Genomic DNA, 72,089 nt, shown 5'->3' with positions numbered 1-72,089 from the left:
GCCCTGTGGTTAATGATTCACCACAGATCAGAACTGCATAAAAAAACACATTTGGACTTTTTTATTAAGAAGCTCTGTCTGGGGGGAGGGGGGGAGGGGGGAAGGGAGAGGATGAGAGTGAAGTTTCTGTTAGACAAATGCTGCAAAATGTCTTTAACCAGCGGCTCTGCAGAGAGACAGATGCAGGATTGTAAACTGTCTGGGAGCTGTATCCACACACACACACACACACACACACAGATCAGCTCCAGTTTGTTTTTATATGATGGGCACCACCACTACAGTTGCCCAGACTGGAGAACATTGATCTGACCATTTTGCTGAACTCTCACAGATCTCTGCTTGTCACTTGCTGTTGAACTGAAGCGAATTTCCTTCATTCCGGCTTCGTCAGCTTAGCGCCTCATTTCTCCGGGGAACTCTGTGGCTGCTCCTGACACCTTCTCCTGTGCACTCTTCATTGAACCGTGATCTATCCCTTGACTTGGGGCTAACAGTTACATGAATGTTGGCATCGTGGTGATGGCTAATTCCCAGACATGCTGGGCCAGCGGGTACAAGTTGAACAGAATTTTGGTGCTGGTGTTCCGCAGAATCAGGAGAATGTTTTCAGCTGCTGGACTTAAGAGTCTCTCTCTCGGTCTTTCACACACTCTCTCTCTCTCTCTCTGTCACACACACACACACACACTCTCTCTCGCACACACACACTCTCTCACACACACGCTCGCAGACACACACTCCCTCTCTCTTTCTCTCACACATTATCTCTCTCTCACACACACACTCTCTCTCACACACACACACTCACACACGCTATCTCTCTCTCTCACACACACTGTCTCTCCCTCACACACACACGCACATACACCTACCGACACGCACATGCACTCTCTCTTACACACTCTCTCACTCTCTCTCTCACACACACACTCTCACACATACTATCTCTCTCTCACACACACTACCTCTCCCTCACACACACTATCTCTCTCACACACACACTATCTCTCCCTCACCCACACACACATACACCTACCGACACGCACATGCACTCTCTCTTACACACTCTCTCACTCTCTCTCTCACACACACACACACACTTACACACACACTCTCTCTCTCACAGACTCTCTCACACGCTCACTCTGTCTCTCTCACACACACTCTCTCCCACACATTCTCTCACAAACACACACTCCCTTTCCCTTCTCTCTCTCTGGGCTACAGGTTACAGATACAAGTTGAACAGAATTTTGGTGCTGGCGTTCCACAGAACCACAACAATGTTTTCAGCTGCTGGACTTGTTGTAAATCCATCACATTTTACACAGTAGCATCACCACAACACATGACTGAGTGCAGACACCGGGGGAATGTCACTCCGGATCTGAAGGGCGGGACTGTCACTCCGGGTTGAAGGGCGGGACTCACTCCGGATCTGAAGGGCGGGACTGTCACTCCGGGTTGAAGGGCGGGGCTGCCCCTCTGGGAGATAATAACACCTCATTTGTCCGTGCCTTGCAGACGGGCAACACCCCAGCTCCGTGTCTCAGACAGAGTCCTGCCCTCACTGCTCCCAGACCGCCCGCCCTGCGCCATGCCGCTTTGCCGCTGGCTCTCCGCACCCGTCTTGTTCTTGCTGGCGGGTGAGTAGCTCCCGTTACAATCAGAGACTGGGAACTGGAAACACACCAATGGTCCCACGGACCAAGTAGAGGCTTCACAAGAGGTACAGAGAGAGAGAGAGAATGAGGTGAATAAACACGGAATGAGAGAGGGAGGAACGGAAAATAAACCAACACGGTTGGAACAGCAATGACCTCACCCTGTTCCCCCCAAAAACCAAGGGAGATGCTCATTTCCCCGGAGTGATTTGAGCCCTGAGAACCTGGAACCACACAAGCAGCCAGCAAGTCTGCGGATTTAGTCTATTTCCCCCTGAACTCTCAGAATGAGTAAGTAGCCCAGTGTCCCGGGATGGGGCAGGTAGAAGGTGGACAAGGGGAGACATAGAGGCAGGAGGACATCCTGTGTACCCCCCGCGGCGCCTCCGCCTCCAAATTGAACGGGACCCTGGCCGCTGTGTGAGGTGGTCCCACTCAGACCGTGTGTCTTACCCTGAGTGTCCAGGCAAAAGCAAACCCAAACCTTGCGGTGTCATTTTGCAGTGAGTGGGAATGTCTTACCCATGTTGATATTGATGTCTTTCTTGTGCTTTTTCCCCTCCAGGGATCGGAGAGTCTCAAAGGAATGTGCAGTCCATGAAATCTGTCTCGGCCATGGGGGGAGGGTCTGTGACTATTCCATGTACCCAGCACGGCTCTGATGCTTACCTGTACTGGTACCGTCAGTGGCGGGACCTGGGCTTCCAGGACATTCTCTATGCAGTGCAGGAAGGCGAACCCACCAAGGCGGACGGGTTCCAGGATCGGTTCTACGCCAAGAAGACTTCAGAGGGTTCCTTTGACCTGACGATCCGTGAGCTACAGCCGGGGGATACTGCTGTGTATTTCTGCGCCTCCAGTGTGGCACAGAGACACACCTGGACTGAACCGTGCTACAAAAACCTGGCCTTATCTCACTCTGACACTACTGCCTCACCTGTTACTAAGTGCTCACACAGTACATAGACGGATAGATAGATGCAGAATTGCGGTGGGGGGGGGGGGGGGGCGATAAGTGGCTAGATAGGCAGATTGAAGAATAGGGCCTAGGGGAAAAAAATACTCATATTTGCACTACCCCCTCCCCCCTCACACCCTCAGTGTCCCTCGGTTCATTACCCTCTTCTGTCTTGCCATACCTTTCCTGAGGTTGTTTGTCACCAGTTTATCCATTTCTCTCGCCGCTGTTCTTGTGTGTTTATTTTTCCTTAGAAACTGGGAGGTGATACTCATGAATAGTTTCAGCGTCAAATGTCCTTTTCCCTCTCTGCATGGAGGTGCGATTATATAGGATCACATTGCGCTACTAAATTAAAGACCATTAACATAAGAACATAAGAAATAGGAGCAGGAGTAGGCCATCTAGCCCTTCGAGCCTGCCCCGCCATTCAATAAGATCATGGCTGATCTGAAGTGGATCAGTTCCACTTTCCCGCTTTCTCCCCATAACCCTTAATTCCCTTCCCTACCAAAAACATACCTACCCGTGTCTTAAATATATTTAGCGAGGCAGCCTCCACCACTTCAATGGGCAGAGAATTCCAGAGATTCACCACCCTTTGAGTGAAGAAGTTCCTCCTCAACTCCGTTCTAAACTGCCCCCCTCCTTATCTTGAGGCTGTGCCCTCTAGTCCTACTGTCCTTTCTGAGCGGGAAGAATCTCTCTACCTCTACCCTATCCATCCCCTTCATTATCTTATACGTCTCTATAAGATCCCCCCTCATCCTTCTAAACTCCAACGAGTACAGACCCAGTCTATTTAGTCTCTCTTCACAGTCCAACCCCCTCATCTCTGGTATCATGAATTATTGGCGCCAATTAGACATTCAAAGCCCACTATGTGTGATATATGTGTGTAAATATGGTTATCTTGAGAGGAACATTTCCATCCTTGCATGCTTTGAAACATAGATGATTTGCAGCACAACCGCTGGCTAACAACCTGTTTCGGAATTTCCATAGCTACCAGTTTAATTATATTAAAGTGATGGTTTGGCTAAAACTACTCACGAGCTCTGAGCTCACACATCGATCCGTGGATTGATTTTTCTCCCACGTCACATCAAGCTTGGTTAACGTGGCCCAGGAAACGTATTTCTGGTGTCGCTCCTGCGGATGTGAGACGCTAAACCGTTCCCAGACAGTGACTGATCTGGGAGACAGAACAGGAGAGTGACACTGTGTTCCACCGCACACAGCACAGTGTGTACCTCCTTCAGGATGACAGCAACACCTCACCAGGGCTTCCTGGGCAGCACCTGCCAAAACGCCAACTTAACCAAGTGGAAGGAGATAGGTTTAAGTTTTAATCTTATTTACTTGTGTCACAAGTTGGCTGACATTAACATTGCAGTGAAATTACTGTGAAAATCCCCCATGCGCCGCACCCCGGTGCCTTTTTGGGTGCACTGAGAGATAATGTAGCATGGACAACGCACCTACACAGCGAAACAGGGATGGAGGGTTATAGGAGACTGCTTTAAATAAGGATCAGAGCCTTGGGACGTTCCTGGACATCTAATGCTACGTGTGTTGATGTTTTGCCTCTTTTACTCCGCAGGTGCGTCGGTCCACCTGGTTGTCTACCGAGGGGCATGCACACGGTGGGTCGTGCGTGGGCTGCTCTTCGATGTTTCGAGAGTGGCCTAGTACTTCACGTCGTTTGTGTGTGCTTAAAACTGGACCAGCAGATGGGCACCACGACAGCTCAGTGACTATCACTGTTTGCTGTGCAGATACATGGATTTGGGCCAGTGTCTGTGGGAGTTTCCACATTCTCCCCGTGCTTGCGTGGGTTTCCTCCAGGTGCTCCAGTTTCCTCCCACACCCCAAAGATGTGCTCTTAGGCTGATTGGTGTAACAAATTGTCCCTAAATTATTCTCCCCTTTTCGCAATGAGATATAATAGTTACATTAAGAAGAGGCGTTGGATTGGCTTTGTTTGATTTCGTTGCCAAGATGCTCCAGCAGGTGGCAACTAGTCTCCTTGTTTCAGAACATGGCCACATTTCTCTATTGGTTTCCATGTACTACCCATTTAAATGGGACCATTCGAATATAATCGATATGACCTATCTGGTGTGACTGTTTCAGATGTCTGAGTAGGTATAGCTGGGCCGATGGAGTGTTGTGTTGCAGTTACCCGAGCTTTAGTGCATCCCTCTCAGCACATAGTCCTGGGCTGTGAAATGGGCCGGTCTGCAATAATTTGGCCCGGGGACAACTCCGTGCACTCGAAGCCCAACAGGTTTGGGCCGAATCAAAGGAGAGTCTCTCACCGAGTTGGTGACCCTCCTCCTGGGCCAACCATCATTTTCATCCCAGAAAAAATCCCTTACTGATAAATTTGTGAGAAGGTTACAAACATTCCAAAATAACCATCACATAAAAAGCAACAACACTCAGGTTAGAACATAGAACACTACAGCACAAAAAGGCCCTTCGGCCCACAAGTTGCGCCGATCACATCTATACCTACCAAGCCATACACCTATCTATAACCCCCAATCCCATTAGATCCCATATACTCATCCAGATGTCTTTTAAAAGATCCCAGCGAGTTCGCCTCAACCACCACTGACGGCAGCCGATTCCACTCACTCACCACCCTTGGGAAGCTTGGGAATACGTTTTGCCTCAGGGATGTTAGTCTTTACCTGTTTAATAATGAATTTTTTTTGTCTCCACAGGCATTTAAGTCCAGCAAGGGGCATGCATGCGGCAGGTTGTAGTGGGCTGCTCTTGGACGTTGCTTCGGGAGTTGCCTATTGCTTCATGTCGTTAGTGTGCTTAAACTGGACCATCTCAAGGGCAACATGACAGCTCAGAGGCTATCTCTGTTACTGTGCGGACACATGGATTTGGGCCTGTGTCTGTGGGAGTTTGCACGTTCTCCCCGTGGTTGCGTGGGTTTCCTCCGGGTGCTCCGGTTTCCTCCCACATCCCAAAGATGTGCTTTTAGGCTGATTGATTGGGTACTAAATTGTCCCTAAATTGGACCTCCCTGATCAGGCGTAGACTAAAATCATGAATAGGTCACTGAGACAGTGGGACGGCGGCGCGGGCTCGTTGGGCCGAGGGGCCTGTTTCCCGTGCTGTGTTGTTCTTTGTTCTTTGTTCACCCTCTGAGTGAAAAACTTAACCCTAACATCTCCTCTGTACCTGCTCCCCAGCACCTTAAACCTGTGTCCTGTCGTAGCGACCATTTCAGCCCCTGGGAAATAGCCTCCGAGAATCCACCCTATCTATTCCTCTCAACATTTTATAAACCTCTATCAGGTCGCCTCTCAACCTTCGTCTCTCCAGGGAGAAGAGTCCCAGCTCCCTCAACCTATGCTCATACGGCATGCCTCCCAATCCAGGCAACATCCTTGTAAATCTCCTCTGCACCCTCTCAATAGCTTCCACATCCTTCCTGTAGTGAGGCGACCAGAACTGCGCACAGTACTCCAAGTGGGGTCTGACCAGGGTCTTATAATTTACTGAGGAAGGTAAGAGGATGGAGTGCGCTGCTGCAGGAAGTGACATTTGCAAGTTCCTGCCAAACAGAACCCTCCCTTCTCTCAGCAAGAACCTTCAAAAGTGCTGAGTGACCAAACCCCGTTCGGACATCCGAGCAGCGCCTAACGAAAAAAAGACCATGTTACCGCAAGCCTGCTATCTCATCTGGATGTCCGCATTTCTGACAAGTGAGTTAATGTCACAGCGGGAGTGGGATAACGCATCCTCATTCCAGTTTGGGTTGGTGGCGGCGCCCTGACAGTCGAGTCAAAAACAAAATCATTGAAATTACTCCGGGGGCGGGGGTCACTGTTTGCAGGAATCACGCAGTTTACGAGCAACTATATTCTGGTGTAACGTTAGGCAGATCTGAGGGAATTGGAAGCGGTTCCACAAACCTACTTAGGGAACTGGAAACAGTTTGTCTTCTGTGGCCCGTGTGTCAACCCATTCAAACCCCGCTCCGGACTCTGCCCCACTAGAGTATTACTGGCAGCCGCAAGTTTGCTGCACCTCATATTAGCAGTGGCATTAATTTAGAAATAAAACATTGTGTGGGAAAGCTCTGTGAAATGTCATGACGTTGCAATAGAGAGTTATGTCAGTGTTGGGTTTTTTTTTAATGTATTCTTTCTTACACATCTCATTGATAAAAATTGTTGATGCCCTCAATGTTCCCCTGACCAGGTACACGCGCCTCTCACGTGGAACAGTCCCCTTCTATCGTCTCGGTCGCAGCAGGGGAATCGGCGACGCTGGACTGCACTTTGGTTAATACTGCCTACAGCGACATGTTCTGGTACATTCAGAAATCAAACCGGGCAATGGAAGCTCTGTTCTACTCCGCTGGGGAAGGGTCGGTCAATAACTACACCGCCGACTATTTCTCGGCCTAGCGACCCAGCAATACGCTGTTCACTCTCACCCTGAGGAACGCGGCTGCCTCACATTCCGCCGTCTACTTCTGCGCCTGTAAATACGCACAGTGTGTGAGATAGCGAGCCTGCAATGACAGAAAAAGGATGGGTTGGCCTCTCCAAGGCAGCATTCAGATTCCCTCACCAGGTGGCAGCGGCAGCAGGCTGACGCTGAGTCCATGTTCCAGACCAATGGAGTCTTACAAGACTGAAAAATAAGCCACCCTGTTCATGTTGCCCCCCCCAAAAAAAACAGGGCATTGAGTGAACTGTTCAATAAATCACACGGCTCCTTCTCTTTCACCGTTAACCTTCCACCTGTTTTCTATCTCCTATCTACTCAATCATCTTCCTCAGAGTACACATGAGAACTTGCTTCCCAAAGGCTTTCAGGAAGTCCTGTGGTGAACCTCTGGAATTCTCTGCCCGTTGCGGTGGTGGAGGCTGCCTCGCGGAATATATTGAAGTCACGGGTAGATAGGTTTCTGATAGACAGGGGAATTAAGGGGAGAAAGCGGGAAAGTGGAACTGATCTACCTCCGATCAGTCATGATCTTACTGAATGGCGGGGCAGGCTCGAAGGGCTAGATGGCCTACTCCTGCTCCTATTTCTTATGTTCTTATGTTTTGTTCTTTCTTTGAAGAGAGGGGCGTTACATTTGCTGTTCTCAAATGACGCAATTTCCACCGTCAGACCAAGATCGCGTTGCGGGGCGATATCTTTGCAGTTCGGGGAAGAATAACACAGTTGCAAAGTTGACTGGTGGGTGAAGTGACTGCGTCATGAGCTGTCCTCTTCTCACACACTTAGTGTTGCTGCTGCTCCCAGGTTAGCACCCAGCCCAGTGTGACCCATTGGGTCAACCTCAACCTCTTTTGACCTTCTCGTTCTTGCTCCTGTAAGGATTATTGACTCAGTTAGAATGAGTTGTCGTTGCGTTAAGTTTGAGATCTTCGGGTGGAATGTGATGTGCCCTTGACGTGGTGGAGGCTACCTCGCTGAATATACTTAAGTCACGGGTAGATAGGTTTCTGATAGACAGGGGAATTAACGGTTATGGGGAGAGAGCGGGAAAGTGGAACTGATCCACTTCAGATCAGCCATGATCTTATTGAATGGCGGGGCAGGCTCGAAGGGCTAGACGGCCTACTCCTGCTCCTATTTCTTATGTTCTTATGAGTACCCGTCCTCCGCACAGGCTGGATAATAATTGCAGTTCCAGATTGCTAACGAGATACATGTAGCATTTCCTCAATGCAAAATATTTGCTGATGTCCTGGGAAAGAACATGGAGGTGGGATTAATGGACACTCTACTGTCAGAAGTTTGAAGAGGCACAAACGGGCAAAGCGAGTGCAGCGGTAATCTTGAATTTGATGGGACTTTGGCTGTACTCTTACTTTAACATTTAATGTTTGCTCCCTTCCGTTCCTCATATTACCCTCCAGTTGGCTGCAGGAGCGCTCTGGTTTCTCAATGGCCGGTCCATTTGTCCCTTGAGAGGGGGAAGGCTGCGGAGATGCACTGTTACCAGAACGACACTAGCGAGACCTACATGAACTGGTACCGTCAGGAGGCCGGAGCGGGTTTGCAGCTGACAGTCGCCACGATCCTCGGCACCGATCCCAGACCTGAGGATGGCTTCTCCGAGAGGTTTCAAGCCACCAGACCCGACCTCAAATCCAGCAGCCTGAAAATACTGAGCATGGATTGGAGCCATACTGCAGCTTATTACTGCGCTGCTAGTGATCACACTGATCCAAAGCGGGGCAGGGCTGTGTCAAAAACTTCTCCACGACCCTGAGCTCTCCCACGCAAGGTACCTCGGACCCACAGTGGAGCTAATTCTACCCCGGGTAGGGCAGGGCGGCAGGAAAGGGGGATGTGTGACACTCTGTTCATGGCAGGGGCCTAATCCACAATGGCGAACCACTCCCATGTCCCCACCCCCACTGTCACTCTGACACCCAGCAGGCTCATGGCTGTGGCAATGTAAGACCCTCACCTGCATTTCCCAAGCCGGAGAAGACAAGATGCCCGCATCCCATGAACGGTTTGTGACACCGGTTGGAAGTGTGGGCTCACAGTTATGAGCATGAATACATTCTAGATCCTTTGCCCTCCAATGGATGGGGGTGGTGGGGTAGTGGTGGTGGGGTGGGGTGGTTGTCCAATGTCCCAAAAGTTGCTTGAACAATTTATTGGTTCATTAAATCTGGTTGGCCAACTTCTATGGGCTATCGAAGGCTTGTGTTAAAAAAAGACAATAAGTCCGTGTATTGCAAACATGTCATCAGCTTGTAGGCAGTTCTACTCTGAGCTCGGGTCGAGAGTGTGGCTCCACAGAAAATGGAATGTGAAATGAAATGGAACCCTTAAAGTTGGCGAGTCCACAACTGCTGCAGGCAGGGCAATCCACGCCCTTACTACCCTCTGAGTGAAGAACCTACCTCTGACATCCCTCCTATAATTACCACCCCTTAATTTAAAGCTATGTCCCCTCGTGTTAGCCATCACCATCCGAGGTAAAAGGGTCTCACTGTCCACCCTATCCAATCCTTTGATCATCTTGTCTGCCTCAATCAGGTCACCTCGTAAGCTTCTTCTCTCCAATGAAAATAACCTCAAGTCCCTCAGCCTTTCCTCATAAGACCTTCCCACCATACCAGGCAACATCCTGGTAAACCTCCTCTGCACCCTTTCCAATGCCTCCACATCTTTCTTATAATGCGGCGACCAGAACTGTACACAATACTCCAAGTGCGGCCGCACCAGAGTTTTGTACAGTTGTAAATTAGACCGGAGGGGTTTCCCGATACTCTACACAGGTAGAGTATCCCAGCCCTCCCCCCTCCCCTAACCTAAAAAAAAGAGAGAGAGGCTCTGTCAGAGAGCTGGTAAGACTGCTTTTGTTTTTGTGTGTGCTGTAAGGGCTTTGGCTCACAGGGCCAAGAGATAAGGTAAGTTGTAAGTTTTTTTTTACTTTTTCCTCTGGGTTGCTATAAGGGGTAAGTATGAGTGTGAGACCTGTATGTTGCTGCCAATGCAACATGTGGGAAGTCTTGGAGGCTCCTGGCCTGCCAGACATCCACACCTGTGCTCGGTGTGTGGAGCTGCAGGCCCTACGAAACCAGGTTAAGGAGCTGCAAATGCAGCTCGAGGACCTTCGGCTCGTTCGGGAGAGTGAGGAGGTTACAGAAAGGAGCGACCAGCAGGTAGTCACACCAGGGCAACGGAATGAGGGCACTTGGGTAACTATTAGGAAGGGGAAACCACGGGTGATGGAGAGTACTCCGGTGGATGTCCCCCTTCAAAATAAGTACCCGGCCTGAGTACTACTGGGGGGGACAGCTCACCTGAGGGAGGAAGCGATGGCCAGGTCTCTGGAGCTGAGCCAGTGAGCCAAAAAATCAAAAAGGAAGCAGAAAGGTAGTGTTAATAGGGGACTCCACAGTGAGGGGCGCGGACAGGCGTTTTTGTGGACGTAGACGGGAGACGCGGATGGTGGTTTGTCTCCCTGGGGCTGGGATTCGGGATGTCTCTGGGCGGGTCCCAGACATCCTGAAAGGGGAGGGTGAGGAACCAGAAGTTGTAGTACATATAGGTACTACTGACGTAGGTAAGAAGAGAGAGGCACTCGTGAAAAGGGACTATAGGGAACTGGGTAGGCAGCTGAGGAAGAGAAAAGCGAAGGTAGTAATCTCAGGATTGCTGCCTGTGCCATGGGAGAATGAGGGAAGAAATGAAATGAGGTGGAGGGTGAATGCATGGCTGAGGGACTGGTGTAGTGGGCAGGGATTTCGGTTCCTAGATCACTGGGACCTCTTTGGGGTAGGTGGGACCTGTATAGTAAGGACGGGTGGCACTTAAATACCAGGGGGACTAATATCTTGGCGGGAAGACTGGCTAAGGCTACCGGGGGGACTTTAAACTAGAAAGGATGGGGGGAGGGAACTGTGATGGGGAAACTGGGATGGAGGAGGTTCGCTCCCAGGTAGGGGAGGACCGCAGGCAGTATGGGAGGGAGGTTAGACAGGGGGTTGAGATGGGAAATGCCCAGACTGAGGGGCTGAAGTGCATATATTTTAATGCAAGGAGTGTAGTGAATAAGGTAGATGAGCTTAGGGCATGAATTGCTGTTTGGGATTGTGATGTGGTGGCCATTACGGAGACTTGGATGTCTCAGGGACAGGACTGGGTACTTCAGGTGCCAGGCTTCAGGTGCTTCAGGAAGGACAGGGAGGGTGGCAGAAGAGGTGGTGGAGTGGCACTGTTGATCAGGGACAGTGTCATGGCTGCAGAGAAAGAGGATGCCGTGGAGGGACTGTCTACAGAATCTCTGTGGGTGGAAGTTACAAACAGCAAAGGGTCGAAAACTTTGCTGGGTGTATTCTATAGGCCGCCCAATAGTGACAGGGAAGTTGAAGCGCAAATAGGGAAACAGATTCTGGAGAGATGTTTTAATAACAGAGTTGTCGTGATGGGAGACTTCAATTTCCCAAACATCGACTGGAATATCCCTAGGGTAAGGGGTTTGGATGGGGAGGAGTTTGTTAGGTGTGTTCAGGAAGGTTTCCTGACACAGTACGTGGATAAGCCTACGAGGGGAGAGACTGTACTTGACCTGGTACTGGCGAATGAACCAGGGCAGGTGATGGATCTTTTGGTAGGAGAGCATCTTGGAAATGGTGACCATAATTCTATCTCCTTCACAATTGCATTGGAACGAGATAGGATCAGGCAGGCTAGGAAGGTGTTTGTCTGGGGTAAGGGGAGATACGAAGAAGTCAGGAAGTTACTTGGACAAATAAACTTGAAGGAGGCGTTCTTAGGGAAAAGTACCGAAGGAAGGTGGCAGATATTCAAGGAATGTGTGTCTGGTGCTCTGAATGACAACGTTCCGATGAGACAAGGGGGTTTTGGTAGGTCGCGGGAACCGTGGTGCACAAAGGCTGTGTTGAACCTAGTCAGGAGGAAAAGGAAGGTGTACAAGAGGTTCAGGGAATTAGGAGAGGTTAAAGATCTTGAGGAGTATAAGGACTGTAAGAAGGAACTTAAAAGGGAAATTAGGAGAGCCAGAAGGGGTCATGAGAAGACCTTGGCGGGTAAGATTAAGGAGAATCCCAAGGCCTTCTATAAATATGTGAAAGGTAAAAGGATAAGAAGAGAAGGGATAGGACCTATAAAAGGTGAGGGGGGAAAGGTTTGTGTGGAACCAGAAGAAATGGCAGAGGTGCTTAACGAGTACTTCGCCTCAGTATTCACAGTGGAAGCTGATCTGGGAGATTTTGTTATGGATTTGCAGCAGATGGAAAAGATTGAGTACGTGAATATTAAGGAGGAGGGTGTGTTGGAACTTTTGAATTCTATCAAGGTAGATAAGTCGCCTGGACCAGATGGGATGTACCCCAGGATACTGTGGGAGGCGAGGGAAGAGATTGCAGAGCCCCTGGCGATGATCTTTGCATCGTCAATGGAGACGGGAGAGGTTCCGGAAGATTGGAGGATTGCGGATGTAGTTCCTATTTTCAAGAAAGGGAACAGAGATAGCCCGGGAAATTACCGACCGGTGAGTCTGACCTCAGTGGTTGGTAAGCTGATAGAGAGGCTTCTGAGGGACAAGATTCACAAGCATTTGGAGAGGTTTGACATGATCAGGAATAGTCAGCATGGATTTGTCAAGGGCAGGTCGTGCCTTACGAGCCTAGTTGAGTTCTTCGATAATGTGACTGAACACATTGACGAAGGAAGTGCCGTGGACGTAGTGTACATGGACTTCAGCAAGGCGTTTGATAAGGTCCCCCATGCAAGACTTCTTGAGAAGGTGAGAGGGCATGGGATCCAAGGGCCTTTGGCCTTGTGGATTCAGAACTGGCTTGCCTGCAGAAGGCAGAGAGTGGTTGTGGATAGGACTTTTTCTGAATGGAGGTCAGTCACCAGCGGAGTGCCTCAAGGATCTGTTCTGGGACCCTTGTTGTTTGTCATTTTCATAAATGACCTGGATGAGGAAGTGGAGGGATGGGTAAGTAAGTTCGCTGATGACACTAAGGTCGGTGGTGTTGTGGATGGTCTGGAAGGATGGCAAAAGTTGCAGCAGGACACAGATAGGATGCAGGACTGGGCGGAGAAGTGGCAGATGGACTTCAACGCGGATAAATGTGTAGTCGTCCATTTCGGCAGAACCAACGGGATGAACGAGTACACTATAAAGGGCAGAAGTCTGAGTAGTGTTGAAGAGCAGAAGGATCTTGGGGTCCGGGTCCACAGGACTCTTAAATCGGCCTCACAAGTGGAGGAGGTGGTCAAGAAGGCGTATGGTGTACTGGCCTTCATTAATCGAGGGATTGAGTTTAGGAGTCGGGAGGTAATGCTGCAACTTTATAAGACCCTTGTCAGGCCTCATTTAGAGTATTGTGCGCAGTTCTGGTCGCCTCACTATAGGAAAAATGTAGAAGCTATTGAGAGGGTACAGAGGAGATTTACAAGGATGTTGCCTGGACTGGGAGGCATGCCTTATGAAGTTAGGTTGAGGGAGCTGGGAATCTTTTCCCTGGAGAGACGAAGGTTGAGAGGCGACCTGATAGAAGTTTACAAAATGTTGAGAGGAATAGATAGGGTGGACTCTCAGAGGCTATTTCCCCGGGTTGAAATGGTTGCTACGAGAGGACACAGAGTTAAGGTGCAGGGAGGGAAGTTCAGAAGTGATGTTAGGGGTAAGTTTTTAACTCAGAGGGTGGTGAGTGAATGGAATCGGCTGCCGTCAGTGGTCTTGGAGGCGAACTCGCTGGGGTCTTTTAAAAGACTTCTGGATGAGTATATGGGGTTTAATGAGATTGAGGGTTATAGATAGGTCTGTAGGTTGGTAGGTGTTGATGTGATCGGCGCAACTCGTGGGCCGAAGGGCCTGTTTGTGCTGTAGTGTTCTATGTGCTATGTAACATGACCTCACGGCTCCGAAATTCAATCCCTCTACCAATAAAAGCTAACACACCGTGCGCCTTCTGAACAACCTTATCAACCTGGGTGCCAACTTTCAGGGAGCTATGCACATGTACCCCGAGATCTCTCTGCTCATCAACACTACTTGTCCTTCCATTAGCCCTATATTCTGTACTCCTGTTACTCTTGCCAAAGTGAATCACCTCACACTTTTCCATATTAAACTCCATCTGCCACCTCTCGGCCCAGCTCTGCAGCTTATCTATGTCCCTCTGCAAACTGTCACATCCATCCTCACTGTCTACAACTCCTCCGACTTTGGTGTCATCAGCAAATTTACTAACCCATCCTTCTAATCCATCCTTTCTCCCTCGATCGTGACTAAAAACCTTTCCGCTAATTGCTTAAATCAATTCATGGTTACTTTCAGGGATTAGTGAGTGCTAATTATAGACTCCCTCACCACCTCTCTACCTCTACACTTCTCTACCTGTAAACGTTACAGTTCTTCGTAACTCTGTCTAGTCAAAATTAGCCTCCCCCTTGACGTAGAAAAGAGGGTTGTTCAAGCCCTGCTGATGGGTAAAACCTTTCCCTGTCTTGTATATTATTGTTCCACCTGCCTGGAGTCTTTTTGCACTTTGTAAAATTTGTTAGAACTGTGCACAGGACTCTGCAAGTGGAATAGCAAATATATATATATATATAATCTTCCAAAGCTCCACTGCATTTGTGACCTATTATAAACAGCGTTGCAATCGTATATAATAACCTCATTGCACAGGGAAAGAAGACATTGCACTTACATCATGACTTCCAAGGCAGTGTCTTTGGGAAATACCTTGATGCCCCAGTTCTAATCCTTAAATCGCCCTCTTGGCTTCAGTGATAAACTTGTCTGTAGAAGCTCCTCAGCTCGCAGAGCCGAACGTTTCATTCAGCTGAAGGCCATCCACGTTCAATGAGGACGAACTGATAGAGCTCGCAATGAAACACTGCTATAACAGGTGTTCACCATTCGGGCTGGTTTGAGGAAAGATCAGTTGAAAATACAAGAGCTGACGCATGTCACCACAGCACCTGGACAACCTGTACACCCTTCACTTCACAAGAATGCAAGGTTCTGCGTGGGAACTCAGATGGTGAAATGTGGACGATGGCACAACCTCCTGGGGGCGCTGTATTTCAGAAGCAGCAGCTGACAGTTACCGGCTCCCACCCCACGGGCCTTTCCCAAAGGAGAATTCAAAGAACAAAGAACAAAAACAGCCCGGGAATTGTGGAGCATTGGCACCAATTAGACATTCAAAACCCACAATGTGTGATATATGTGTGTAAATATGGTTATCTTGAGAAGAAGATTTGCATCCTTACATGCTCCCTCAGCCTATGCTCATAAGGCATTCCTCCCAATCCAGGCAACATCCTTGTAAATCTCCTCTGCACCCTCTCAATAGCTTCCACATCCTTCCTGTAGTGAGGTGACCAGAACTGCGCACAGTACTCCAAGTGGGGTCTGACCAGGGTCTTATAATTTACTGAGGAAGGTAAGAGGATGGAGTGCGCTGCTGCAGGAAGTGACATTTGCAAGTTCCTGCCAAACAGAACCCTCCCTTCTCTCAGCAAGAACCTTCAAAAGTGCAGAGTGACAAAACCCCGTTCGTACATCCGAGCAGCACCTAACGAAAAAAAGACCATGTTGCTGCAAGCCTGCTATCTCATCTGGATGTCCGCATTTCTGACCAGTGAGTTAATGTCACAGCGGGAGTGGAATAATGCATCCTCATTTCAGTTTGGGTTGGCGGTGGCGCCCTGAGAGTCGAGTCAAAGAAAAATCTCTGAAATTACTCTGGGGGTGGGGGGGGGTCACTGTTTGCAGGAACCACGCAGTTTACGAGCAACTATATTCTGGTGTAATGTTAGGCAGATCTGAGGGAATTGGAAGCGATTCCACAAACCTACTCAGGGAACTGGAAACAGTTTGTCTTCTGTGGCCCGTGTGTCAACCCATTCAAACCCCCCTCCGGACACTGCCCACTAGAGTATTACTGGCATCCGCAAGTATGCCGCACTTCATATTAGCAGTGACATTAATTTAGAAATAAAACATTGTGTGGGAAAGCTGTGTGAAATGTCATGACGTTGCAATAGAGAGCTATGTCAGTGTTTTTTTTAATGTATTCTTTCTTACACATCTCATTGATAAAAATTGTTGATGCATTCAATGTTTCTCGGACCAGGTGGAACAGTCACCTTCTATGCAATAGAGAGCTATGTCAGTGTTGGTCTTTTTTAAATGTATTCTTTCTTACACATCTCACTGATAAAAATTGTTGACGCCCTCAATGTTCCCCTGACCAGGTACACTCGCCTCTCACGTGGAACAGTCCCCTTCTATCGTCTCGGTCGCAGCAGGGGAGTCGGCGACGCTGGACTGCACTTTGCTTAATACTGACTACAGCAACATGTTCTGGTACAATCAGAAATCAAACCGGGAAATGGAAGCTCTGTTCTACTCCGCTGGGGAAGGGTTTGTCACCAACTACACCGCCGACTATTTCTCGGCCAAGCGACCCAGCAATACGCTGTTCACTCTCACCCTGAGGAACGCGGCTGCCTCACATTCCGCCGTCTACTTCTGCGCCTGTAAATACGCACAGTGTGTGAGATAGCGAGCCTGCAATGACAAAAAAAGGATGTGTTGGCCTCTCCAAGGCAGCATTCAGGTTCCCTCACCAGGTGGCAGCAGCAGCAGGCTGACGCTGAGTCCATGTTCCAGACCAATGGAGTCTTACAAGACTGAAAAATAAGCCACCCTGTTCATGTTGCCCCCCCCCCAAAAAAAACAGGGCATTGAGTGAACTGTTCAATAGATCACACGGCTCCTTCTCCTTCACCGTTAACCTTCCACCTGTTTTCTATCTCCTATCTACTCAATCATCTTCCTCAGAGTACACATGAGAACTTGCTTCCCAAAGGCTTTCAGGAAGTCCTGTGGTGAATCTCTGGAATTCTCTGCCTGTTGAAGTAGTGGAGGCTGCCTCGCGGAATATATTGAAGTCACGGGTAGATAGGTTTCTGATAGACAGGGGAATTAAGGGGAGAAAGCGGGAAAGTGAAACTGATCCACTTCAGATCAGCCATGATCATATTGAATGGCGGGGCAGGCTGGAAGGGCTAGATGGCCTACTCCTGCTCCTATTTCTTATGTTCTGTTCTTCGAAGAGAGGGGCGTTACATTCTATGTCTATGTCCCTCTGCAAACTGTAACATCCATCCTCACTGTCTACAACTCCTCTGACTTTGGTGTTGTCAGCAAATTGACTAACCCATCCTTCTAATCCATCTTTTCTTCCTCAATCGTGACTAAAAACCTTTCCGCTAATTGCTTAAATCAATTCATGGTTACTTTCAGGGATAAGTGAGTGCTAATTATAGACTCCCTCACCACTTCTCTACCTCTACACTTCTCTACCGGTAGACGTTACAGTTCTACGCATCTCTGTCTAGTCAAAATTAGCCTCCCCCTTGACGTAGAAAAGAGGGTTGTTCAAGCTCTGCTGATGAGTAAAACCTTTCCCTGTCTTGTATATTATTGTTCCACCTGCCTGGGGTCTTTTTGCACTTTGTAAAAGTTGTTCGAACTGTGCACAGGACTCTGCAAGTGGAATAGCAAATATATATATATATAATCTTCCAAATCTCCACTGCATTTGTGACCTATTATAAACAGCGTTGCATTCGTATATAATAACCTCATTGCACAGGGAAAGGAGACATTGCAGTTACATCATGACTTCCAAGGCAGTGTCTTTGGGAAATACCTTGACGCCCCAGTTCTAATCCTTAAATCGCCCTCTTGGCTTCATTGATAAACTTGTCTGTAGAAGCTCCTCAGCTCGCAGAGTCGAACGTTTCATTCAGCTGAAGGCCATCCACGTTCAATGTGGACGAACTGATAGAGCTCGCAATGAAACACTGCCATAACAGGTGTTCACCACTCGGGCTGGTTTGAGGAAAGATCAGTTGAAAATACAAGAGCTGATGCATGTCACCACAGCACCTGGACAACGTGTACACCCTTCACTTTGCAAGAATGCAAGGTTCTGTGTGGCAACTCAAGATGGTGAAATGTGGACGATGGCACAACCTCCTGGGGGCGCTGTATTTCAGAAGCACCAGCTGACAGTTACAGGCTCCCACCCCAGGGGCCTTTCCCAAAGGAGAATTCAAAGAACAAAGAACAAAAACAGCCCGGGAAACAGGCCCTTCGGCCCAACGAGCCCTCGCCGCCATCTTAACATTACCAGTCCCCCCCCCCCACTCCACCCATGACCCTTATCTAATGTTTTATGGCCATCCATATTGAGGGAAACTAATTTAGGGACAATTTATTACCTCCAATCAGCCTAAGAGCACATCTTTGGGGTGTGGGAGGAAACCGGAGCACTCGGAGAAAACCCACGCAAGCACGGGGAGAATGCGCAAACTCCCACAGACACCGGCCCAAATCCATGTGTCTGCACAGCAATCAGTGATAGTCACTGAGCTGTCGTCTTGCCCGGTATCTGGTCCAGTTTAGGCACACACTAACGACATGAAGCACTAGGCCAATCTCGAAACATTCAAGAGCAGCCCAAGTACGACCCATCGCGTGTATGCCCCTCGTTGGACAACATGGCGGACCGACTTAAAACCTGTGGATTAAAAGAGAAAAAACATTATTCAAGTCATCGAGAGATTATAAGTCGATGCGCTGGGGTTAATACTGGAACCGTCCGCGCTGGGAGGGGTGGGGGAGGGGCAGCGGGCAATACAACAGTGAGATAGGAACGGTATGGGATGTGAGGAAGAGCAACGGGGAGAGGAGAAAGTGGGGAAGGTGGAACAAAACAAAGAAAGAAGAGAACTGGGAAACCAACACAGGAAATAAAGGGAACAAGTTAGCAACAGAGAGACAGAGACTGAGACTGAGAGGAAGGGAGGGAGGGAGGGTGAGAGTGAGGAAAGGAGTGAGGAAGGAAGAATGGAAGGCAGGAAGGGAGATCAGGAAGGGAGGAAGGAAGGAAAGGAGGGAGGGAGGGGACGAAGGTAGAAGGAAGGAAGGGAGGGAGAGAAGGAAAAAGGGAAGGGAGGGAGAAACGAAGGACGGGAGGCAGACAAAGATAAGGACATTGTGAATTGTGGAAGTGTTGAATGATGTCATTGCACTCCTATTCTCCTCCCTCCCTCCCTCTCTCCTCCAGTCCCTCCCTTCCTTCGTCCATTCCCTCCATCATTGATCCTCCCTCCCTCCCTTTCTCTCAGTCTCTGTCTCTCTGTTGCTAACTTGTCCCCTTTATTTTTCTTCATCCCCTCCCTCCTTCCCGTCCTCCTTGCCTCCCTTCCTGATCTCCCTCCCTGCCTTCCATCTATCCCTCCCTCACTCCTTTCCTCCTCTCCTCACTCCCACCCTCTCTTCCCGTTGCTGCTCCCGTGGCTCTGCTTGGGTCCGTTGGCCATCCCTCATCCGCGTGCCCCGGGCTTTCTCTTCCAGGACAGAGTGTGAGTGTCCACTCATTGTGGCGCGGCCGCCCTCCAGACACTGTAAGGAAATTTGTACTCAATATGTAAGCATGTTAGTACTTAGAGAATTTGTACTGAATAATTGTACCTAAACTGGATATGAAATACGGAAGCACGGATAGTATTAGAATGTCTTCCTTGAAGTAGAATTGGGATGGGTAATCAAGTATAGCTGATTTGTAACCTAATATAATCAAGTGTAGCAAATGTGATCAAAGCAGGAGGCCCAGAGAAGCAGTATAGCAGTTACTTACTAGCAAATGCAACCAATAGTCCCTTAGGAGACAATGGACACAACCCAGCTGTCCAGCTTGAGATTGACCGTAATAAAAAGGAAGTAATAAAGTGAGCATGTTTTTCTTCACATTCAGCCTAAGTCAGCTAAACCACTATTAGTGTACAAGCAGAGTCGTAAAGATAAAAGCAAGGGATATAACCACCATGGTTTCAAGAAGAAAAGAGAGGAAACAGGGGGTGATCAATCTCAAGCAAGACAGATAAAGGGTCAGTGGGTCGTAAAAGCGAGATAAGGATCTTGAGGTATGGAGCTGAAATGTGCTTAAAAAGACTGTAAGCCGATGGCTCGTTGGAGTGTTCCGGACCTCCCGGCTTTATTCTCTTGTACTGGAAAATAAAGTCTACTGCTTGGAAGATTACAACTCAGACTCTCTGTTTCAATCGGGCTACATAAGTTGTCGTCCTGGGGAACCACGACAAAATTGGCGCTGCGAGCAGGGTGTTGTGGGAGACCGCCCGGAAAATAGCATCTGGAAGGAGTAGCGGAGACGGTGGTCCGACTGGGGCTGGACATCCCAAAGCCGGCATTCTGACAGCAAGGTCAGCAGACTTATATTGCATGTAAATCCTTGTTGTCGGAAAAAGGGATCTCGAGGCCCAACGCACCCGGCTCTCTGCTGGTCCTAGATCTCCCCAACCCAAAGAACATCCTGCAAAGGTAAAATTAAATTGGGGAAAAACACTTTGAGAGACTGAGTCTGATCTGAAGGGTAGAGTTTTGCATGCAAAGCGCGCTGCGAATACTGTGTTGTCTGTGAATGGGTAAAAAGTGCGACGCAAAAAGAACCGAACGCTAATCGATGCAACTAGGTTAAGTCAAGCGGTTTGGAGCGGGATTCCAGGTTACGACTTGCCCAAGGAGAGTAAGTGTAGGAAGGCCTGCCAGTCCGAACCTACCCAGGACCTCGGGGAAAAGACGTCAACCGAGAGGGAGAGAGATCTGTGAGAGATTGCTCTCTTACCTAATACGGTAGTTAAAACTTAGGGGAGGTTATGTGATGAGGGAGCAGAAAGAGTAGAGAGAAGTATGTCAGTGGAACTGGGAACCCTGACATAGGCTTTTACTGAGGTGCGGGGTGAACGCTAATAGCAGTTATGTATTTGGAATTGTGCATGACTATATGACTGTTTGAGAGAGAAGGGGATTTGTCACGACATGAGACACCCATCAAATTTATTAGAGGCCAGTGAGCTCCCACCAGTAAAGGGTTAAAAAAGAGACAAGCAGGCTGACTCTGTATGGTACAGAGAGAGAGAGAGAGAGAGGGTGTAACTGTGTAATTGAGACCCTCAGGTGATGTAATAGGTATAGCCAATCAAAGTGAATTGCTTTAAGTTTACTAAATTATGCAGGGATCGGACAGAGATTTGAATTCTGCCAAGTGGGAAAGGTGGCATTACATTGCATCTTAAAGTTGTAAGGAGAGTTAACCATTTAGGCACACAGTAGATTTGATTTTGTACTTGCCTGTGTTGGTTACAAAGGCAGAGCTGTAGAAATAATTAAACATGTAAATTGCACATTAGAATGCTTTCAGTATTTCTTCGTGCATCTGTGTTCCAAGTGATGTTTTGTTTTATTGTACCAGAATTGTAAGAAGGTGCAAGGGTCTTGATTTAGTGAGGATATTCAAAGGTGATAAAAATAAATCTTATTTTGGATTTTCTGAATCAGGCTTTAGTTAATTAAACTGCTGTACTTTGACTCACAATTAGTCTCAGAGGTATCTTTACCTACAAGAATTGGTGCTGAAACCTGGGATCTGTTTACGGGTCCGGTTGAATGGCCACAACCGGAGCTCCGGAATAGATTACCAAATTTAAGGGAGTGAATCAAAGTACAGTAGGTGCTCATCTGTGATGAAAGAGTGTGAGAGTGTGTGAGAGGTCTGAGCTGAGCACGTGCAGATAAGGAGGTGTCTGTCTTTACACCCAGCCTTAGACCAGTTGTTAAGAGGGGTAGCCCCCTATGCGAAGCTCAGAAGTTTGAAGTGTGTAAAGGCTAGAAAAGGATGCCTGGGATGTGATGTTCAGATGAGAGTAAGAAAGAATCTGTCTGAGAGATCGCCGGAGTAGAAGGGAAAGCCGGCTTAATAGTGTGAGCTTAAGGGTGTAAGCCCATGAGTGTAAGCGGTGGTACGGAGGGGACTGATCACCCCTGATAGGTATCACCGGACTGTGATAAGAGCGACCTAGGGGTGGGATCCATTTCACCCACTAGATCAACAATGGAAATGATTGGGAAAAAAAGGACGGAACTAAGATAATTGGAATTCTCTTAGTTTGAATTAATTAAACAGGTTTAAACTGGTCATTCACACAGGCCATGAATAAACTGAAAAATCTCAGGAGAGAGGTGAAGGAGAATGCTGGGTTCGGGCATGGGGTATGGAATTGGCTGGACAATATGTTAGGAAGATGGGGGGCCTGGTTTGCTAAAGCTGGAGTTGTGACAGCCATGACAATAACCATCCTGGGATTAATATTTTGCTGTTTTTTACCTGTCTTGAGATCCCTCCTTGCTAGATTGGCAGTGCGACAAATGGTGACACAAGTGACAAGCAACCCACGTTTGGGAGGGACAACTAAGGAATGGGGAAACATTGAACTGCCCCCGCTGGATGAATTCACAATGACCCTGGTCAAAATTGAAACCTGTCAGTTTGCGAAATAGCTGCACTAGTGGAGGATCGTTCTACAACCTCACCGATGCCTACAGAGACCAAGCGACTTAGTCTGTACACAGGAATCGGTCTTTTTCCCTTCCCTAGACAAGGGTGGGAAGGTTTTTGGCTGATGACTGTTAGGAGCAGGCAATCTGGGGGAGCAACCTAAAAATCAGGACTTTTGCTAGACAAGCCATGATAAGACTAGAATGGGGACATTGATCCCTGACCAAAGTACTTGGCTCCCCCACGTTGCCTACAAGTGTGATTAAATATGTGCATGTGAACAGGGTCAAACAAGGGGGACTATCTGAGCTGGCCTTGGTAATTGGGATGAGACTAGGGGATAGTCTCAAAGGGGGGATATGTAAGGAAATTTGTACTCAATATGTAAGCATGTTAGTACTTAGAGAATTTGTACTGAATAATTGTACCTAAACTGGATATGAAATACGGAATCACGGATAGTATTAGAATGTCTTCCTTGAAGTAGAATTAGGATGGGTAATCAAGTATAGCTGATTTGTAACCTAATATAATCAAGTGTAGCAAATGTGATCAAAGCAGGAGACCCAGAGAAGTAGTATAGCAGTTACTTATTAGCAAATGCAAACAATAGTCCCTTGGGGGGACAATGGACACAACCCAGCTGTCCAGCTTGAGATTGACCGTAATAAAAAGGAAGTAATAAAGTGAGCATGTTTTTCTTCACATTCGGCCTAAGTCAGCTAAACCACTATTGTTATACAAGCAGAGTCGTAAAGATAAAAGCAAGGGATGTAACCACCATGGTTTCAAGAAGAAAAGAGAGGAAACAGGGAGTGACCAATCTCAAGCAAAACAGATAAAGGGTCAGTGGGTCGTAAAAGCGAGATAAGGATCTTGAGGTATGGAGCTGAAATGTGCTTAAAAAGACTGTAAGCCGATGGCTCGTTGGAGTGTTCCGGACCTCCCGGCTTTATTCTCTTGTGCTGGAAAATAAAGTCTACTGCTTGGAGGATTACAACTCAGACTCTCTGTTTCAATCGGATTAAATAAGTTGTCGTCTTGGGGAACCACGACACTAGCAAATGAAAAATTATAGGCTGGTTAGCCCGATTTCGGTCATTGGCAAGATTTTAGTGCCCATCGTTAAAGATGAGATTGCAGAGTACTTGGAAAGTGCATGAGAAAGTAGGAACAAAGAACAAAGAACAACCCAGCACAGGAAACAGGCCCTTCGGCCCAACGAGCCCACGCCGCCATCTTAACAAAGCTTTAAACTGCCAATACTATAGCGCTGGTTTTGGATGTATAAAACTCGGTTGTATATTTTTCTCATCAGCCATGACTTAATGTTAATCAAGTCTGATCTCATATAGCATTGTGGTCTCCAATTATTGCTGACTTAATATTACATTCAGGCCAATCAATGTTAAGGTGCTCTTTAAATACAAATCATTATCCACATACGGAAGTCCCTTGTGTTTATTTTGTGCTTCATGAGTGCGAGTAGCTCCATTATTCAAATCATCAGATATTTGGATCTCGTTTGGCTTTAACCTTCACCATTGTTACTAGTGTCAAAGCAAAGTTGGAAAAATAATGCAATCTCTGGTGTAATTTAGAGCTAGTTCTAAGATTGCTATTTTTGGAAAAGTCTTTTGTAACCAGATTCAGGGGAGAATAATTTAGGGACAATTTGTCACACCAATCAGCCTAAGAGCACATCTTTGGGGTGTGGGAGGAAACCGGAGCACCTGGAGGAAACCCACGCAAGCACGGGCAGAATGCGCAAACTCCCACAGACACTGGCCCAAATCTATGTATCTGCACAGCAAACAGTGATAGTGACTGAGCTGTTGTGGTGCCCATCTGCTGGTCCAGATTTAAGCGCACACACCACAACGCGAAGTACTAGGCCACTCTCGAAACTGAGTCAGCTTGGCTTTGTCAAGGGGAGGTCATGTTTGACAAATCTGTTAGAGTTCTTTGAGGAGGTAACAAGCAAGTGAGATAAAGGAGAACCAGTGGATGTGATTTATTTAGATTTCCAGAAGGCCTTTGAGAAGGTGCCCCATAAGTAACTGTTAAATAAGTCCAGTGCCCATGGTGTTAAGGATAGGATCCTGGCATGGAGATAGGATAGGTCGACTGGTGGAAGGCAGACTGTTGGGGTCAAGTGTTTTTTTTTATACATGAACGATTTGGAAGGAAGGAACTGACAACACTATTGCTAAGTTTGCAGATGATACAAAGACATGTAAATAGGCAGGTGGTATTGAGGGAGCAGGGGGGCTGCAGAAGGACTTGGACAAGTTAGAAGTGTGGACAAAGAAGTGGCAGATGGAATACAATGTGGAAAAGTGTGAGGTTATGCCCTTTTGAAGGAAAAATGGAGGCATAGACTATTTCCTAAATGGGAAAATGCTTATGGAATCAGAAACACAAAAGAGACTTGGAAGTTAATGTTCAAGATTCTCTTAAGGTTAACGTGTATGTTGAGTCGGCAGTTAGGAAGGCAAATGCAATGTTGGTATTGATGTCGAGAGGGCTAGAATACAAGAGCAGGGATGGACTTCTGAGGCTGTATAAGTCTCTGGTCAGACCCCATTTGGAGTATTGTCAACAGTTTTGGGCCTCATGTCCTCTGGGCCCTTGGGAAGGGCCCAGAGAAAGTTCTTGTCATGAGGAGCTTGTTGGACGTGGAACGGTTGAGGCCTCTGCGCTTCTACTCATTGGAGATTGGAAGGATGAGGGGAGATCTTATTGAAACTTACAGTGTGCTGCGAGGCCTGGATAGATTGGGTGTGGAGAGGATGCTTCCAGTAGTACGAAACTCTTGAGCCAGAGGAGACAACTTCAGGCTAAAGGGATGATCCTTTTAAACAGAGATGAGGAAGAATTTATTGAGCCAGAAGTGGTGAATCTGAGGATCTGTTTGCCGTAGAAGGCTGTGGATGTCAAGTCAGTGAGTGTCTTTAAGACAGAGATAGATAGGTTCTGATTGCAGTTGTAATTTACAATTGATTAACAATGGGGTTCATTCAAGTAAGGTTCATTAGCATTGGGACGTCCCTGGGTCATGAATAAGGATGTGGAACGATACTAATGTTTTTCTCATTTCATTCACAGGTTTTAAGTCGGTCCGCCTTGTTGTCCAACGAGGGGCATACACGCGATGGGTCGCACTGGGGCTACTCTTGGATGTTCAAGATTGGCCTAGTGCTTCATGTCGTTAGTGTGTGCCTAAACTGGACCAGATACTGGGCAAGACGACAGCTCAGTGACTATCACTGATTGCTGTGCAGACACATGGATTTGGGCCGGTGTCTGTGGGAGTTTGCGCATTCTCCCCGTGCTTGTGTGGGTTTCCTCCGGGTGCTCCGGTTTCCTCCCACACCCCAAAGATGTGCTATTGGGCTGATTGGCAGGAATAAATTGTCCCTAAATCAGTTTTCCCTCAATGTGGATGGCCATAAAACAATAGATAAGGGTCATGGGTGGAAGGGGTGACTGGTGGTGTTAAGATGGCGGCGTGGGCTCGTTGGGCCGAAGGGCCTGTTTCCCAGGCTGTTTTTGTTCTTTGTTCTTTGTTCTTTGGGTCAGCAGGTTTGGCAAAAAGGGAGGAGAATGGGATTGAGAAAAATATCAGACCTGATGGAATGGCAGAGTGGACTCAATGGTGTCATTTTGCTCCTATGTCTTATGGTCTTAGAACATTCCAGCGCAGTACAGACCCTTCAGTCCTCGATGTTGTGCCGACCAGTGGAACCAATCTAATGACCCTCTAACCTAAACTATTCCAATGTTATCCATATGCCTATCCACTGACCGTTTGAACACCCTTAAAGTTGGTGACTCCTCAACTGCTGCAGGCAGGTCATTCCACACCCTTACTACCCTCTGAGTAAAGACTTATAGAGTGAGAGGGAGAGAGAGGGATCGAGAGATCAATAGTTAGCCAGATGGATGTGCGTAATGGATGATAGATGGTTTTTGAATAGAGAGAAATGGCAGATCGAATGTAGAAGATAGACAGAGGCTACGACAAATCGGCGTCACGATGGCACAATGCTGTGCCAGGGACCTGGGTCCAATTCCGGCCTTGGGCCACCATCTGTGTGGCGTTTGCGCATTCTCCCCGTGTCTGCATTGGTTTCCTCCGGGGGTGCTCTGGTTCCCTCCTGCAATCCAAAAAAAACATATGCAAGTTAGGTCGATTCGCTGTGCTAATTTAACCCGGGCGGCAGGGTAGCACAGTGGGTTAGCACTGCTGCTTCACAGCTCCGGGGTTCTGGGTTCGATTCCCAGGTCAGGTCACTGTCTGTGTGGAGTTTGCACATCCTCCTCGTGTCTGCGTGGGTTTCCTCCGGGTGCTCTGGTTTCATAGAACATAGAACATTACAGCGCAGAACAGGCCCTTCAGCCCACGATGTTGCGCCGACCAATTACGAGAAAAACAATGACCCTCTAACCTAAACCAATCCCTTTCCATCCATAAACCTATCCACGGATCTCTTAAACGCCCCCAAACTAGGCACATTTACAACTGCAGCAGGCAGGGCATTACAATCCCTCACCACCCTCTGGGTAAAGAACCTACCCCTGACATCCGTCCTATAACTACCCCCCCTTAATTTAAAGCCATGCCCCCTCGTGCTAGCTTTCTCCATCCGAGGAAAAAGGCTATCACTGTCCACCCTATCTAAACCTCTAATCATCTTATATGTTTCAATAAGGTCCCCTTGCAGCCGCCTTCTTTCTAACAAAAACAACCTCAAATCCCTCAGTCTCTCCTCATAAGACCTCCCCTCCATACCAGGCAACATCCTGGTAAACCTCCTCTGCACCCTCTCCAAAGCCTCCACATCCTTCCTGTAATGTGGGGACCAGAACTGCACACAGTACTCCAAGTGCGGACACACCAGAGTTTTGTACAGTTGCAACATGACGCTGCGACTCCTAAATTCAATCCCCCTACCAATAAACGCCAAGACACAATATGCCTTCTTAACAACCCTATCTACTTGATTCCCAACTTTCAGGGATCTATGTACACATACACCTAGATCCCTCTGTTCCTCAACACTATTCAGAGTCCTACCATTAACCCTATACTCTACACATCTGTTATTCCTGCCAAAGTGAATTACCTCACACTTTTCCGCATTAAGCTCCATCCACCACCTCTCGGCCCAGCTCTGCAACTTGTCCAAGTCTCCCTGTAAACTATGATACCCCTCTTCACTATCTACCACTCCTCCGACTTTGGTGTCATCAGCAAATTTACTAATCCAAACAGAACATAGAATAAATAGTGTCCTCCCACAGTCCAAACATGTGCAGGTTAGGTTGATTGGCCATGCTAAGAAGCTGCCCCTTAGTGTCAGGGATGTGTAGGTTAGAGGGATTAGTGGGTGAAATATGTAGGGATTTGGGTTAGGGGCTGGGTGGGATTGTGTTCGGTGCAGACTCGATGGCTCATTTCTACACTGCAGGGATTATACGATTCTATGAAAGAAAATGACAGAAAGATGAAGAGATGGGCTTCCAGACGTCAAAGAAAATAAATATATGGTGTCGATTACAAAGAAGAACAAAGAACAAAAACAGGCCCAACGAGCGCACGCCGCCATTTTAACATTACCAGTCCCCCCGCCCCCCCGCCCCCCCTCCACCCATGACCCTTATCTATTGTTTTATGGCCATCCACATTGAGGGGAAACTAATTTAGGGTCAATTTATTACCTCCAATCAGCCTAACAGCACATCTTTGAGGTGTGGGAGGAAACCGGAGCACCCGGAGAAAACCCAAGCAAGCATGGGGAGAATGCGCAAACTCCCACAGACACCGGCCCAAATCCATGTGTCTGCACAGCAATCGGTGATAGTCACTGAGCTGTCGTGTTGCCCAGTATCTGGTCCAGTTTAGGCACACACTAACGACATGAAGCACTAGGCCAATCTCGAACAACCAAGAGCAGCCCCAGTACGACCCATCACGTGTATGCCCCTCGTTGGACAACATTCGGACCGACTTAAAACCTGTGAGTTGCAGAGGGGAGCTGACTGGTGGTGACCTGAGGAGCACTACAGTTCAGCGGAGTGGCATGGCTGAGAACTCTGGATCACCTCAGCGGTATGGCAAGTATGCTCTCCCTCTTGGCTAGCTGCAGATCACCAAATCAACTGCGCTGATGTCCCGAATGATTCATTCTCTTGAGCACAGTTGGAGTGGCACGTTGACACAGTGGGTCAGCACGGCTGCTTCACCGCACCAGGGACCCACCCCGGTTCGATTCCCGGCTCGGGTCACTGCCTGCGTGGAGTTTGCACATTCTCCTCGTGTCTGCGTGGGTTTCCTCCGGGTGCTCCGGTTTCCTCCCACAGTCCAAAGATGCGCGGGTTAGGTCGATTGGCCGTGCTAAGAAACTGCCCCTTAGTGTCCACGGATGCGTAGGTTAGAGGGATTAGTGGGTACAATGAGGAGGAACTCATTTGAGGAGGAACGTCTTCACTCAAAGGGTGGTGAATCTCTGGAATTCTCTGCCTGTTGAAGTGGTGGAGGCTGCCTCGCTGAATATATTTAAGTCACGGGTAGATAGGTTTCTGACAGACAGGGGAATTAAGGGGAGAAATTCGGGAAAGTGGAACTGATCCACTTCAGATCAGCCATGATCTTATTGAATGGCGGGGCAGGCTCGAAGGGCTAGATGGCCTACTCCTGCTCCTATTTCTTATGTTCTTACGTTCTTATGTAATAGAGGTATATAAGATTATGAAGGGTATAGATAGAGTAAACAGGGGTAAGCTATTTCCTATGTTAGAGACACACAGTACGAGTGGCCACGGGCTTAGGGTGAGGGGGGAGAGGTATAACACAGATATTAGAGGGAGGTTTTTCACACAGAGGGTAGTGGGGGTATGGAATGCTCTGCCAAGTAAGGTGGTGGAGGCAAATACGCTGGAGTTGTTTAAGAGTTACTCAGACAGGCACATGAGTGGGGTGGAGATGGGAGGATACAGGAGATTGTTTTAAATAAGGTTCATTAGCATTGGGGCGTCCCTGGTAATGTAAAAGGATATGGTATGATAATAATGTTTTTTTCTCTGTTAATTCACAGGTTTTAAGTCAGTCCGCCTTGTTGTGCAACGAGGGGCATACACGCGATGGGTCGTACTGGGGCTGCTCTTGGTTGTTCAAGATTGGCCTAGTGCTTCATGTCGTTAGTGTGTGCCTAAACTGGACCAGATACTGGGCCACACGACAGCTCAGTGACTATTGCTGATTGCTGTGCAGACACGTGGATTTGGGCCGGTGTCTGTGGGAGTTTGCGCATTCTCCCCGTGCTTGCGTGGGTTTTCTCCGGGTGCTCCGGTTTCCTCCCACACCCCAAAGATGTGCTGTTAGGCTGATTGGAGGGAATAAATTGTCCCTAAATCAGTTTCCCTCAATGTGGATGGCCATAAAACATTAGACAGGGGTCCTGGGTGGAGGGGGGGGGGCGGTGCGGGGAGCGCGGGGTGGGGACTGGTGGTGTTAAGATAGCGGCGCGGGCTCGTTGGGCCGAGGGACCTGTTTCCCAGGCTGTTTTTGTTCTGTGTTCTCTGTTCAGACCATAGAACATATAGAACATAGAACATAGAACATTACAGCGCAGAACAGGCCCTTTGGCCCACGATGTTGCGCCGACCAGTTACAAAAACAATGACCCACTAGCCTATACCAATCCCTTTTCGTCCATAAACCTATCCAGAGATCTCTTAAACGCCCCCAAACTAGACGCATTTACAACTGCAGCAGGCAGGGCATTCCAATCCCTCACCACCCGCTGGGTAAAGAACCTACCCCTGACATCCGTCCTGTAGCTACCCCCCCTTAATTTAAAGCCATGCCCCCTCGTGCTAGCTTTCTCCATCCGAGGAAAAAGGCTATCACTATCCACCCTATCTAAACCTCTAATCATCTTATATGTTTCAATAAGATCCCCTCTTAGCCGCCTTCTTTCCAACGAAAACAACCCTAAATCCCTCAGTCTCTCCTCATAGGACCTCCCCACCATACCAGGCAACATTGTCCCATGGTGTGTCCCCACGCTCCCTCCAGATTTAATCCACGTAGGCACGCCACATTTACCTGACTTGCCAACTAACCTGGTCAACCTCAATCCCGAAAAAGCCCCCCGGCAGCCAGGAAAGGAGAAGAAGAATTGTCAAGTGTCAGAGAGCTGCCGAGACACAGAGCGCACATCCCTGCTGGGTAGTGGGGAGAGCGCAGCTGTCAACGGTTGAAATAGGTCAACAGATGGAACGAGAAAGAACAACAGCCGGATGTGTGGGCCCAACAGAAAAACCCCCATCTGATCATCAGAGCGCTTTGGGAGGAAACCACACCGCGCTTTCTTTTCCACTGATGAATTTGAGGCACAGAAACAGGTGACGCGCTGCACTAGCAGAGTGGTTGGGTTAAGAGGTAGTTCAGCGAAAGGCTGCACCGTTAACCTGGAGCTGGTACTTTCACAAGAACATAAGAAATAGGAGCAGGAGTAGGCCATCTAGCCCTTCGAGCCTGCCCCGCCTTTCAATAAGATCATGGCTGATCTGTCGTGGCTCAGTTCCACATTCCTGCCCTCTCCCCATAACCCTTAATCCCCTCGCTTATCAGAAACCCATCAACCCGTGTCTTAAATATATTTAGCGACGTAGCCTCCACCACTTCAACGGGCAGAGAATTCCAGAGATTCACCACCCTTTGAGTGAAGAAGTTCCTCCTCAGCTTGGATTTGGTGCTTGGAGTATTGTGTGCAGTTCTGGTCCCCACATTTTAGGAAGGATGTGGAGGCTTTGGAGAGGGTGCAGAGGAGGTTTACCAGGATGTTGCCTGGTATGGAGGGGAGGTCCTATGAGTAGAGAATGAGGGATTTCAGGTTGTTTTCATTAGAAAGAAGGCGGCTGCAAGGGGACCTTATTGAAACATACAAGATGATTAGAGGTTTAGATAGGGTGGACAGTGATAGCCTTTTTCCTCGGATGGAGAAAGCTAGCACGAGGGGGCATAGCTTTAAATTAAGGGGGGGTAGTTATAGGACGGATGTCTGGGGTAGGTTCTTTACCCAGAGGGTGGTGAGGGATTGGAATGCCTTGCCTGCTGCAGATGTAAATGCGCCTAGTTTGAGGGCGTTTAAGAGATCCGTGGATAAGTTTATGGATGAAAAGGGATTGGTTTAGATTAGTGGGCCATTGCTTTTTAACTGGTCAGCGCAACATTGTGGGCCGAAGGGCCTGTTCTGCGCTGTGATGCTCTATGTTCTATGTTCAACTCTGATCCAAACTGCCTCCCCCACTTATCTTGAGGCTGTGCCCTCTAGTCCTGCTGTCCTTTCTAAGCGAGAAGAATCTCTCTACCTCTACCCTATCCATCCCCTTCATTATCTTATACGTCTCTATAAGATCCCCCCTCATCCTTCTAAACTCCAACGAGTACAGACCCAGTCTATTTAGTCTCTCTTCATGGTCCAACCCCCTCATCTCCGGTATCAACCTAGTGAACCTCCTCTGCACTCCCTCCAAGGCCAAAATATCCTTCCACAAGTGTGGCGACCAAAACTGCACACAGTACTCCAGCTGCGGCCTCACCAGTGCCCTGTACAGTTGCAGCAAGACCTCCCTGCTTTTATATTCTATCCCCCTCGCTATAAAGGGCAGCATCCCATTCGCCTTCCTGACCACCTGCTGCACCTGCAGACTGGGTTTTTGGGACTCATGCACAAGGATCCCCAGGTCCCTCTGCGCCGTAGCATGCTGCAGCTTTTCACCCTTTAAATAATAATCCCTCCTACTATTATTCCTGCCAAAGTGGATAACCTCACACTTGCTAACATTGTACTCCATCTGCCAGGTCCTCGCCCACTCACTCAGCCTATCTAGATCCCTCTGCAGACTTTCCACACCCTCCGCGCAATTTGCTTTTCCACTCATCTTTGTGTCATAGGCAAATTTCGTCACCCTACACTCAGCCCCCTCCTCCAGATCGTCTATATCTATATATAAATGGTAAATTGTTGGGGAAATGTTGGGGAAAATCCTGGCCGCTCAAACGTAAAATTGTGGGAAAAAGATCTAAGGGACTTATATAAGATTATATATATTATATATATTAAATTATACATATAAGATTATTGTATATAAGATTATGAAGGGTATACATAGAGTAAACAGAGGTAAGCTATTTCCTATAGTAGAGACACGTAGGACAAGGGGCCAAGGGCTTAAGGTGAGGGGGGAGAGGTACAACACAGATATTAGAGGGAGGTTTTTCACACAGAGGGTAGTGGGGGTATGGAATGCTCTGCCAAGTAAGGTGGTGGAGGCAAACACGCTAGAGTCCTTTAAGAGTAACTTAGACAGGCACATGACTGAGTTGGAAATGGGAGGATATAGGAGATTGTTTTAAATAAGGGTCATTAACACTGGGGCGTCCCTGGTAATGTAAATGGGTATAGTATGATAATAATGTTTTTTTTTTCTCTTTCATTCACAGGTTTTGAGTCGGTCCACCTCGTGTTCAACGAGGGGCATACACGCGATGGGTCGTACTGGGGCTGCTCTTGGTTGTTCGAGATTGGCCTAGTGCTTCATGTCGTTAGTGTGTGCCTAAACTGGACCAGATACTGGGCAAGACGACAGCTCAGTGACTATCACTGATTGCTGTGCACACACATGGATTTGGGCCGGTGTCTGTGGGAGTTTGCGCATTCTCCCCGTGCTTGCTTGGGCTTTCTCCGGGTGCTCCGGTTTCCTCCCACACCCCAAAGACGTGCTGTTAGGCTGATTGGCGGGAATAAATTGTCCCTAAATCAGATTCCCTCAATGTGGATGGCCATAAAACATTAGATAGGGGTCATGGGTGGAGGGGGGGGGGGGGCTGGTGGTGTTGAGACGGCAGTGCAAGCTCGTTGGCCGAAGGGCCTGTTTCCCGGGCTGATTTTGTTCTTTGTTCTTTGAGACTCTCGGAGGCATGGTTGATAAGTTTGCACATGACACCAGGATTGGTGGCAAAGTAGAGAGCGAAGAAGGTTATCTTGGATTGCAACGGAATCTTAATCAATTGGGCCAGGGGGCTGGCAAATGGCAAAATGGAGTTTAATTTAGATAAATGGAACGTGATGCATCTTAGTAGATTGAACCAGGGCAGGACTTGTTCAGTTAGTGGTAGGGTGTTGGGTAGAGTTATAGTACAAAGAGATCTCGGGGGACAGGTTCATAGCTCCTTGAAAGTGGAGTCCCAGGTGGACGGAGTGGTGAAGAAGGCAGTCGGCATGCTTGGTTTCATCGGTCAGAACATTGAATACAGGAGTTGGGACGTCTTGTTGAAGTTGTACAAGACATTAGTAAGGCCCACACTTGGAATACTGTGTCCAGTTCTGGTCACCCTATTATAGGAAGGCTATTATTTAGTTAGAAAGAGCGCAGAGAAGATTTACTAGGATGCTACTGGGACTTGATGGATTTGTCTCCAGCCGAACCTATTCAGCTGCTAATAAATTTGCTGCTGCTGACATGGTTCAGAAACTAGGAATTTGGTTCGAATCCTTGTTTCTCTCCATTCTCTCCCTCTCTCTCTCTCTCTGCCTATTCCGCCCCCCCGCCCCCCAAGTTAATTTAGTGGCGATTCTGATCCTGTCCCAGGGAAAACGCGGCCTCTCGACCTGCACCACTCACTACATGCTGGCCATGTTGCCGCCGATGTCGTACTATGGAAGGTTGTGTACCACTACGGGCCATGGCCATGGCCACGAGTACATTGGCTTGTACTCATTAGAGTTTAGAAGAATGAGGGGGGATCTCATTGAGACGTATAAAATGATGAATGGGATGGATAGGATAGAGGTGGAGAGACTCTTCCCGCTCAGAAAGGACAGTAGGACTAGGGGGCACAGCCTCAAGATAAAGGGGGGGCGGTTTAGAACGGAGTTGAGGAGGAACTTCTTCACTCAAAGGGTGGTGAATCTCTGGAATTCTCTGCCTGTTGAAGTGGTGGAGGCTGCCTCGCTAAATATATTTAAGACGCGGGTTGATGGGTTTTTGATAAGAGAGGGGATTAAGGGTTATGGGGAGAGGGCGGGAAGGTGGAACTGAGCCACGACAGATCAGCCATGATCTTATTGAATGGCGGGGCAGGCTCGAAGGGCCAGATGGCCTACTCCTGCTCCTATTTCTTATGTCCTTATGCTCTTATGTTCTTTCTTGTACATCACGCCCGTGTGCCGAGTGACCAACATCCTGCAACGTCGTGCAGCTACAGACTGTTCCGTCTGGTTCACTGTCACTTTCACCCTGGACCGAGAAACGTTGTCCAAAGCCGAAACCAAAATATTGCGTGGGCGAAATGGCTTGTGTGGTCCCGGCAACAACCTGCCTTCTGCTCCGTTTGAAAAACATTCCCTTCTACCTCCCGCTTGAACCCCTGGAGATAATCAACAACGTGCCATGGTTCTGTTACGTGAAGACAAGCTATTACACAGAGCCTGGATGGACCAGATTTGACTGGTTCAACACCATGCTAACCCCATTGCTCCCGTTCCTTTTAATTGTGTTGCTCAACGCCCTAACAGTCAGGCATATTTTAGTCGCCAGTCGAGTCCAGAAGGGACTGAGGTGCCAGAGCAAAGGCAATGACCCAGAGATGGAGAGCAGGAAGAAGTCTGTGCTTTTACTCTTCATCATATCAGGCACCTTCATGACATTATAGTCGGTCTATGTTCTGCATTTCCTATATAATCACATTACGGGTGCAAACAGCAGAGATTGCAGCAACTCCGGGTTTATGTTCAGAGAAGCCGGAGAGACCTTGCAGCACTTAAGTTGCTGCACAAACACACTTATTTATATGGCGACACAGTCCAGGTTCAGAAATCAACTCAAGAGCACCATAATTCGGTGACACGAATTATTAAATTGACAAATAAGTAAATCAACGACAGCAGCCCAGTAGAATCTATCAGTTCTTCCAATCCAGGTGTGTTATATTTTTCCCCAAACTCCCACACACAAGAAAGAGCAGTGAACATGGGGTGAAGGCTGGAGCCACAAAACTCCACATAAGAGACATATAAGATAATCAGAGAATCATAGAACCCTACAGTGCAAAAGCAGGTCATTCAGCCCATCAAGTCCACACTGACCACCATCCCACCCAGGCCCTACCCCCTTATCCCTACACAGTTACCCACTAATCCCTCTAACCTACACATCTCAGGACACTAAGGGGCAATTTTTAGCCCAGCCAATCAACCTAACCCGCACATCTTTGGACTGTGGGAGGAAACTGGAGCACCCGGAGGAAACCCACGCAGACACAAGGAGAATGTGCAAACTCCACACAGACAGCGACCCGAGCCGGGAATCGAACCCAGGTCCCTGGAGCTGTGAGGCAGCAGTGCTAACCACTGTGCCACCATGCCGCAGGGCAGATGGATAGGGTAGAGGTAGAGAGATTCTTCCCGCTCAGAAAGGACAGCAGGACTAGAGGGCACAGCCTCAAGATAAGGGCGGGGGGGCAGTTTAGATCGGAGTTGAGGAGGAACTTCTTCACTCAAAGGGTGGTGAATCTCTGGAATTCTCTGCCCGTTGAAGTGGTGGAGGCTGCCTCGCTAAATATTTTTAAGATGTGGGTAGATAGGTTTTTGGTAGGCAAGGGAATTAAGGGTTAAGGGGAGAAAGCGGGAATGTGGAACTGAGCCACGACAGATCAGCCATGATCTTATTGAATGGCGGGGCAGGCTCGAAGGGCTAGATGGCCGACTCCTGCTCCTATTTCTTATGTTCTTATTTTCTAAAACTGAAGGGGAGCAGACGTAGATATTGAGCTCCCCCTGCAGGCCTGGATGAGGAAACGGTGCCAGCAATGCTTTGATGCTCAACTGCCCACATTTGCAAAGGGAAACACAGTAAGAACAAAACAGTTGAGTAGAACTGATGAATGGACAAAACTCTCTCTGGCCCACAAGTTGCCTGACATTGTCAACACGTCTTCTGGTCAATCTGGTTATAATTCCTTTATTGTGGAGTCCAATGGGTGTAGACAAAGGTCATTGGTAGAAGAGGGCACTCACAATGTTAAAATGGCGGCGTGGGTTTGTTGGGCCGAAGGGCCTGTTTCCTGTGCTGTGTTGTTCTTTGTTCTTCTTTGTTCTTTGTCTTCATCTGAACTTTATGTCTGACTCTCCTCCATCAATCTTGGCAGCTCCAAGATCTTTGATTTGATTTGATTTGAATCATTCTTGTCACATGTGATGACAGACAGTGAAATGTATTGTTTCTTGCGTGCTATACAGACAAAACATACCATTCATAGAGAAGGAAACGAGGGAGTGCAGAATGTAGTGCTGCAGTCACAGCTGGGGTGTAGCGAAAGATCAACTTAATGCGACGTAGGTCCATTCAAAAGTCTGACGGCAGCAGGGAAGAAGCTGTTCTTGAGCCGTGACCTCAAACTTTTGTATCTTTTTCCCAAAAGTAGGAGGTGGAAGAGAGAATGTCCGGCACACGTGGGGTCCTTACTTATGCCGGCTGCTTTGCCGAGGCAGCAGGAAGTGTAGACAGAGTCAATGGACGGAAGGTTGGTTTGCAAGATGGATTGGGCTACATTCACCACTTTTTATAGTTCCTTGTGGTCTTGGCAGAGCAGGAGCCCAGACCAAGCTGTGATACAACCAGAAAGAATGTTTCTTTTCTTTGGTAAAAGTTAGTGAGAGTCGTGGCTAACATGCCAAATTTCCTTAGTGTTCTGAGAAAGTAGAGGCGTTGGTGGACTGTCTTACTTATAGTGCCGGCATGGGGCGGGGAGGTTCCAGGACAGGTTGCTGGTGATGTGGACATCTAAAAATTTGAAGCTCTCTCGACCCTTTCTGCTCCATCCCCGTTGATATAGACAGGGGCATGTTCTCCTTTACACTCCCTGAACTCGATGACAATCTCCTTCGTTTTGTTGACATTGAGGGAGAGATTATTGTCGCCGCACCAGTTCCCCAGATTCTCTATCTCATCCCTGTACTCTGTCTCGTCGTTGTTTGAGATCCGACCCACTACGGTGGTGTCATCAGCAAACTTGAAAATCGAATTGGAGGGGTATTTGGCCGCACAGGTGTATAAGAAGTATAGTAGGGGGCTGAGAATACAGCCGTGTGGGGCACCGGTGTTGAGAATGGTCGTGGAGGAGGTGTTGTTGCCTGTCTTCTGTTACCTATCATTCTCACTTTTCTGAAATGAGATACTGAGGTCATTTCCAGACAAATCTGATCTTCAGGTCGTCGTTGCCCTCTGGTATAGTACCGGAAGATTGGAGGAAAGCGAATGTTGTCCCATTGTTTAAGAAGGGGAACAGAGACTTCCCCGGGAATTATAGACCGGTGAGTCTTACTTCTGTTGTGGGCAAGGTTTTAGAAAAAATTATTAGGGATAGGATTTATAGTTATTTAGAGAGTAATGAATTGATTGGAGATAGTCAGCACGGTTTTGTAGCGGGGAGGTCATGCCTTACTAACCTTATTGAGTTTTTTGAGAAAGTGACCAAAGAGGTGGATGGGGGTAAGGCAGTTGAGGTGGTATATATGGATTTTAGTAAGGCGTTTGATAAGGTTCACCATGGTAGGCTTCTGCAGAAAATGCAGATGTATGGGATTGGGGGTGATCTAGGGAATTGGATCAGGAATTGGCTAGCAGATAGGAGACAGAGAGTGGTGGTTGATGGTAAATATTCGTCATGAAGGGCCTGTTCTGCGCTGTAATGTTCTATGTTCTATGTTCTATAAATAAAGTCCCTTTCGCTGTACGGCAAGTGCCATGTTCAAGACATTTTCCATTTTGTTACATTGATATTTTGTAAGACCTTTCCCGTGAAAGTGGATTTTCACATAGCGCTCAACTCACCTGTTCTACTGTTCTTATTCTAGATCAAAACCATTCACCACACAGCCCAGGTTCTCTGACCATCTTTGTAGTCATTTGAACAGTGCCTCCAAATGAAAATTCTGACCATCGTTTGCAATCTCCGCCACAGAATCGTTGATTGTGGTTGATGCAATAGTTGGTAATCGCTTCCAAAGAACAAAATCAGCCCGGGAAACAGGCCCTTCGGCCCAACGAGCCCGCGCCACCATCCCAATACCACCAGTCCCCCTCTCCACCCACGACCCCTGTCTAATGTTTTATGGCCATCCACATTGAGGGAAACTGATTTAGAACATAGAACATAGAACATAGAACATTACAGCGCAGAACAGGCCCTTCGGCCCACGATGTTGCGCCGACCAGTTACAAAAACAATGACCCACTAGCCTATACCAATCCCTTTTCGTCCATAAACCTATCCAGAGATCTCTTAAACGCCCCCAAACTAGACGCATTTACAACTGCAGCAGGCAGGGCATTCCAATCCCTCACCACCCGCTGGGTAAAGAACCTACCCCTGACATCCGTCCTGTAGCTACCCCCCCTTAATTTAAAGCCATGCCCCCTCGTGCTAGCTTTCTCCATCCGAGGAACAATTTATTCCTGCCAATCAGCCTAAGAGCACATCTTTGGGGTGTGGGGGGAAACCGGAGCACCCGGAGAAAACCCACGCAAGCACGGGGAGAATGCGCAAACTCCCACAGACACCGGCCCAAATCCATGTGTCTGCACAGCAAACAGTGATAGTCACTGAGCTGTCGTCTCGTCCAGTATCTGGTCCCAGTTTAGGCAGACACTAACGACGTGAAGCACTAGGCCAATCTCGATGCAAATTCTTTCGCCCGCCCCTCCACTTACACTCCCCTTTAGTGCTGTCAATCTAACCAATCTTTTGTCCAGCCTTTTAAAATTTCTTGATGTGGCTTCCGATGTCGAGGTAGAAAGATTCTTCCCGCTCAGAAAGGACAGCAGGACTAGAGGGCACAGCCTCAAGATAAGGGGGGGCAGTTTAGATCAGAGTTGAGGAGGAACTTCTTCACTCAAAGGGTGGTGAATCTCTGGAATTCTCTGCCCGTTGTAGTGGTGGAGGCTGCGGAGGGTGTGGAGAGTCTGCAGAAGGATCTAGATCGGCTGGGCGAATGGGCCAGGAAATGGCAAATGGAATTTAATGTTGGCAAGTGTGAGGTGGTCCACTTTGGTAGGAAGGACTATTACTTACGTGGCGAAAAACTGCAGCAGGCGACGGTGCAGAGGGACCTCGGGGTCCTTGTGCATGAGTCGCAAAAACCCAGCCTGCAGGTGCAGCAGGTGGTCAGGAAGGCGAATGGGATGCTGGCCTTCATAGCGAGGGGGATTGAATATAAAAGTAGGGAGGTCTTGCTGCAGCTGTATAGGGCATTGGTGAGGCCGCAGCTGAAGTACTGTGTGCAGTTTTGGGCGCCGCACCTGCGCAAAGATATTTTGGCCTTGGAGGGAGTGCAGAGGAGGTTTACTAGGATGATACCGGAGTTGAGGGGGTTGAGCTATGAGGAGAGGCTGAATAAACTAGGCTTGTACTCGTTAGAGTTTAGAAGAATGAGGGGAGATCTCATTGAGACGTATAAGATGATGAATGGGATGGATAGGATAGAGGTGGAGAGACTCTTCCCGCTCAGAATGGACAGTAGGACTAGGGGGCACAGCCTCAAGATAAGGGGGCGCGGTTTAGAACGGAGTTGAGGAGGAACTTCTTCACTCAAAGGGTGGTGAATCTCTGGAATTCTCTGCCCGTTGAAGTGGTGGAGGCTGCCTCGCTAAATATTTTTAAGACGCGGGTTGATGGGTTTTTGATAAGCGAGGGGATTAAGGGTTATGGGGAGAGGGCGGGAAAGTGGAACTAAGCCACGACAGATCAGCCATGATCTTATTGAATGGCGGGGCGGGCTCGAGGGGCCAGATGGCCTACTCCTGCTCCTATTTCATATGTTCTTATGTTCTTAATTCCCTGATTTGTCGAGTTTGTGAAGTTGGAGAAGAAGAGGGGAAAGCAGACGGGAGCCCGCTTGAGGACGTGATACTTGAAGCATGGCTTAGCTTATGGAGGCACAGCAACCAGTCTGGGGGAGGAGGATGTGTTGCGCTCACAGGAAGCTGCTTCGAGATTCTTTCACTATCACATTCCAATGCATTTAGTGAAGATTTGCACTCCCTTAGCAGTGCCTTTCTGAATCAGGAGAATTTATCAGTAACCCATATCACATCACTGGGAGACATCATTAACATTAGCAAAGGAAAGAGAAAGCAATTCTATTGGGTAAATTTAGAAAGAGGATATCACAGAATAGAGTGAATGTGACTGCATGGATTTTGACTAAGAACAATTCTGTGTAACGTACGAATTACAAAACAGGAACCCGATGTTCAACGAACGGCAGAGACCCTGGTTTTCCAAAGCGGATGATCTTACTCTGGAAATATCACTCGTGGTTGCGTCGGGGACAGCTTCTACTTAGCAGCTCACATACTGTGAGAGAGCGCAATGGAAAATGTGCACTTCACCGAGTGTTGTCCACAGGTGGACAGGTGAGGGAGATTGGTCGTGCTAAATTGTCCCTTCCTGTTGAAAGATTAGTGAGGTAGCCTCCACCAGTTCAACGGGCAGAGAATTCCAGAGATTCACCACCCTTTGAGTGACGAAGTTCCTCCTCAACTCGGTGGGTTGAAGAACAAAGAACAACACAGCACGGGAAACAGGCCCTTCGGCCCAAAGAGCCCGCGCCGCCATCTTAACAATGTGTTTTTCCTCCTCCACCCTTGACCCGTGTCTATGCCGATGGTACCCCCACTGGAAACCAGATTCAGGGGAGAATAATTTTGGGACAATTTGTTACACCAGCCAGCCTAAGAGCACATCTTTGGACTGTTGGAGGAAACCGGAGCACCCGGAGGAAACCCACGCAAGCATGGGGAGAATGTGCAAATTCCCACAGACACCGACCCAAATCCATGTGTCTGCACAGCAAACAGTGATAGTGACTGAGCTGTTGTGGTGCCCATCTGCTGGTCCAGTTTGAAGCATACACAAACGACGTGAAGTACTAGGCCACTCTCGAAACATCCAAGAGCAGCCCACGCACGACCCACCGTGTGTATGCCCCCCTTTAGACAACAAGGTGGACCGACACACCTGCGGAGTAAAAGGTTGGCAAAACTATATGTGTGAGTTCATGGAAATTGGAGACGGGAGTGGCCCTGGGTGGGCTGCCCTTTTGGAAAGGGTCTCGTAGCCACTGCACTGATCCTGTGCAGCAGAGAGATGGAGAAATTCCAGTAGCTATAATGGGGAAATATTATTTTCTGAGTAGTGACTGGGATAGCAATAGTCTAACTGGAATAAATGACAGAAAGTCTGTTGAGGAGAATATTTGACGTGTTTTGATCTCTCTTTGCCTTACGAATCTGGTAGAATTTTTTGAGGAGGTGACAAAAACGGTCAACGGAGGACGAGCCGTTGATGTCGTCTATATGGACTTTCAGTAAGGCGTTTGACAAAGTCCTTCACGGTAGGTTGGCGGAGAAGATTAAGGCTCATGGGATACAAGGCCAGGTATCTAGACGGGTTTCCCCAAAGATGTGTTGATTCGAGGTAATAAATTGTCCCTAAATTAGTTTTCCCTCAATGTGGATGGCCATAAAAATAATAGATAAGGATCATGGGTGGAGGGGGGGGGCTGGTAATGTTGAGATGGCGGCGTGGGCTCGTTGGGCGGAAGGGCCTGTTTCCCGGGCTGATTTTGTTCTTTGTTCTTTGCGCTTTGATGGAAAGAGCAAATGGTTCCTGGAAATTAGCTGGGAAAAAGGAACTGTGTATCAGTAGAAAGAATCTTGATGTGGGTGTGATCAACATGTCATGATGACTTCCATTTGATGGTGTAGGATCCAGATTAGAAATGATTAATTTTAGTGGAGCTAATATCAAGCCTGGGCAAATGAATTTAAAACACACTTTGGAAGATGCAAATGAATGATCTAAGTGCAGAATATATAGAATATCATCCGTTGATCATTGTTAAATTAGTCATTGACTTGGAGTAGTAAGATAATTTTCCTCTGAAATATTAGCTGATTTTTCCAAAAACGACATTGGAAAATGAATAACGCACAGTACGAGGGCCTTAGGGTGAGGGGGGGGAGGTAGAACACGGATATTAGAGGGAGGTTTTTCACACAGAGGGTAGTGGGGGTATGGAATGCTCTGTCAAGCAAGGTGGTGGAGGCAGGCACGCTGGAGTTGTTTAACAGTAACTTAAACAGGCACATGAGTGGGATGGAGATGGGTGGATATAGGAGATTGTTTTAAATAAAGTTCATTAGCATTGGGGTGTCCCTGGTAATGTAAATGGGTATGGTATGATAATAATGTTTTTCTCTTTTCATTCACAGGTTTTAAGTCGGTCCACCTTGTTGTCCAACGAGGGGCATACACGCGATGGGTCGTACTGGGGCTGCTTTGGATGTTCGAGGTTGGCCTAGTACTTCATGTCGTTAGTGTGTGCCTAAACTGGACCAGATACTGAGCAAGACGACAGCTCAGTGACTATCACTGATTGCTGTGCAGACACATGGATTTGGGCCAGTGTCTGTGGGAGTTTGCGCATTCTCCCCGTGCCTGCGTGGGTTTTCTCCGGGTGTTCCAGTTCCCTCCCACACCCCAAAGATGTGCTGTTAGGCTGATTGGAGGGAATAAATTGTCCCTAAATCAGTTTCCCTCAATGTGGATGGCCATAAAACAATAGATAAGGGTCATGGGTGGAGGGGGGGACTGGTAATGTTAAAATGGCGGCGCGGGCTCGTTGAGCCTGTTTCCCGGGCTATTTTTGTTCTTTGTTCTTTGCTCGCGTTTACAAAAACCTAGCAGGAAGTATATTGAAGAACAGTAATGGGCGATAAGGAAACCAGGCTGTTGTTTGTCAGGACGGTTTTCGATTCTGCACTCTTCCTGCTTCAATGCGCCAACACTAAAGACCATGATGGTGAAAACTCAGCCTCAGTCTTGCAATTTGTTAGATTGTGAAGAGTGACTCCTGCAATTCCCATTCTCCCAATTAGAACTCTTCCCAATTCCACTTTCAAGGGTAGTGGTTGACCCATTAAATCCCATGTTGGTTTCCGCATGGAATATTCACCGAACAGACATTTTGTGAAGTTCTACGAATGAACATAAGACCATAAGAAATAGGAGCAGGAGTAGGCCATCTCGCCCTTCGAGCCTGCCCCGCCATTCAATAAGATCATGGCTGATCTGAAGGGGATCAGTTCCACTTTCCCGCTTTCTCCCCATAACCCTTAATCCCCTTGTCTACCAAAAACTTGTCTACCCGCATCTTAAATATATTTAGCAAGGTAGCCTCCACCACTTCAACAAGCAGAGAATTCCCGAGATTCACCACCCTTTGAGTGAAGAAGTTCCTCCTCAACTCAATTCTAAACTGCACCTCCCCCTTATCTTGAGGCTGTGCCCTCTAGTCCTGCTGTCCTTTCTGAGCGGGAAGAACCTCATCAACCATCTCCGTCGCTTCCTCGAAAAACTCGATCAAGTTGGTGAGACACGGCCTCCCCTTCACAAAACCATGTTGCCTCTCACTAATACTGTCCGTGGTAAGTGTGTGAGATTGTCAGTGTGATAATGTGTGTGAACGTGTTTGTATGCGGCCATATCTGTCTGTCCATATCTGTTTGTGAGTTATAGTATCAGTGTTAGTTTGTGTGTCTGTGTGAGGGTGTTTGAGTTTGTGTGAGCATGGGTGTGAACGTGTTTCTGTGCCCCCGTATCTCGACATGAGTTATTGTGTACGTGTGTCTGTGGGTGTGTGTGTGTGTGTGTGTGTGTTTCTGTGTGTGTGTGTTTGTGTGTGTGTGTGGGTGTGTGGGTGGGTGTGTTTCTGTGTGTGTGTGTGTGGGTGGGTGTGTTTCTGTGTATGTGTGTGTGTGTGTGTGTGTGTGTGTGTGTGTGTGTGTAAGAGTGTGTCCTTACCTCACTCAAACAGATAATTGCTTCCCTGGCTAATGTATAATTTCATTCTAAATTTCTCTTGCTCACAGTGAACATAATCACAATTGTGACCCTGAGGACCAGAAACTGCGGTCTCTCCAAGTGTGTCACTAGTTACCTGGTGGCCACGTCTGTGGGGGATCTACTGGTCATTATCCTCGACTTGTTAATGAGACACATCCCCATTGTCTTTGATGAACATTTTATTACCTGAAGTCCATGCTCGTGTGTAATATCCACGCCGTCCTGCTTTATTCCGCCACTGACTGTTCTGTCTGGTTCACTGTCACTTTCACCTTTGATCGATTTGTGGCCATTTGCTGCCCCAAGCTGAAAAGTAAATATTGCAGCGAGAAATCGGCGGCTGTGGTTCTGGGAACAGTGACTGTCTTGAGCTGTTTAAAGAACATTTACTGGTATTTTATGTTGTTAGGTGAATATTTGCTGGGGAACGACCCCTGGTTTTGTAATTACAAGTGGACAGTTTTGTTCTCTCCAGCTTGGTCAGCAATTCAGTTCCTCCACAACATCCTAAACCCGTGTCTCCCATTTGTCCTGATTTTGCTGCTCAATGTTCTCACCGTCAGACACATTTTAGTGAGCAGCAGAGCCCGCAGGAGACTCCGGGCTCACAACGGTTGGGAGAACTCCAGAGAGCCAGGGATGGAAAGTCGAAGGAAATGCATAATTTTACTGTTTGTTATCTCAGCCAATTTCATTGTGTTATGGTCAATATTTATGTTATATTCAATATGGAGCAGGATGTATTATTTGGGGTATAAGTCTGTGTGGTTAGATTATTTTGTTATGGAATTGGGTTTCATGCTGCAGCTTCTGAGTTGTTGTACAAACACTGGGATTTATGCCGTGACACAGACTCAGTTCAGGCAGCAGTTGAAAAATGTGCTGAAATTTCCCTTTTCAGCAATTATTCAATTCATTAAACCCTGATAGGAAACCCTGTATACAAGACGTCTCTCTCTCTCTCTTTCTTCTGATTGGGCACTCAAACCACCCAAACTCATAAACCATTCACTGATTGGATACACGATACATGGCAAAGCTGACCTGCTCTCCAACTTGTGGCTACACTGGTCTATGATTATGGCTCTTGTATCAAACGTGACAGAAATTGACTGACTGACCGAGTGAGGCCAACTGACTCAGCAAATAAAACCTTCTAAATGACTGAGTGAGGCTGACTGACTGACCGAGGGAGACCGACTGTTTGAATGGGTGAGTGTGACCGACTGACTAACTGGGTCTCACTGACTGAGGGAACGAGGCTGACCGACTGATCCAGCAACGCTGATGGAGGCCAACTGAGTGAAGCCAACTGACTTGGCGAGGCCTTCTGACTGACTGACCAAGGCCAACTGGCTGAGCAAACATGGCCGATGACCGACGGAGTGAGGCCAACTGACTGACCGAGTGAGCCTGACCGACTGAAGGAACGAGGCCGGGTGACTGACATACCGAGGCTGACTGACGGAATGCACGGTGACGACTGACTGAGTGAGGCTGACTGAATGAGGGCAACCGATTGACCGAGTGAGGCTGAGTGACATGCCATGCGAGGCCAACAGGCTGAGTGGGTGGGGTCGACTGGCTGACTGAGCATGTCTGTCTGTCTGGCTGACTGACCAAGCAAGGCCGACTAACTGACTGAGCGAAGGGTCACAGACTGACCAAGTGAGGCTGTCTGATTGACTGAGTGAGGCTGACTGCCTAAACAAGGGAGACCCAATGACTCATGGGTGGCACGGTAGCACAGTGGGTTAGCACTGCTGCTTCACAGCTCGAGGGACTGAGGTTCGAATCCCGCTTTGGGTCACTGTCTGTGAGGAGTTTGCACATTCTCCTCGTGTCTGCATGGGTTTCCTCCGGGTACTCCGGTTTCCTCCCGCAGTACGAAAGGTGACTGGTTAGGGAGATTGGCCATGCTAACTGGTCACTTAGTGTCCAAAGATGTGTAGGTTAGGGTGGGTTGGTCATGCTAACTGGTCACTTAGTGTCCAAAGATGTGTAGGTGAGGTGGATTGGCCATGCTAAATTGTCCCTTAGTGTCCAAAGATGTGTAGGTGAGGTGGATTGGCCATGCCAAATTGTCCCTTAGTGTCCAAAGATGTACTGGTCAGGTGGATTGGCCATGCTAAATTGCCCTTTAGCGTCCAAAGATGTGTAGATTATGTGGGCTGGCCATGTTAAATTGTCCCTTAGTGTCCAAAGATGTGTAGGTTAGGGTGGATTGGCCATGATAAATTGTCCCTTAGTGACCTGAGATGTGTAGGTTAGGGTGGATTGGCCATGTTAAATTGTCCCTTCGTGTCCAAAGATGTACTGATCAGGTGGATTGGCCATGATAAATTGTCCCTTAGTGTCCAAAGATGTGTAGGTTAGGTGGATTGGCCATGCTAAATTGCCCTTACTGACCTGAGATGTGTAGGTCAGAGAGATTAGTGGGTAAAACATGTAGTGATATGGGGATAGGACCTGGGTGGGATTGTGGTCAGTGCAGACTCAATGGGCCGAATGGCCTCTTTCTGCACGGTAGGGATTCTATGATTTCTATGACTGACACAGCAAGGCCGACTGACTGACCCAGCGAGGCTGACTGACCAATTACGGCCAAATGAGTGAGGGAGAAATGCCGGCTGACTGACCGAGCAGGGCCGACTGACTGAACAATGAGGTCTGACTGAGTGAGACAATCTGGATGGACGAGGGAGGCTGAGGGAATCACTGAGTGTGGCCAACTGACTGAGTGCAGCTGACTGAGTGACCGAGTGAGGCTGACTGAGTGAAGGACGGGCCGGGCGAGGCCAACCGACTGTCCAAATGAGGCCAAATGAGTGAGCGAGCGGGGCCGAGGGACTGAACGAGCGAGGCCGACTGATTGACCCAGTGAGGTTGGGTGAGTGACTGGCCAAGGTTGAGAGTCTGACAGGGCGAGGCCCTACTCACTGACTGAGCGAGCCAGAGTGACTGGCTGGCCAATTGAGGCCAACTGAAGGAATGAGTGAAACCAACTGAGTGACCGAGTGAGGCTGACTCACCGACAGAGTGGGGCCGACTGAGTGAGGTGACTGACTGACTGAGCGAGACCAAGGGAGTGACCCAGTGATGGGAAACTGACCGAGTGATCGAGGGCCAATGTCTGAACAAGCAAAGCTGACAGGGTCAGCCAACTGACTGAACCAGACAGGCCAACATATTGGCCAAGCGATGCCGACTGACTGACCCAGCCAGACTGACCTGGTCAGGTGGGTTGACTGCCCGACTAAGGCTGACCGACTGACAGTGCGAGGCCGACTCACTGACCCTGTGAGGTCAGCTGACTGACCCAGTGATGCCAACTGACGCATCGAGTCATAGAGTCAAAGAGGTTTACAGCATGGAAACAGGCCCTTCGGCCCAACTTGTCCATGCTGCCCCTTTTTTTAAAATCTCTAAGCTGGTCCCAACTCCCCACATTTGGCCCATATCCCTCGATACCCATCGTACCCATGGAATTAACTAAATGCTTTTTAAAAGGCAAAATTGTACCCGTCTCCACTATTCCCTCTGGCAGCTTGTTCCAGACACTCAACACTCTCTGTGTGAATACAAGATGCCCCTGTGGACACTTTTGTATCTCTCCCCTCTCACCTTAAACCTATACCCTCTAGTTTTAGACTCCCCTACCTTTGGGAAAAGATATTGACTCTCTAGCTGATCTGTGCCCCCCATTATTTTATAGATCTCTATAAAATCACTCCTCAGCATCCTACGCTCCAGAGAAAAAAAATGTCCCAGTCTATCCAGCCTCTCCTTAAAACTCAACCCATCAAGTCCCAGTAGCATCCTAGTAAATCTTTTCTGCGCTCTTTCTAGTTTAATCATATCCTTTCGATAATAGGGTGACGAGAATTGCACACAGTATTCCAAGTCTGGTCTTGTACAACTTCAACAAGACATCGCAACTCCTGTCTTCAAAGTTCTGACCGATGAAACCAAGCATGCTGAATGCCTTCTTCACCACCCTGTCCACCTGTGACTCCACTTTCAAGGAGCTATGAACATGTACACCCAGGTCTCTTTGTTCTGTAACACTCCCCAGTGCCCTACCATTAACTGAGTAAGTCCTGCCCTGGTTCAATCTACCAAAATGCATCACCTCACATTTATTTTAATTAAACTCCATCTGCCATTCGTCAGCCCAATTGGTCAAGATCATTTGCAATTGGGGAGAACTTTCTTGACTGTCTTTTATGTCACCAATCATAGTGTCATCTGCACAGTTACTAACCGTGCCCCTTACTAACCATGACTCATCCAGAGATGCTGAGTGTCTGAGCGAGGCAGACTGATGGATCAAGTGAGGTCTGACTGACTGACGAAGTGAGGCCAACTGACGAACGAACAATGCCCACTGATTGTCCGACTGAGGCTGACTGACTGACAGAGTGAGGCTGACTGACTGACAGAGTGAGGCTGACTGACAGACAGAGTGAGGCTGACTGACAGACTGAGTGAGGCCGACTGACAGACTGAGTGAGGCCGACTGACTGACTGAGTGAGGCCGACTGACTGACAGAGTGATGCCGACTGACAGACTGAGTGAGGCTGACTGACTGACAGAGTGAGGCTGACTGACAAACTGAGTGAGGCTGACTGACTGACAGAGTGAGGCCGACTGACAAACTGAGTGATGCTGACTGACTGACAGAGTGAGGCCGACTGACTGACAGAGTGAGGCTGACTGACAGACTGAGTGAGGCCGACTGACTGACAGAGTGAGGCCGACTGACAGACTGAATGAGGCCGACTGACTGACAGAGTCAGGCCGACTGACTGACAGAGTGAGGCCGTCTGACTGACAGAGTGAGGCTGACTGACAGACTGAGTGAGGCCGACTGACTGACAGAGTGAGGCTGACTGACTGACAGAGTGAGGCTGACTGACAGACTGAGTGAGGCTGACTGACAGACTGAGTGAGGCTGACTGACTGACAGACTGAGTGAGGCTGACTGCCAGACTGAGTGAGGCTGACTGACAGACTGAGTGAGGCTGACTGACAGACTGAGTGAGGCTGACTGACTGACAGACTGAGTGAAGCCGACTGACTGACAGAGTGAGGCTGACTGTTGACTGAGTGAGGCCGACTGACAGACTGAGTGAGGCCGACTGACTGACAGAGTGAGGCTGACTGACTGAGTGAGGCCGACTGACAGACTGAGTGAGGCTGACTGACAGACTGAGTGAGACTCAATGACTGATTGAAAGAAAACATTTTCAACAAAGTCAAAACAAAACGCATAGATTCTTCACAGGATTGTAACAGCAGCATTGCAGACGAAATGCTGATTGGAACATGTAACGAGTAATGCACAGGGGCTTTTATTGTTCAGAAATGTTTGACTGTCTATTTTTGTCGCCATATTCATGGCATTGTCAAAATTCTGTTCACGAATATTTTTGATAGACATGTCTAAATTCGTAATGATTTCAAAAGCATTGTGCCCCAGTAAAGAGAACTCAGACAAAATTCTGGTCAACAGCTGGAGTACTGTGTGCAGTTTTGGTCGCCGCACTTGCGGAAGGATATATTGGCCTTGGAGGGAGTGCAGAGGAGGTTCACTCGGCTGATACCGGTGATGAGGGGGCTGGACTATGAAGAGAGACTAAATAGACTGGGTCTGTACTCGTTGGAGTTTAAAAGGCTGAGGGGGGATCTTATAGAGACATATAAGACATTGAAAGGGATGGATAGGGTAGAGGTAGAGAGATTCTTCCCGCTCAGAAATGATAGCAGGACTCGAGGGCACAGCCTCAAGATAAGGAGGGGGGTGGGAGGGTGCAGTTTAGACCAGAATTGAGGAGGAACTTCTTCACTCAAAGGTTGGCGAATCTCTGGAATTCTCTGCCCGTTGAAGTGGTGGAGGTGGCCTCGCTGAATATATTTAAGTCACGCGTAGATAGGTTTCTGATTGACAAGGGAATTAAGGGTTATGGGGAGAAAGCGGGAAAGTGGAACTGATCCACTTCAGATCAGCCATGACCTTATTGAATGGCGGGGCAGGCTCGAAGGGCTAGATGGCCGACTCCTGCTCCTATTGTGTTGTTTTAGATTGAGATGTAGAATCATATTGTGTTGTATTCGACTGGGATGTAGAATCATTTTGTGTTATATTTGGTTGGGATATGGAATCATATTGTGTTATATTAGATTGAGTTGTGGAATCATATTGTGCTGTATTAGATCATGATGAGGAAATATATTGCGTTGTATCAGACTGTGATGTGGAATTATGTTGTGTTGGAGAAATAAATTGAAATATTGGAACAAATTGTGTTGTATTAGTCTGAGATCTGGAATTATATTGAGTTGGCCTTTTGGATTGAGATGTGGAATCATATTGCCATGTTGCATTAGATTGAGATGTGGCATAGTATTGTGTTGTTAAAGAATATTGAGATGTGGAAAACATGTTGTTTTGTGTTAGATGAAGAAACAGTACAGCGTTGAATTATATTGAGATGCACAAGCATTTTGTATTGTGTTAGATTGAGATGTGCAACCATATTGTGCCATTGTGTTAGACTCAGATGTGGAATCATTTTGTGTTTTATTAGATTGAGGTACATGAGCATTTTGTGTTGTATTAGATTGAAATGCACAACCATGATGTGATTTGTATTACATTGAGATGCAGTATCATATTGTGCTATTCTATCAGATTGAGATGTGGAGTCATATTGTGTTGTTCTATTAGATTGAGACATGGAACCATTTTGTGTTGTATTTGATTGAAACGTGGAATCATACTGTGTTGCTGCATTATATTGAGATGTGGAATTGTAACGTATTGTTGTATTGGATTGAGACGTGGTATCGGATTCTGAGGTTTTATTAGATTGAGGTGTGGAATAATATTATGATGTATCAGATTGACTTGTGGAAACATATTGTGTTATTGAATTAGATTTCAATGCCGGAGCACATTGTGATGGATTAGATTGAGATATGGGAACATATTGTGTTGTATTAGATGTGGAACCATACTGTGTGTAACATTAGGTCGAGATTTGAAATTATATTCTGATGCATTATATTGAGATGTGCAAAAGATTGTGTTGTTGAATTAAATTACAATTTGGGAAAATATGTCTTATCAGATGGAGATGTGGAATTATATTGCACTGTATGAGACTGGCATGAGAAATCACATCATATTGTGCTGTTGAAACACAGATACTTTATTATTCGATTCCTGCAATGACGGATTACAGACAGAAAGCTGTATTTTTCAACTTGATGTTACAGTTAAACAGAGTAAACATATCCCAGGATAGTGCAGAATAGCCCTGAGAAATAAACTCTCTCTTGGAAGTTGAATTATTGATTGGTCACAGCCAGGTGAAGGATAATATTGGAGCAACTTGACAGTTAGAGATTTGATGTTTGAGATGATAGCGCCATTGATGGCAAAATGCAGTCTGTATTTTTATTAGTTAATTAATGTTATCAGTATAGCCCGGTCTTCGAACGCAGCGACTCGAGGTCAGAAACATACATATTCCCCAGAATAATCCAATGTTATCATGTGTTGGTCATTTAAAGAAAAGAAAATAAGTTGAGCGATTGTGTAACGCCAGGATCCCAGAGGATACCCAGGGTATATATTAAGGGGATTGTATTACCTCAGAGTTAATATAGAAATACCTTGCAGTTCGAAAAGACACCACACAGAAAATGGGACTTCTATTTGAAAAGGCAAAGCAAATATTCTATTCATTCCTGGGTGTTTTTGGAGTTCCTGGTAAGTGATTATATCCATGGTAGCTGTCTGATACGGTGTGTGAACTGAACAAATATTTCACTCTGTGAGTGAACTGATTGTCACCGATATACAAACATCTGGTCAACCATGTCATTCCAGTCATCGGGTCAATTGAATTACCGCTGTGGCTTTTCACTATTCCCCCACTATTCTATGCTTGCAAAGCAAAAACTGTATGAGATTGAGATGTGGATTCATGGTGTGCTGATGCATGAGATTGAGATGTGGCATCATATTATATTGATGTACTCAGTTGAGATGTGAAGTCTTATTGTGTTGCATTAGGATTAGATGTGGAATTATAATGTGTTGTTGTATCAGATTGAGATGTAGAAACGTGATGTGATGTATTAGCTTATGATGTGGATTTGCATTATGATGTTGAATAGACTGAGATGCAGAATCATATTATATTGATGAGTGAGATTGAGATGTGGAATCTTATTGTGTTGTATTATGATGAGATAGAACCATAGAATCATAGAACATTACAGCACAGAAACAGGCCTTTTGATCTTTCTTGGCCGTGCCGAACCATTTTTCTGTCTAATCCTATTGTGCTGTCTTAGATAGAGATGTGGAAACATTTTGTGTTGTTTTCGATCATGATGAGGAAATATTTTGCATTGTATCAGATTGTACATTTACTGGAGTATTCTGTAATGTTGAACCAGCCTTCAGTTACAGCAAACTCATTGAAAGACGTTGTTCGTGGGTGTTAGAGTAAAATCATACAGAGTGATTTTACACTGACTCACCAACCAGAATGGGAAAGCTGACTCCAGTGATCAAGTATACCTGGATATCTGTCATTGTGGATTTGTACAGTGTGAATAACTAACCCGAGTGGAAAAATATCTCCAGTGAACATGTATAACAAGAGCATCTGTCAGTGTAGAGTTGTACTGAGTGTGGATCACGAACATGATTGGAAATGTTGATTCCAGTAATCATCGAAATTGGGATAATTTGTCAGTGTAGAATAGTATTGAGTGTTGGTCACTCAGTAGAAAGGAAATTCTGACTCCACCAAACATGTATACCGGCATCTGCCAGTGTTGAAATACACTGAGTCTGGGTCACTCACCAGAAAGGAAATACTGACTCCAGTGAACATGTATACCAGGAATATGTGCCAATGTAGAAATGTCCTGAGCGTGAGACACTAACTGGAATGGACAATTCTCTAATGAAATTAGTGTTTCCTGCTCAATGATATCTACATCAATGGAGCTGTCCCTGTGCTTCCACAATCTGATAGATTTTGCAAGGGGAAATGATTCACTGTGGACTGAATAAGTTTGTCGGTGGGTGTAAAGTGAATTGTCTCGATGACTCAATTTACAATTGAACGGCTCCAACGTAAACAAAATGTGAAAGAGTAACTGGAATTTAATCTCTGAGAGGACTGTGGCAGAATGAAACACATGGTTGTGTTTTTGATTCCCAATTCCACCCTTTGAGGAATGAACTCGACTGCAGGTTTTGAAATAAGATATTTCTGTTAAACTGTGTTGCTATTTTAATTGATTGGTAAGTTGAGTACTCTCAACCATAAAAACTCCTTACCCCATTCAAACCCTATTTCTAATTTGGAAACAGTCCTCACTGAGTTACTTTAATGACAGAATCCTGTCCTTCCTCTCCATAGGTAGAATGAGTGAGCAGTCAATGCCCAGTTTACATTGCTATCTCTCTATTGCAGTTAATTTGCTGGCGATTGTGATCTTAATCCAGGGAAAGTGTGGCCTCTCCACCTGCACCACTCGCTACCTGACGGCTATGGCGATGGCAGATCTGTTGCTCGTAATCTCTAATGTCGTACTTTGGAGGATGGTTTATTATTATTTTGGAACGACTTTCCTGGACATCACCCCTGTGTGCACCGTTCTGAATAGAATGATGTTTACAGCCATTGATTGTTCTGTCTGGTTCACCACCGCTTTCTCATTTGATCGATTTGTGGCCATTTGTTGCCAGAAGATGAAAGCAAAATATTGCACTGGGAAAACTGAGACTGTGGTTCTCACAACAACTGGCATCTTATTCTGTCTGAAATCCATACCCTCCTACTTTGTAGTAGAACCTGGGCAGATCATTGAAAATGTGCCATGGTTCTGTTTTGAAAAACTGAGTTCTTATACAGACCACGGGTGGGTGGCCTTTGCTTGGTTTAATAAAGTTTTAAATCCTTTGATGCCATTTGTTTTAATTCCATTCATTAATGCTCTGACAGTGAGTCACATTTTAGTGACCAGTCGAGTCCGGAAGGGACTGAGGGGTCAGGTTCAGGGGGAAAGCTATCGTGACCCAGAGCTGGAGAGCAGGAAGAAGTCTATAATACTACTCTTCAGCATCTCTGGCTCATTTATTCTCCTGTGGTTGGGAGATGTAATGCATTTTTTATATAATAAAATTACAGGAAAGGATCCAAGTTATTACACATATTCTGAATATATATTTCAACATGTTGCAGTTATGTTGCGGAACTTGAATTGCTGCACAAACACTTTGATTTACTTGGTGACTCAGCCCAAGTTCAGAGAACAGACCAAGATCACGGTGAAATATCCACTCACATTAATTATTGAATTCGTAAAGAAACAAATCAACTGACAGCATCACACTTCTCTTCTCAGCCAATCAGGGAGACACAGCTGATTGTTGGTGATCCACCTCCACCAATTGTAATGATTTGTCTTCTGATTGTCAACCACTTCAGGCGTTCAGGAAGATCTACCCAGTGACTCAATGTTACCACAGGTAGTCAGATTGCTGTCAGCCTGGCAGCCATGTCGGCCAAACACAGACTAGCTGACAGATTCTGTCGCCAACCAGGATGTATCAGCTTGTTATCATTCTAAACAAGCAGTAATGCAAGTAACCCAAATTCATGAAAAGCTGCCAACTCAGCCAATCATTAACAATCAAGCTTTGCTTCAGTGCAGTCTTCACTAATCAACTGGACCGTCCCACTGTCAGAATGAAACATTTGTCTATCCTGGACTCTGCCCTGACAACAGGATGAGCCAATCTCCAAACTTTATCTGATGATACAAACAGCACCCGGCCCAATCAGGGAGCTCTCAGACGGATTGATATTTTCCCAACTAATCAGATGATTCCATTCTAAGATCTAAAGGGAAGGCATCCAAGGAGAGTGATCCAGTGATAACTCCACTCATGTGGAGACTCGCGGCAATTTTGTCAACGAAATGAGCCTGCCAATCACGAATTCAGACAGACACATCAGCCAATAAGGGAGCGTTGCTGTTGTTGGACAATTGCTGTTGTTGGACACAGCCAATCAGAATTCAGACATTAGTTTCCCCCACACCATCCTCACCCCCTCCAGCTCCCACACCCCGAGATGTGTAACCAAAAGGGGCTTCAATTTGTGAGCGCCAACCAATGGGAAGACTCCAACATTTGATCAAAGCCTGCCCTTTGTATTGGAACATTTACCTCTCAGAGCGACATCAATATGAACCAATCAGTGAGACCTGGGATGTGTCAGAGGGGGTCCCTCCTGAACTGCTCTGGGGCCGTTCCATCTCTGCTTGAATTAACCATAAACTATTGTAACCTGTAGCAGAGACTCCTCTGATTTGTTGGAAGAACTTCATCACAACAGAGTGCATGGAACGAAATGTTGAAATTTCCAATTCCCAAATATACATTTTCCAAAGATTTAAAAAATGATTTCATGAATTATTGTAAATTACAGATAATTGGAGACTGCAATTTTGATAGCACTGGCAGCAGCTTGCATGGACTGATTTCTCTGAAAAATTTAATGCGACTTTCTAACCTCAAATGATATCCATGCAATTCTTCTGCATCAGGAAACATCCTGATAATATCACTGAGTCCTGAAGCAGGGGAACATTCAAGTCTGATTGTGTGATAAAGTTAGACCCAATTTGCTTTTGCAATCGTTGAATTGTTCCACGTATCCAGATGACATTCTGGAATAACGATAACTGAAACATCCAACACAGATATATATCAACAGTGTGAGATTACAATTATGAGTTGATGGGAATCAGTTAAATGTAAACATTTTAAACACAGTCTGGAGGAGTTCAAAATCCCTTTGGGAATGTTATTGCATGGTCATAGCAATACCAGATAAAGAAGAAAGGTTTAGCAGGAGATAATGTGTTTGGGAGATTGAATCAACAAATAAGAGGTCTTTACTATTGGTGTTGCATTGGAGAGTTTTGGGTGGTGTGTTTCAACTTTTCAGGTTTTCTGTCTGATATTGTGATCATTGTGATTAAAGACAAACAGATAAAGAAGAGAAATTGCATTTCATAAAGATTCATTTTCAAAAGTCATTAATCTTGTACCATGGTTAAGGGCCAGCAGCATGATTCCAAGATATTTTGCTGAACATGTGAGAATTTCAATTCGGACTCAAATACACATGTGAGAATTAGATGGTTTTAATTGGTAATGGTGACTTAAAATTTGGGAGATTTGAAATGTTAATGACAAATCTTGTGTTGGGTGGGTCTTGGACAAAACTGTGGCCCATAACTTCCCAATTAGCGGTGGAAATCCATGAGCAACGTAAAACAATAGAACTTGTTGCCAATTTCACTGAGTTGAAAAATTGGGAGACAGCTCCCATTTGGAGCATCAGTCTTCAGCTTTCAGCAGGCCCCAACACAACAAAGGTTCACTCAAGCCTTGACCACTTGTGATGGGGGAGATTGGGAATGCCCAAGGTCTAGCTTTGAAACAGGAGTTTTAATGTCAAAGCACAGAGATCAAACGGTTTCCCTGCTATGATAAAGGTATGATGTTTTTGTGCCTATTTCTGATAAGCGATTACTGCCTTTGTCAATGTCTCCTGTGAAATGTAATTCCAAATGATTAATGAGGAACATCTTAATATTTATAAATTAACAAAGGTTTCGCTGTTTGATTGAGATCTCTGTAAGTTATTTAAATATGGTCAGGGGAAGGGTGGCGAGTGTTCGTCATGTCCATTGTAGATTTTGCATGTTGCTGACTCTTCGCTCATGATCTCTGCATCAATGTTGCAACATTTAAATAACTTATTTTATTTTAAGAAACCAAGACAAAGGTGTGATGTCCCACCAGCGGTGGAAGATGATCCTAAATTATCAGCCTGCACTGGATTCTGCAATACCTATCAGATAGATCGCTCACATCAGTTCACAGGAGGCTTGCAGACGTCATCATGAGGGGTACATTTTACTAAAGCATTTGAAATAGCTGTGTTGCATAATTCCCACTCCAAATGTAGAACTCATTTCACTCCAAGTCTTCACTCCAAGTCCTTCTTTTTGGAGGGTCGAAGGGCCTGTTTCCTGTGCTGTGTTGTTAAGAGACTTCTCATCATCAACATTGCATAAAAGAGACTCATAAACTTGGGAGAAACAACTCTGCTTAAAATAAAGAACAAAATCCCAAATGTCTTCAGCTGAAACTTATTACAAACACTGCAAATCCACGTTGTTATGTGTAAACGTTTGTTTGATGGAATGAACTGTATGTCATGACAATATTGTAAAACATCAAATATCTTCCTTTAAATTCCTGTGCATTGCATATCTGCAGTCAGAGAGCAATACAGTGTGGAATCAGGCCCTTCGGACCAACTTTTCCATGCTGACCATGGTGTCCTCCCAGTTGGTCCCAGTTGCCCACGGCTGGCCCACATCCCTCTAATCTTTTCCATTAATTTACATATCCATTTAAAAAGAATTGTTGCTGTCCTACCTGCCTCAACCAGTTGTGTGGCCATCTGATTCCACATAAACATCACCCTCTGTGTGCAGAAGTTGCCTGTTAGGCCTCCTTTAATTCTTTCCCCTTTCACCTTTTACCTATGCCCTGTTATTTTCAATTCCCCTTCCCTGTTTCCATCCTATCTATGCCCGTCATGATTTTATTAATCGCAATAAGGTCACCTCATTTTCCTACGTTCCAAGGAATAAAGTCTTGGCCTCGCCAACCGTTCCCTGTAACACAGGGCAATGAGTGCTGACTCCTAAATTGTCCATGCACTCTTTCCAGTTTTTATTGAAGACATTTGCAGAAAAAAATCCACTTGAAGAAAGTCTGCTGCTTATATTCACTGCAACTAGAGCAGAATAAAATTGTGTAAATAAATAAACCTTCGTATCCACCTACTGATCGTGGCAAGTACCCAAATTTGGGTTTTCCTTTGAGGAAAGTCAAGTCTGTGTATGAATCCCGACAGATTGAAAACACAGAAACAGAAGTTTGTACTTGGAGCGCCTTTCCATGCATCAGGACTTCCATTTTGCCTGGACGTGTGTGTGTGCGCGCGTGTGTGTGTGTCGCGCAGTATCCATAAGGATTTGGGTCAGAGGTTATGACCATGCTTGTCTGCTCCAATGATTTATTGTTGACAAAGCTGGCAGAAGGAAAATGAAAATTCTGGAACAGGTTACTGAGGAAAATATTTTAAAATAAGAGACTGTTAAAGAGAAGTGATTCTCGGACCGAGTGATTGTCAGGTTTAATTAAAAGAAGTGTGATAGTTTAATGAAGTTTATTCAACACCTTATAATCCACCCTTTTCAAACTAGCAGAGAATTAAATATTCCTGTTAACAGCAAATCACAGCTAAAACTACAAACCTTTACTGTTTTGAGACGTCAGATATTGTGACGTTCGCATAACCTTAAGGAATTGAAAAAAAAACACATCATGTTCTGTCAGCTTGCAGCCTTAACAGTTTTCATTGTTGCAGAGTCCTGTTAGAGCTTCTTCAGTGGCTTAAATTGGGTTGTTCATCTTTCGTCTGTGTTGTTTTATTGCCCTGCAATGTCTGGAGGAACGTCATGGATTCTCATCAGTTTTTTTTTCAGTTTCATTTTTGTTTTTGACTTACAGCAGTGTTTAGTGGACATCAGACTGAAAGTAGTCTCTCTCTCTCTGATAAGATAATAGTACACCGAGTTGGGGGTAAGGTGTTAGCGTGGATTGCGGATTGGCTATCTAACAGAAAGCTGCGAGTTGGAATAAATGGGTGCTTTTCCGGTTGGCAGTTGGTGAGTGGTGGTGTGCCGCAGGGATCGGTGCTGGGGCCTCCAACTGTTGACCATATATATAGACGATCTGGAGGATGGGACCGAATGTAGGGTAACAAAGTTTGTGGATGACACAAAGATGAGTGGGAAAGCAAATTATATGGAGGACACAGAAAGTCTGCGGAGAGATTTGGATAGGCTAAGTGAGTGGGCGAGGATCTAACAGATGGAGTATAACTTTGGCACATGTGAGGTTATCCACTTTGGAAGGAATAATAGTAAAATGGGCAATTATTTAAATGGTGAAAAATTACAACATGCTACAGTGCAGAGGGATCTGGGGGTCCTTGTGCATGTATCACAAAAACTCAGTTTGTAGGTGCAGCAGGTGATCAAGAAAGCAATTGGAATGTTGGTCTTTATTGCAAGAGGAATGGAGTTTAAAAGCAGGGAGGTCCTTGTGCAATTGTACAAGGTACTGGTGAGGCCGCACCTAGAGTACTGTGTACAGTGGTGGCCCCCTGATTTGAGAAAGGATTCATTTGCTTTGGAGGGAGTGCAGAGAAGGTTCACCAGGTTGACTGTGGAGATGAGGGATTTAGCTCGTGAGGAGAGAGATTGAGTAGATTGGGCGTCTACTCAAAGGAGATTAGAAGGCTGAGGGGAGATCTTAGAGAGACATACAAGATAATGAAGGGGCGAGACAGGGTAGAAGCAGTGAGATTGTTTCCACTTAGAATGGAAAACAAGAACTAGGGGGCACAGTCTCAAAATAAGGGGCAGTCAATTTAGAACAGAGTTGAGGAGGAACTACTTCTCCCAGAGGGTAGTGAATCTTTGGAATTCTCTGCCCATTGAAGCAGTGGAGGCTGCCTCATTAAATGTGTTTAAGTCACAGGGAGATAGATTTCTGACCAATAAGGGAATTAAGGGTTATGGGGAACAGGCGGGTAAGTGGAACTGAACCACGATCAGATCAGCCATAATCTTACTGAATGGCGGGGCTGGTTTGAGGGCCTAGATGGCCTACTCCTGCTCTTATTTCTTATGTTGTCTCTCTCTCATTCCCTGTTTTATTTGGAAATTATACTTGTTATCTGAACGTAAGGTCTTGCCTTCCTGGCGTGGAAAATCTTGTTGCTGGTGAATTGACCTGGTGTTCTGAGAAGCTGTTCTGACTTCAGGGGTTTCCTCCAGGTGGTCCCGTTCCCCCACTGACTCAAAGGATGTGCAGTTTAGGTGGATTAACCATGCTACGTTATCCCTTAATTTTGCCAGATGTATAGGTTAGGTTGATGATGTGATGGGAGGAGACCGTCCTGGGTGAAATGCTTTTCTGAGGATTTGTTACATGCCTGTTACTCTGAATGGTCTTTCTCTGCAATGGGGGATCCTATTCATTCTGTGGATCATGGATGTGATGTGCAGGAGAGTGACGAGAGAGTGAGCAGACTGAGCAAGAGCTGAAAAGCCGGGGTGATGTGCGAGTTGTGATGTGACTGTCTCCACGGGTTACAGTGGAGTGAATGGAGAGCCAAGAACAGGGTGGGAGATAGCTGGACAAGACGGGGTGCAATTAAAGGTGGAATTTATTTGATGGTGCAGTTGAGAATTCTGATTAATTCTAAATACCCAACTTGAAGATAATTGGTGTCTCATGTTAAAATATGCGTTTTGAGAACAATACAAAATATGTAAGTTGCATCTTACTAATGTCTGGAAGAAATATTTTTAACATGCCATTCAAATGAACATAGAACATAGAACATAGAACATTACAGCGCAGAACAGGCCCTTCGGCCCACGATGTTGCGCCGACCAGTTACAAAAACAATGACCCACTAGCCTATACCAATCCCTTTTCGTCCATAAACCTATCCAGAGATCTCTTAAACGCCCCCAAACTAGACGCATCTACAACTGCAGCAGGCAGGGCATTCCAATCCCTCACCACCCGCTGGGTAAAGAACCTACCCCTGACATCCGTCCTGTAGCTACCCCCCCTTAATTTAAAGTCATGCCCCCTCGTGCTAGCTTTCTCCATCCGAGGAAAAAGGCTATCACTATCCACCCTATCTAAACCTCTAATCATCTTATATGTTTCAATAAGATCCCCTCTTAGCCGCCTTCTTCCCAACGAAAACAACCCTAGATCCCTCAGTCTCTCCTCATAGGACCTCCCCACCATACCAGGCAACATCCTAGTAAACCTCCTCTGCACCCTCTCCAACGCCTCCACATCCTTCTTGTAATGCGGGGACCAGAACTGCACACAGTACTCCAAGTGCGGCCGCACTAGAGTAGTGTACAGTTGCAACATTACACTGCGACTCCTAAATTCAATCCCCCTACCAATAAACGCCAAGACACCGTACGCCTTCTTGACAACCTTATCTACTTGATTCCCAACTTTCAGGGATCTATGTACACACACACCTAGATCCCTCTGTTCATCCACACTATTCAAAGTCCTCCCGTTAGCCCTATACTCGAAACATCTGTTGCTCCTACCAAAGTGAATTACCTCACACTTCTCCGCATTAAATTCCATCCGCCACCTCTCGGCCCAGCTCTGCAACCTATCTAAGTCTCCCTGCAGACTATGACACCCTTCCTCACAATCTACCACACCTCCAACTTTGGTGTCATCAGCAAATTTACTAATCCACCCAACTATACCCTCATCCAGATCATTAATAAAAATTACAAACAACAGTGGCCCCAAAACAGATCCCTGAGGCACACCACTCGTAACTGCACTCCATGATGAATATTTACCATCCACCACCACCCTCTGTCTCCTATCTGATAGCCAATTCCTGATCCAACTTCCTAGATTACCCACAATCCCATACATCTGCATTTTCTGCAGAAGCCTACCATGGTGAACCTTATCGAACGCCTTACTAAAATCCATGTATACCACGTCAACTGCCTTACCCCCATCCACCTCTTTGGTCACCTTCTCAAAAAACTCAATAATGAAAGCTGAATTCATGAATATATCAGCACAATTCAGGCACAAATCATGCAAAAAAGTAAATTGCCAATGCATAACTAAGCCAGGGGAACAGGTCCAGTAGATAAATGTTCCTTCAATATAACTGGATTAAATTGGTTCAAGAAATGCTGAATCATAAGAAACCATTTTTGAGATAGAACTTCCGTAAAACGGACATGCGAATGACAGGTCAATATTTGAAGGTTCAAAATATGTTTGATGAAAGGACATGCCGTTGTTAGACTTACAGAACAGCGAATGAATGAAATCGCTTTTAATTAAGTGCTGGGCTGTATAATCTGATAATAAAAAACTAGAACCAATTCTGCTGTTTGGCATGAAATCTGAGATCTTCTGTGAAAGCCTGTGAGCTCATTAATTGTTTTGGTGGAACCATTGATCTCCCATTTTGGGCCAAAATGAGATTTGTCTAATCCTAAATGTATGTTTGTCTGAATATTGTTTATTTGTGATGTTTTTGTTTCAAACATTTGAATGTGTTAATAAAATAAACGAGTTTAATTGAAGAATTTAATTGAACTGAATAAACGTTTTTCTCTTTCTGAAATGAAATGTTGAATAAAGACTTTAAATTAATCAGACCACCTAAAATAATTTCCCACATCAGATGGGTAATGAAAATGGTGACAATGGTAAAAAGAAAGAGACATTCAAAGGAATTCAAATAAGACGAAGAAGTGATACGCACAGTGATTTCATTCGATATAAAGGCAAAATCGATTTCGGGGAAAGATTAACTGACGTTAATGGACATTTGAAAACCAACAACACCATTGTTTGAATTTGGGATAATTTAAAGATGGGAAAAGTGCGCTAACAGCAAGTTAACTTCCAAAATTCTGCCATTTAAGCTCAGCGATCAACATATGTTACTCCCCAAAATCAAATATACATATCTGATTTCTTTTTAAACTGTAATTAAAATATTTTATTGGGCTGAGGCATTTATGATTTGTGTGGGATAATAACCAGTAGAATGCAGTAAACTAAGTGGGATTAAGTGTAGTTAAGAGATGATGATGGAAACTGGAAATCAAACAGCACAGATAAATTTGGAAATTGTGTGCAATTCAGGTCAGAGACATTTCAATCCGGCATTGCTCCTACATCCTACTGAATGGAAAGAATAAAAGAGCATCCAAAATGGAACGTCTTCTCTCAGTCATGTTTGTGTCCTTGTCTATGATATTTTTAAGAGAAGAAAATTTAATACATTGGCAGACCCCTGAGGCATCTGGATCATCCATGGGGTGACAATGAAATATTTCATTATCATTTTTTATGGTCACCCGAGAGTCAAGAAAGTTTGCATAACATTGTGATACTGGAAACATATGAAGCTGTGTAAATCTGAAATACCGAATATACTGGGGGAAAAGTACAAAATAGACCGATTCAAGTGTTTGGAAGGACTTGTGATTCTGCATTGAAGAGCAGGTCTCAGGTATGTACATTATTTGTCAGAGATCGGGACATGTAATGATTAATTGTGTTGGCGGGGGTGGGGTGCAGTAGAGTCGAAAAAAAACATTAAATAATCAAGGTACTGATACATACTCATGTATGTACTGACATATGAAATGTGGAATCAGACTGTGTTGCTGTATTATATTGAGATGTGGAATTGTAAGGTATTCTTGCATTGGATTGAGACGTGGAATTGGATTCTGATGTTTTATTCGATTGAGGTGTGGAATAAGGTTATGTTGTATCAGATTGACTTGTGGAAAAATATAGTGTTATTGAATTAGATTTCGATGTTGGAGCACATTGTGTTGGATCAGATTGAGATGTGGTACCATATTGTGTTGTATTAGACGTGGAATCATCCTGTGTGTAACATTAAGTCGAAATTTGAAATTATATTCTGATGCATTATATTGAGATGTGCAAAACATTGTGTTGTTGAATTGAAATGCAATGTGGGAAAATATGTTTTATCAGATGGCGATGTGGAATTATATTGCACTGTATTCGACTGTCATGAGAAATCACATCATATTGTGCTGTTGAAATGCAGATACTTTATTATTCGATTCCTGCAATGACGAGTTACCAACATAAAGCTGTATTTTTCAACTTGATCTTCCAGTTAAACAGAGTAAACATATCCCAGGATAGTGCAGAACAGCCCTGAGAAATAACCTCTCTCTTGGAAGTTGAATTATTGATTGATCACAGCCAGGTGAAGGATAACATTGGAGCAACTTGACAGTTAGAGATTTGATGTTTGAGATGATAGCGCCATTGATGGGAAAATTGACTGTCTAATTTTATTAGTGAATTAACGTTGTCAATACTGCCCAGTCTTTGAGACACAGCAACTCGAGTTCAGAAACATGCATATTCCCCAGACTAATCCAATGCTGTCATGTGTTGGTCATTTAAAGAAAAGAAAATAAGTTGAGTGATTGTGTAATGCCTGGATCCCAGAGGATACCCAGGGTATATATTAAGGGGATTGCATTGTCGCAGAGCTAATATAGAAATTGCTTGCATTTTCAAAGGACACATCACACAGAAAATGGGACATCTATTTGCAGTGGAGGAGAAAATATTCTATTCAATCCTGGGTGTTTTTGGAGTTCCTGGTAAGTGATTATATCCATGGTAGCTGTCTGATACGGTGTGCGAACTGAACAAATATTTCACTCTGTGAGTGAACTGATTGTCACCGATATACAAACATCTGGTCAACCATATCATTCCAGTCATCGGGTCAATTGAATTACCGCTGTGGCTTTTCACTATTCCCCTACTATTCTATGCTTGCAAAGCAAAAACTGTATGAGATTGAGATGTGGAATCATGGTGCGTTGATGCATTAGATTGAGATGTGGCATTATATTATATGGATATATTCCGTAGAGATGTGAAGTCTTATTCTGTTGCATTAAGATTAGATGTGAAATCACATTATGTTGTTGCATTAGGTTGAGATGTGGAATCACATTATATTGATGAGTGAGATTGAGATGTGGAATCTTATTGTGTTGTATAATGATGAGATAGAACCATAGAATCATAGAACATTACAGCACAGAAACAGGCCTTTTGACCCTACTTGGCTGTGCCGAACCATTTTTCTCTCTAGTCTTCTTGTGCTGTAATAGATTGAGATCTGGAATCACGGAATTTTGCATGAGATAGAGATGTGGAAACATTTTGTGTTGTTTTAGATCTTGATGAGGAAATATATTTCATTGTATCAGATTGTACATTTACCGGATTATTCTGCAATGTTGAACCAGCCCTGAGTTACAGCAAACTCGTTGAAAAACGTTGTTTGTGGGAGTTAGAGTAAAATCATACAGAGTGATTTTACACTGACTCACCAACCATAATGGGAAAGCTGACTCCAGCCAACAAATATGCCAGAAAATTTGCCATTGTGGGATTCTATGCTGTGAATAACTAACCCGAGTGGAAAAATATCTCCAGCGAACATGAAAACAAGAGCATCTGTCAGTGTAGAGTTGTACTGAGTGTGGATCACGAACATGAGTGGAAATGCTGATTGCAGTAATCATCGAAATTGGGATAATCTGTCAGTGTAGAATGGTATTGGGTGTTGGTCACTCACTGGAAAGGAAATTCTGACTCCTGCGAACATGTATACCGGGATCTGTCAGTATCGAAATGCACTGAGTCTGGGTCACTCACCAGAAAGGAAATACTGAGTCCAGCGAACATGTATCCCAGGAATATGTGCCAATGTAGAAATGTCCTGAGCGTGAGACACTAACTGGAATGGACTATTCTATAAGGAAATTATTGTTTCCTGCTCAGTGAGATCTACCTTCAATGGAGCTGTCCCTGTGCTTCCACAATCTGATAGATTTTGCAAGGGGAAATGATTCACTGAATATGTTTGTTGGTGAGCGTAAAGTGAATTGTCTCAATGAGTCAATTTACAATTGAACGGCTCCAATGTAAACAAAATGTCAAAGAGTAACTGGCATTTAAACCCTGAGAGGACTGTGGCAGAATGAAACACATAGAACATAGAACATAGAACATTACAGCGCAGAACAGGCCCTTCGGCCCACGATGTTGCGCCGACCAGTTACAAAACAATGACCCACTAACCTAAACCAATCCCTTCTCGTCCATAAACCTATCCACGGATATCTTAAACGCCCCCAAACTAGGCGCATTTACAACTGCAGCAGGTAGGGCATTCCAATCCCTCACCACCCTCTGGGTAAAGAACCTACCCCTGACATCCGTCCTATAACTACCACCCCTTAATTTAAAGCCATGGCCCCTCGTGCTAGATTTCTCCATCAGAGGAAAAAGGCGATTACTATCCACCCTATCTAAACCTCTAATCATCTTATATGTTTCAATAAGATCCCCTCTCAGCCGCCTTCTTTCCAGCGAAAACAACCCCAAATCCCTCAGCCTCTCCTCATAGGACCTCCCCTCCATACCAGGCAACATCCTGGTAAACCTCCTCTGCACCCTCTCCAAAGCCTCCACATCCTTCCTATAATGTGGGGACCAGAACTGCACACAGTACTCCAAGTGCGGCCGCACCAGAGTTGTGTACGGTTGCAACATGACGCTGCGACTCCTAAATTCAATCCCCCTACCAATAGACGCCAAGACACCGTATGCCTTCTTAACAACCTTATCTACTTGACTCCCAACTTTCAGGGATCTATGTACACATACACCTAGATCCCTCTGCTCATCCACACTATTCAAAGTCCTCCCGTTAGCCCGATACTCGACACATCTGTTATTCCTACCAAAGTGAATTACATAAAACATAGAACATAGAACACTACAGCACAGACAGGCCCTTCGGCCCACAAGTTGCGCCGATCACATCATCACCTACCAACCTACAGACCTATCTATAACCCTCAATCTCATTAAACCCCATATACTCATCCAGGAGTCTTTTAAAAGACCCCAGCGAGTTCGCCTCCACCACCACTGACGGCAGCCAATTCCATTCACTCACCACCCTCTGAGTGAAAAACTTACCCCTAACATCACTTCTGTACTTTCCTCCCCGCACCTTAAATCTGTGTCCTCTCGTAGCGACCATTTCAACCCGGGGAAATAGCCTCTGAGAGTCCACCCTATCTATTCCTCTCAACATTTTGTAAACTTCTATCAGGTCGCCTCTCAACCTTCGTCTCTCCAGGGAAAAGAGTCCCAGCTCCCTCAACCTAACTTCATAAGGCATGCCTCCCAGTCCAGGTAACATCCTTGTAAATCTCCTCTGTACCCTTTCAATAGCTTCTACATCTATCCTATAGTGAGGCGACCAGAACTGCACACAATACTCTAAATGAGGCCTGACAAGGGTCTTATAAAGTTCCAGCATTACCTCCTGACTCCTAAACTCAATCCCTCGATTAATGAAGGCCAGTACACCATACGCCTTCTTGACCACCTCCTCCACCTGCGAGGCCGATTTAAGAGTCCTGTGGACCCGGACCCCAAGATCCTTCTGCTCCTCAACACTACTCAGACTTTTGCCCTTGATAGTGTACTCGTTCATCCCGTTGGTTCTGCCAAAATGGACGACTACACATTTATCCGCGTTGAAGTCCATCTGCCAATTCTCCGCCCAGTGCTGCATCCTATCTATGTCCTGCTGCAACTTTTGCCATCCTTCCAGATCATCCACAACACCACCGACCTTCGTGTCATCAGCGAACTTACTTACCCATCCCTCCACTTCCTCATCCAGGTCATTTATGAAAATGACAAACAACAAGGGTCCCAGAACAGATCCTTGAGGCACTCCGCTGGTGACTGACCTCCATTCAGAAAAAGCCCCATCCACAACCACTCTCTGCCTTCTGCAGGCAAGCCAGATCTGGATCCACAAGGCCAAAGGCCCTTGGATCCCATGCCCTCTCACCTTCTCAAGAAGTCTTGCATGGGGGACCTTATCAAACGCCTTGCTGAAGTCCATGTACACTACGTCCACGGCACTTCCTTCGTCAATGTGTTCAGTCACATTATCGAAGAACTCAACTAGGCTTGTAAGGCACGACCTGCCCTTGACAAATCCATGCTGACTATTCCTGATCATGTCAAACCTCTCCAAATGTTCGTAAATCTTGTCCCTCAGAAGCCTCTCCATCAGCTTACCAACCACTGAGGTCAGACTCACCGGTCGGTAATTTCCCGGGCTATCTCTGTTCCCTTTCTTGAAAATAGGAACTACATCCGCAATCCTCCAATCCTCTGGAACCTCTCCCGTCTCCATTGACAACGCAAAGATCATCGCCAGGGGCTCTGCAATCTCTTCCCTCGCCTCCCACAGTATCCTGGGGTACATCCCATCTGGTCCCGGCGACTTATCTACCTTGATAGAATTCAAAAGTTCCAACACATCCTCCTCCTTAATATTCACGTACTCAATCCTTTCCTTCTGCTGCAAATCCATAACAAAATCTCCCAGATCGGCTTCCACTGTGAATACTGAGGCGAAGTACTCGTTAAGCACCTCCGCCATTTCTTCTGGTTCCACACAAACCTTTCCCCCCTCACCTTTTATAGGTCCTATCCCTTCTCTTCTTATCCTTTTACCTTTCACATATTTATAGAAGGCCTTGGGATTCTCCTTAATCTTACCCGCCAAGGTCTTCTCATGACCCCTTCTGGCTCTCCTAATTTCCCTTTTAAGTTCCCTCCTACAGTCCTTATACTCCTCAAGATCTTTAACATCTCCTAATTCCCTGAACCTCTTGTACACCTTCCTTTTCTTCCTGACTAGGTTCAACACTTCCTTTGTGCACCACGGTTCCCTCGACCCACCAAAACCCCCTCGTCTCATCGGAACGTTGTCATTCAGAGCTCCAGACACACATTCCTTGAATATCTGCCACCTTCCTTCGGTACTTTTCCCTAAGAACGCCTCCTTCCAGTTTATTTGTCCAAATAACTTCCTGACTTCTTTGTATCTCCCCTTACCCCAGACAAACACCTTCCTAGCCTGCCTGATCCTATCTCGTTCCAACGCAATTGTGAAGGAGATAGAATTATGGTCACCATTTCCAAGATGCTCACCTACCGAAAGATCCATCACCTACCCTGGTTCATTCGCCAGTACCAGGTCAAGTACAGCCTCTCCCCTCGTAGGCTTGTCCACATACTGCGTCAGGAAACCTTCACTTCTCCGCATTAAACTCCATCCGCCACCTCTCGGCCCAGCTCTGCAACCTGTATAAGTCTTCCTGCAAACTATGACACCCTTCATCACTATCTACCACACCTCCGACTTTGGTGTCATCAGCAAATTTACTAATCCACCCAACTATACCCTCATCCAGATCATTAATAAAGATTACAAACAGCAGTGGCCCCAAAGCAGATCCCTGAGGCACACCACTCGAAACCGAACTCCATGATGAATATTTACCATCAACCACCACCCTCTGTCTCCTATCCGCTAGCCAATTCCTGATCCAATTCCCTAGATCACCCCCAATCCCATACATCTGCATTTTCTGCAGAAGCCTACCATGGTGAACCTTATCAAACGCCTTACTAAGATCCATATACACCACATGGTTGTGTTTTTGTTTCCCAATTCCACACTTTGAGGAATGAACTCGACTGCAGGTTTTAAAATAAGATATTTTTGTTAACCTGTGTTGCTATTTTAATTGATTGGTAAATCGATTACACTCAACCACAAAAAACCCTTTATCCCATTCAAACCCTTAATTTCCCAGCAGCATATTGAGAATCTTGATTTTCCTATCAGATAGCAGCAATTGTCATATCAAAGGCTTGTAATTAAACTCTTACTGAAATGTTTAAAGTGCAAGTCATCAGTTACTACTAATGATATGTTAATGGAATTCGTCTCCATTGTTCCTCTGCTTTCTCTGCTCTCAATTTGGATTTGGCTGTAACACATTTCAGTTTCCCAAGACCACAGCATTTCTTTAAAGTGTGAAGGACCGTCATCCCAGTGCTGACCCCCTGAATTACCACTTCCTACCCACCACCAATCGGAACAACTACTTGCAAATACATTTCCCTGTTCAGTGATGTTGTTGCCAGCTTGCTGACCATTCTGCTGCTTGTCCCCAAACTCCACTTGTTCTGAGATTCTTCATGACTGTGGGTTTTCTAACTTGCCAGCAGGACCTTGGAAAATTAAAGTGTCTTCCACTTATCAATTTACTCTAATTTTCAAATTCAGAGAGTTACCCATATATTAAAAAAAAGAAATGTGTACAAATGTGACCTTGATTGTCATATTGTTTTATATAATCTTGAGATTTGTCCATCGTTGACAAGACCAGAATTTCTTGCCCAGCTGCAAATCACCCTGAGATGGTGAAGGCCTGCTTTCTGGAACTGGTGCAGTCCCGGGTGTGCAGTTCCACCCACAGTGCTATGAGAGATGGAGTTCCATGATTTTGACGCAGTGACAGTGAAGGAACGCTGGTATAACCCCAAGTCTGGATGTTGTGTTCTTTTGAGGGGAACTTCTCTCTGCTTGGGTTCCTTTGTATTCCTTGCCCTTGTTCTCCAGGATGATAGAGCTTGTGGAATGAAAGGTTCTGCCCAACGAAGTTTTGTGAGATATTTCTGTGCGTCTTTTAGTTGGAACGCACAGGTGCTCATGTCCATTGGTGGTGAATGTTGTGAATGTGTTATTGTTACATGGAAGCCAATAAAACAGGATGTTATGTCCTCGAGGGTGTTGAGCAGTTAGTGAGGGGCTCACTCCCAACCCCCCCCCCCAACCTCAGTCCCGACCAATATCCCGAGTGCAGAGCACCCACAATCCACCTAAACAACAAAAATACCAAAATGCCCTCCACCCATTATTATCTTGCATTTTCCATAAAAGAAACAAATGGAGTTCTCCACCCCTGATTCTTATACTCACAGCAACTCCGAAATCACGAGGCCAAGGGCACCCACTTACTTGGGACACTGCAATGCCTCCTGCACCTCATCCCAACCTGATTCCCCAAGCCCTCAACCTCCACACAACACACCAACCCCACTATTTCTAATTTGGACACACTCCTCACTGAGTTACTTCCATGACAGAATCCTGTCCTTCCTCTCCATAGGTAGAATGAGTGAACAGTCAATGCCCAGTTTACATTGCTATCTCTCTATTGCAGTTAATTTGCTGGCGATTGTGATCTTAATCCAGGGAAAGTGTGGCCTCTCCACCTGCACCACTCGCTACCTGACGGCTATGGCGATGGCAGACCTGTTGCTCGTAATCTCGAATGTTGTACTTTGGAGGATGGTTTATTATTATTTTGGAACGACTTTCCTGGACATCACCCCTGTGTGCACCGTTCTGAATGCAATGATTTTTACAACCATTGATTGTTCTGTCTGGTTCACCACCACTTTCTCATTTGATCGATTTGTTGCCATTTGTTGCCAGAAGATAAAAGCAAAATATTGCACTGGGAAAACTGCAACTGTGGTTCTAGCAGCAACTAGCATCTTTTTCTTTTTGAAAAACCTACCCACATACTTTGTAGTGGAATCTGGAGAGATCATCGAAAATGTGCCATGGCTCTGTGTTGAAAAGACTAGTTATTATACAGACCACAGATGGGTGGCTTTTGCTTGGTTTGAAAAAGTTTTACATAAGAACATAAGAAATAGGAGCAGGAGTAGGCCATCTGGCCCTTCGAGCCTGCCCCGCCATTCAATAAGATCATGGCTGATCTGTCG

The sequence above is a fragment of the Carcharhinus amblyrhynchos genome, unplaced genomic scaffold (assembly GCF_965287045.1).
Source record: "Carcharhinus amblyrhynchos unplaced genomic scaffold, sCarAmb.v2.hapA scaffold_59, whole genome shotgun sequence".
Lineage (NCBI taxonomy): Eukaryota > Metazoa > Chordata > Chondrichthyes > Carcharhiniformes > Carcharhinidae > Carcharhinus > Carcharhinus amblyrhynchos.
This window is presented reverse-complemented; position numbering follows the sequence as displayed.